General features: G+C 60.3%; 2 protein-coding genes across 3 annotated transcripts; both read left to right on the top strand.

Annotated features, from left to right (window-relative positions):
- The first annotated feature begins 23,596 nt into the window (after positions 1-23,596).
- LOC124078750 (uncharacterized) lies at positions 23,597-40,407 on the top strand. 2 transcript variants are annotated; one of them, XR_006847035.2, is made up of 3 exons: positions 23,597-23,754; positions 37,838-38,230; positions 38,445-39,498. XR_006847035.2 is itself a non-coding variant. In XM_058572444.1 (3 exons), exons 2-3 carry the CDS (start codon positions 37,976-37,978, stop codon positions 40,336-40,338), a joined length of 879 nt encoding a protein of 292 aa, XP_058428427.1. In that variant the 5' UTR covers positions 23,597-23,754; positions 37,838-37,975; the 3' UTR covers positions 40,339-40,407. The 2 variants fall into 2 exon arrangements, 1 of the variants encoding a protein (XP_058428427.1); XM_058572444.1 differs by lacking the exon at positions 38,445-39,498 and adding an exon at positions 39,715-40,407.
- Positions 40,408-42,791: 2,384 nt separating this feature from the next.
- On the top strand, positions 42,792-47,172 carry Hmx1 (H6 family homeobox 1). Its single transcript, XM_046423828.2, has 2 exons — positions 42,792-43,296; positions 45,950-47,172. The coding sequence occupies exons 1-2, from the start codon at positions 42,906-42,908 to the stop codon at positions 46,600-46,602; spliced, it is 1,044 nt and encodes a 347-aa protein (XP_046279784.1). The 5' UTR covers positions 42,792-42,905; the 3' UTR covers positions 46,603-47,172.
- The last annotated feature ends 21,278 nt before the right edge of the window (positions 47,173-68,450 follow it).

The following is a 68,450-nucleotide window of genomic DNA, read 5'->3' as shown; positions in this document are numbered from 1 at the left end:
TCCTCTTGGATCTTGTGCCTTCTTCCCAAGAGGAATGGGCTGTAAGGTGCCCAGATTCCTGGTTAAGCATCATGCCTGGCTGTTTCTTTCCAGGTGTTTCTAAGGCCAAGTACAACAGTTGGCCTCCTGTGGGTGGACCTCCCCTCCCAGTTCACCCATTGGCAGCCGAAAGGAACAGCTGCCCAGGAAAGTAGAGCCACCCCCTCGTCTGACCTCCACGGGGTGCACACCCGTCTTCCGCCCCGGCTCCCAGGCCTCAAACCCAACTGAAAACTACGGCTCTGGCGAGGCAGACTGGGGCCTCTGCAAGGTGAGGGACACGGGCCACACCACAATGACGAACCCTCAGGAGCAGGACGAGTTCAGAAAGAGAAGAGGTGGCTTCCGTAAGGCAAGACCAGGGGCACGGGGAAAGGCCCAGCAGAGCCAACAGAAGGTGCTGGAAAGTGAGTGTGGGCGAGAGAGAGAGGAGACCTAGCCCAGTAGGAAAAGATGTCGGAGGTCTTCTAAGACACGGTGTAAAAAGACAGAGAATAGAGACTAAGAAAGAAAACACGTTAAAACACGGAGACTCAATAGAAACCCAACAGGTGGCTAGCGGTGTCCCCGGAAAGGACAAACGGAAGCCAGGGGGGAGAACGTGTCTTCAGGGATATTCCGAGACCATGCCCCAGAACTAGAGGGCAGAGGTCCCCACACTGAAGGCCGTGGAGGTCCAGCACTGTCACTGCGGACTCTCAGAACAGCAGAGAGAAGAGCCAAGCACTCAGGGACACACGGAGGAAAGGACCCCTCGGAGGAGAACCCAGGTCTTGGGGCTTCCTGAAGGGGCACTGGGGGCCGGGGGCCAGAGAGCGCAGGCCCTGGTGGCCGGGGAAAGGACTCTTGGCCTGGAATTTCACACCCACACAAACTGACCATCAGGTTTGAGGGATGAATAAAGACGTGGTCAGAATGTGTGAGACTCATGTGGTTTTCTCTTTCCCCTGTCTTAGGGGACACTAGGGGGTGTGCCTCTGTCAGTGAAGGAGAGACCCCGGAAAAGAGGCCTGTGAGGTGGAGCGTGCTGGCTCCTGCTGGGGCCGTGAGGGGCAGGGGGTGCCTGTCGCACACCAGGCCTGGAGAGTCCCACACCCCGGTGCTGTGGTGTGGGGAGGGGCTCCGCAGGAGCATGCAAGGGCTGGGGCTTCTTTGGGACATTGGGGAAAACTGGAAGGTGAATGACAAGTCTGCAAAGCATTTGGGGGGCAGAAAAGTTGGTGGCAGGAGGAATGGTCACAAACCCAGCAGTCTGGGGAGTCCCCCGAGGGTCTGGGGCTCAGATGGCTGCTCTGCCCTAGCTGGCTCTGAGGCCGCTGCAGAGACAGCGGGAGGCTGGGAGCCGAGGCCGGCCCCTGACAGCCAGGGGAAGTCCTGCAGCACAGGAAGCCCTGATGAGTGACAGGCGGAGGGTGGGCAGCGGTGGCAGTGCTGCCTCACGAGGCCCAGGCTGCATTCAGGACTGTGGCCCGGGAGGCTGAGCTCAGCTCCAAACACGGCGAGGAGGAGTCGGGTTCGCGGGCAGCTGGACCCACCTGACCCACCCAGACCCGCTGCAGGGAGCTACAGAGAACCTGCCTGTGCTTCCTCTGGAGATTCTGACACAGGAGGGCCACTGGAATCTAGAGGGATCAAAGGCCACTTAGGTCACAGAGCAATTCCAGGACCTGCAGTAGCCACCAAAGCATTGTCACTGTAATGCAGCACAGTGGCATTCCTGCCAGCAGACCTAAGACCTGGAGAGGCAGGTGCAAGTGAACACCCTCAGCTGCTCCCGGCCTCCGGCCTCCTCGGCCTCCTCGGCCTCCTCGGAGCACGGGAAGGGGCCTCCAGCTGTTAAGAGCACTCGGGTTCCTAGGTTGCCAAATCTACCCACAAGCTAAACAAACACTGAGTCGTCGTTCTAAGAAAAGAAAGGAAAAGAATCCAGCTCTGTGACCCTGGCCCTCCACCCAAGACTGACCGCTTCTGACCTTCAGCAGTGCGGTCAGTTTGACCCTAGGGTTTCAGGTCACAGCAATCAGGTCTGAGAACCTGTAAAACACTGAAATAATCGCCTAGGACCAACAAAAACACCACTGTTTAGTGCCTAAAGTGGCCAGAGTCCAGGTTCCAGGAGTCTAGAAAACGCTTCCTACAATCCCAAGGAGGCCCCCACACAAGGGGAAGTCGGGGAGAAACAGTTGTGTCGAACAAAGCCTCACCCCTCACTGGGGACGCAGGGTTGCAGCCGGCTGGCCGTGGCTGGACCCCAGTAGAGATGCCTGCAGGGTGGGCAGAGGTGGGACGGTGTCGGGGAAGAGGCCCCGCCACCTGTTGAGATGGGAAGGAAGACTGCCCAGGACCACGCAGGGAGGCTGAGCCCTGCTCCAGACACGAGGGCTCAGGTTGGCGGGTGGCAATGACCGAGAGGGAATGTGGGGGGGGACTTGCAGAAGGAGGAGAGGACACAGACACCCAGGGTCTCAGTGAGGAACTGGACCAGGCATCGAGGTGGCGGTGCAGAGGGTCAGGGCCTCTACCTGACCAAGCAGGATGGGCTAGAACCGGGCTCTGCAGGGCTGGCCAAAGGCCCAGGCCCAGGGCAGGACAGGGCTCAGACAGCCTGAGGGTCTGGTCAAGAAGAGCATCTGGTCAGGGACTGTCCACAGCAGGGCCACGACACAGGACACAGGATTGCAGCCCCCAAGGGACCAGCTCGGCTGGGGAGGTCCCGGCCTGGTATTGCAGGTGGGCAGCCTGGGCGGTCCTTCAGTTACTACTGTCCTCTCAGCCCGCCCGGGGGTGATTTACCAACAATAACAATCCCCTAAGAGTGGCCACCAAAGGTCTCAGAACCCAGGTCTCATCCTTGACCCTGCCTCCCCCACATCGGGGTTCCTGGAGAAGGGGCTGCTTCCCTCTCTGGCTGTGCCAGGCTGTGCCCGGCTGTGCCAGGCTGTGCCAAGCTGTGCAGACCAGAGGCCACAGGCCATTCTCATTTACTGCTCTCCTTTCTTTCTTCAAGATGCGAGTGAGGAGGGCGACTCTCCATGGGGGCCCCAGGCTGCTCTCTGTCCACCACAGAGCACCTGTGGGCAGGGCTGTGCCGCCACCTGCACCAGGCACAGGGCCCTGTCCAGAGTGAGTGTGCAATAGGTCACCTGTGCTGGGGGCTGTGGGGACAGCCAGAGGCTGCAGCCCCAGGAAGGCTCTGGAAGTCTGTCCCTGAGGGGGTGTTGGGGGGGCTGTATGGCCACGTGGACAGGGCCGGGTGGGGCGTCCACCACAGAGCCCCTAGCCGCCCTGGCCCACTCGGATGCTGCGCCGCTGCCTGGCCTGCTGGGCCCCCACCCTGCGTGTCCCCACCCTGGCAGAACTGCAGACTCATGCCACCTCGGAGCCCAGCTTCCTCCGCGAGTCCTTCCAGTTACTAAAGCTAAAGAGGCTCCCTGTGTGAAGGAGGCCTCTGCTGCCACCTGCTGGCCATCTGCCATGAGGGACACACTTGAACCTGAAGACAGGGGGGAGTGTGGCTGGGGAAGGGAGAGGGAGAGGGGAGCGGAAGACAGGGGAGGGAAAGAAGAGGGAGGAGGGGGACTCTCAAGGGCAGGGCAGCGGTGGCCCCACAGAGTGGGCTCTGTTTGGCTGTGTGGCCTGGACAGGTCTCTGGGCCTTGATTCCTTTCTCTGCACCATGGCGGTGACAAAGCCTCTATGGGAAGGACAGTGAGCAGAGGGCATCAGGATCCCTGCTGGGGATCCCTGCAGAGGCTGCGACATTCCTGGGTAGGAGGGCACAGAGGCCGCTGACCCTGACCCTTGGCGCACACCCAGGAGGGGGCAGAGGCCGCACAGAGCCCGCTGCCCTCCGAGGCTAGAAGTCAGTGGCTTCTCCTCTGACACAGGACCAGGAAAGGGCACCAGAGGCCCTCCAGGTCCTGTCCAAAGTGGCCTGCACAGCAGGGCCCGTCTCCAGCCGGCCCTTGGCACCTGGGAGGCAGAGAGGAAGAGGCCACGGGCAGGCGGGAAGCCTCTGCTGCCCAGGGACATGGAGAGGGAGCTCCTCTGCTGGACTCGGTCGCCCCTGGGCGAAGGGTGACCCCGGAGAGGTCGGGGCGCTGCCTCCTGCAGGTTTCATGGAGGACGTCCCTGGCCAGTGTTTCCCCAAAGATGCCCAGTAACATCTCAGCTCTCTGGGCCACCATCTCTGCAGCCAGGTGCACCCCCAGGGGACTGAGCTGGGGGGGTCACAGCCTCCTGGGCTGGCCCAGCAGGGGGGCTTCCATAGCAATCCGGCCTGCGCCATTCCCCCTCCCTCTCCCCGCTTCTCTCTCCCCCTTCCTCCTCCCTCTCCCCCCTCTCCTCCCCTCCCCTTCCTCCTCCCCCTCCCCCTCCCCTTTTTCCTCCCCCTCCCCTTTTTCCTCCCCCTCCCCTTTTTCCTCCCCCTTCCTTCCTCCTCCCCCTCCCCTTCCTCCTCCCCCTCCCCCTCCCCTTCCTCCTCCCCCTCCCCCTCCCCTTTTTCCTCCCCCGTCCTTCCTCCTCCCCCTCCCCCTCCCCTTTTTCCTCCCCCTCCCCTTTTTCCTCCCCCTCCCCCTCCCCTTCCTCCTCCCCCTCCCCCTCCCCTTCCTCCTCCCCCTCCCCCTCCCCTTTTTCCTCCCCCTCCCCTTTTTCCTCCCCCTCCCCTTTTTCCTCCCCCTCCCCTTTTTCCTCCCCCTTCCTTCCTCCTCCCCCTCCCCCTCCCCTTCCCCCTCCCCCTTCCTCCCGCCTCTCACCCTCCCCCTTCCCCTCCCTCTCCCCTTCCCCTCCCTCTCCCCCCTCCTCCCCATCCCTATCCCTTCCCCTCCCCCCCCTTCCCCCTCTTTCTCCCCTCTCTCCTCCCCATCCCTATCCCTTCCCCTCCCCTCCCTTCCCCCTCCCCCTCCCCTTCCCTCTCCCCCTCCTCCTCCCTCTCCCCGCTCCTCCTGCCACCCAGCTCCCCTACACGGGCCAGGACACTCCAAAAAGGCTCCTGTGTTTCTCTGCTGCTGTGATCTGTGCCTGGTAGGGACCCCATAGTGCTGCCACCTCCTTGGGAGGGAGCACTTGTCCCCAGCTGCCCATGTCCACCTCCTTTCCAGTCAGAGAAAACTGCCCCTTGCATGGCTTCCCTTCCCAGGGCTGCTGATGGCCAGGGAGCTCCTGAGGAGGGCAGCCCAGGGGTCTGGCCCTGATTCCAGGCTCCCCAGGGCTGGACTTCCCGGCAGGCAGCTTCCTGCCCTCCTGTCCCTGGTCCCTGGTGGGTCCCCACAGGCCGCACTCGGCTGGAGTCTGCCCCCCTTCCTCAGACGTCCACACATGTGCTCCCTGGAATCCGCTGGGCCAGGTCCACGCCTCTCTGTGTGCAGCGCCTTCCCTTGTGTGGGAACCACACTCTGAACCTGCCACCATGGACGGTCCACGGGCCCTCCGGTGCTGCAGGCACCTTTCTGGAAGCTTGGACACCTCTTTATGGAGCTCCTCTGGCTGGAAACCAGCTGAGACACAGGCAGCAAGCATCTGTGAGTCCAGGCGATGGGAGCTAAGAGGGAAATCAGGCAGAGGAGAAGCCAGGGTGCAGGGCGAGGCTTCCAGCAAAATGTGCCACAGGTGCAAAGGCCCCGGGGCAGGACAGAGCCTGGTGATGGTGGCCAGCACAGCCACTCGTCCCAGAACCTGTGAATATCTTGGTGGCACAGCAAAGGGAAATTCATGTTGCAGGTGACTTCATGTGGCCAATCAGACATCCCTGAAATGGGGAGAGTGTCCTGTGACCACAGAATCCTGAAAAGTGAAGGGAGAGGCAGAAGAGAACACAGAGTGAGGGGAGTGGGGAGAAGGGGGAGGAAGGGCCACGACCCGAGGGACACAGGTGTCCTCTAGAAGCTGGAAAAGACATGGGCCCAGCCCCGACTTCACTCGTGGGACCTCTGGGCTCCAGAGAGCAGATAAATGCGCAGCATAAGTTGAACAGTCACAGCAGCGGGGAGCCGGGGCTGCTCGTGGGCTTCTGACTGGCCCTGGTCTCCCGGGTCCTGGCTGGCTCAGTGGACCTGCCCTGCTGCCGTGACAACCATCTCCAGGTCCCGATGGGGCGGTGACCCTGGTGAGTACTTGGCAGAGCAGGCCTCCTAGGGACTTCCCCCATCCAGGGACACAGACGTCCCTGTGCTGCCCACCTGCAGGTTTGTAGCTCTCAGCCCCCAGCAGCTGGCCTGCAGCACCCAGTGGGCCTCACACTTTCACCCGGCATCTGGGGTCCCTCCCACTCACCGCACACAGGGCAGCCTCCAGCCAACCCACCTCTATGCCGTCAGAGCCTCCCGGTCACCTCGATGTCCTTCTCCTGTGTCCACAGGCATCAGTCAGAAGACCCTGCAGGCAGATCTCCAACCCAGCCCAGCCCACCTCGCTCCCCCCGCCTCCCCCTCTGGCCTGGCCCCATCGCCTGCCCACCCAGGACCTCAGCAGACTCCACACCTCCCCACGTCTGTCCACAGGCAATGCCATGTGCTCCCTGCTGAGGCTCCTGGTGGCCTCGGTAGTGACATCTGACCCCTCTCTCTCTCTTGTCCCCAGTGCACCTCCTCCCAGACCTGGCTGGACCCCTGGTCACCTCGCTCCTGCTCAGATCCTCAAGGTCTCCCAGGACATTGGTACCCCTGTGACCCGTGCTCAGGAGTCTCCTGCTGGGCTGGCAGACAGTCGAGGGTCCCCTGACCACCCTGCAAACTACAGCCCTCCCCCCAGGAGCCTCGGGCTGACCCAAGCTACCGAGCTGAATTTGAGAGCCAGTTCTCAAGACGGGGACTGTGCTTGCCTGGACACTGCGGAGGTCCCGGCCCTGGGGACAGTAGGAGCTTGCCCAGCCTTGTGGATGTCACTGGGAGGGAGGGATAAGGGCTGTGACCCTGGGGACTTCCCCCCCAAAGAGGCCACCAGTGCTGGGCCCTGCTGGGGCTGCACCCCCCGTGCTGGTCCTGGGCTCCAGGACGGGTGCCGAGGCGGGTTGGCCTCATGTGCTGGCTGCACCCTCTCTAGGGGACCCTGTAGCATGCCCACCTAAGGACGAGGCCAGTGGAGAGACCAGTCCAACTCCATGGCCTGCACGCTGGGAGCTCTGGCGAGGTGCCTGTCCTCTCTAGCTTGTCACCTGAGAGATGGGTCACGTCCTCCTGCCTGAGGAGAGCCCTGTGATGTTGCCTTGGTCTTGGTTTGCAAGCCTGCTGTGTGGCCTCACTGCCGCCTGCCCGAGATGACCTACTTCACCCCGCTGTCCTAGAGAGGCGTTGGGAGAGTGTCCGAGTCCACCGTGATGGCAGAAGCCCCACAGACCAGGTGGCTCCCCACGCTGGCTTCTCACATCCTGGAGGCAAAGCCCAGAGCAGGGCGCCATTGGTTTTGGGGGAGCGGCCTCTTCCTGCCAGCAGACGGCCATCCCTCACATGGCAGGGGTGTCCACGAGAAGTCCTGGTCCCTCTTACGGGCTCTGCTGTCACAGCCTGACCCTCTCACAGTCCACCCAGCACCAGCCCTTGGGGTGGGAGTGACAAAGGAACCCTTGGGGACCCAAATCCTCAGTCCTGGCAGGTGGCTCTCCGGTGAAGAGCAAGCCCACGGCCTGTCTGGGTGCCGGCCACTGTCCCCGCCAGGCAGACACGCATGGGGTACAGTGAGGCAGCCTCCAAGTGGAGCAGGCCCTGGCCCCGCGGGAAGTGCCCAGAGATGGGGACAGCACTGCTGTTAGCTCCTGGGATGTCCTGGGCCCAAGGGGACAAGCAAGGGCCCCACTGCGTCCCCAGGCAGGTGGCTTTGCTGTCAGGGCCTGGGGTGCCAGACGAAGCACAGAGGTGAGTTCAGGTGGATTCAGACCACAGCGGATGATGTGCACTCCAGGACGCCCTGTGCACTGTCAGGACAGAGCCCAGTACAGAGCCTCGGCCCCCCACTCCCACCCTTAGCCAGAGCCCGCGGGTGGTCAGCCCCACGTGGCAGAGGTCATGGGTTAGGCCCCACCCCACCCCAGGACCCTGGGAGCATGGAAGGCCAGCTGCCAGTCTCTGTGGGCAGTGTTCCCTCCTGCCCTGGTGAGGGTGGCCTGCCTTGTCCTGAGGACATGATGTTGGTGGCCACCAGGTGGCACCCTTACACCACACATGGGCCCTGCTGAGCTTTTCTGCTGGCCCTGCTGGGCCGTGCCCAGCTTATGGGCCGCTCTCTCGTGGGGACAGGCGCCCTGTCTAGGCCCTGGGTCACTGTGGGCAGCACATGCTTCGGAAGGCCCCAGCTCGGCCTCCTGGGCTCCCCTGCAGGGACCTCGCCTGGGTGGGTGGACCCCCTGGGCAGGGTCTCCTGGCCCATGAAGTCGGAGTAGTACCCATGCTGCCAAGGAGCAGGAGGGACAGGCTCTGGCTCACCCCCTGCTCAAGTGTCTCCTGGTTTGTCGTCCAGGGGTCTCTGTCTCACCCCTCTTCTCCACATGCATTGGAGCCTGCAGCCTGGGAGTGCTCGGTCCCTCCCTGTTCCAAGGAGCCCAGGAGGACACAGGGGAGTGGTCTGGGGGCCAAGTGCCGCCCTGGGCCTGGGCCTGCACTCAGCAAACCCTTCCAGATATCCACTGCTGGGCTAGGCCAGCCCCAAAGGCACCGGGTACAGAGGGTTGGGAGGCCCCCAACTGTCCCCAAGGGCCTCCTGGGGACAGCGCTGCCCTTCCCTGAGCGCTCTGCACATCCCAGGTGATGCCTCTCTGTGCATCCTTTCAGCAAACGGAGCCCCGTGGAAGCCAAGCCTCCAGCCAAGGCCTGAGCCGGCGGGATCAGATGGGTGAAGGAAGGACGTCACCTGCAGTGCTCAGTGTGGGCACAGGCCTAAGTGTGGCCATGGTCCCCACAGCCTTGATCTGAGAAGCCCTGAGAAGAGGGCCGCTTGATCCTGCGACAGGGGCAGGTCCCCCAGGCAGCACCAGGGCTCCGTTGGCCTCCGCCGGCTGCAGGGATGAGCTGTCCCAGGCTCACGACACCACGGGGCACTGTGCCTGCCACAGGGTGTCCCAGGCGCCTCCAGGGGTCTCCCCTGGCCTTCTCTCTATACATGACCCTGGCACCCCAGCCCCAAAGGCTCCATCGGAGATGCCCCCAAAGTCACTTCTCATCCCTGCTCCCATGTAGAAGGCCCTCCTGCCTCGCCTGCCCCAGAGGCCTCAGGAAGACTGGGGTCCACAGGGGGCTTGGACACCCTCTTGCCAGCCTGCCTGGCTGGAGCCACTGTGACCTTACGTGCCCACACAACCCGCTGCATCAACCACCGTTTCCTTAATGGAGTGTCCGACCGGAGGCTTTGAGCACGAGTGTGAGTAATGTCCCTCCCGCCAGGCGGCTGGCTGGCATGTTCTCATCTTCCCCGGGAAGCTGCACAGAGTGCCCCTGAGCAGGGCTGGGGGCAGGGAGGGCGGCACACAGGGCCGGGGGCACAGGACAAGGCTTCAGAAAGCTTGGCTGGGAAAGCAGAGCACAGGCCAGCTTCCGCCACCAGGACCAGGTGCCCGCCCCCTGGCCAGGAGAGCAACTCTCTGGGTAGACAGTGACAGGGTCAGGGTGCCCCTGTCTCCTGCAGGGGACCTACAGCTCCCTGCCCTCACACCCCTGCATAGCTCTGGGTCCCTATGCCGAGACCCCTCAAAGGCTGTGACTATGCGGGTCACCAGAGCAGGCCTTGGACCTGACCTGGCCTGGCCCTGGCCTGGCCTGAGCAGAAACACTGGGGCAGCCAGGAGAGAAGAAGGTGGCACCAGGTGTCCTGAGCTGCTCTAAGGCGTCACCCTGCCTGGTCCTTTGAAGGTCTTGGGGTGCAGCCACTAGGTGTGTAGGGACCATACCCAGGTGCCTTGTGCACCCAGTGCTGCCCGATGCCCCTCCCTACGATGCTCTTCCTGTCCTGCAGGTCCAAATCCCACTCGTCAGAGAGCCACGAAGCCCGGCTGCTTCCTCCGTCAGCCTCGTGCTGTGTGGGCTTCCCCTGCCTCCCGCTGGGCTCCTGCCCAGGTCTGCCTCCCTCACTGCTGTGAGGTCCCAGCCACAGCACCCGGGGTCCCCCAGGGACCAGCCCACAGCCCCCGCCCCACACCTCTCATCGCAGGTGGGAGCGGTTGTGTGGGTCTCTTGCCAGAGCAAGGCCCTGAGGTCCTGGGTAGGGACCTGCCCCCAACCACACTGGCTCCTGCCCCGCCCCCAGCACCTGGGCTCCCTCCTCTGCCTTTCTTCCTTGCGTCCTGGAAGCCACCGGGGCCAATGCCCGTAAGCACAGCAAGCAAGGCCACAGTCCCGGCCGGGGTGTCCGGCTGCACCAGGCCTTGCTCCAAACTCTGCCCTTTGCATTTTCCTGCCAAATTCTACAGCCTGGTGAGACCCCACTCTCCTCCTCTCACATGTGAGGAAATCGGGGCCCAGAGCATCCCACGGGTGTCCAGGGCTGTCCACAAAGGCCCAGCTGGGATCTGACCACTGGTCCTGGCACTGGCACTAGCCACGGGGGCTGCCACTCCATTTTCCTGTTTCGTGGCTAGGTGAGAGCTCCCGCAAGACCGTCTCCCAGGGGCTCCAGGTGCTGTCCCCGCAGTCCCCCACCTAAAGTGCTGCTCTTTTTAAGGGGTGGGATGTGCCCTCAGTGTCTGCCCCTCTGGCCTCATGGTCTTCTGAGATGGGCCCTGACTACAGACATGGGTGCCCCTGCTGTTCTGGAGGCCGGAAGCCCAAGACCCCGAGTGAGCAGGGCCAGCCTCCCAGGACACCAGGGCGGATCTCTCCAGGCCTCTCCTGGTTTGAGGACCTGGTCAGGTGGGCTTAGACCACCCTGCTCCAGCGTGGCCTAACCTGAACTAGTGAGAGCCTCAATGACCTGATTTTCAAATAAGGGCACACTCGGGCCTGGGTCTAGGACCTGCCCTGAGACTCTGGGGGGCAATTCAGCCGCACAGACAGGCCCTACACCCCGACCCCTGAGAGCACCTTCACCTGGTGGCAACCTCTGCCCATGGCAGGGATGCAGCCTGCGGTACACCCGATGTCAGGAGACAAGGGGTGGCAGGAACGGTGGGTGAGCACTGGGCGGAGGGGCCGTGGGTGCTCCTGAAGAGCGGAGAGGAGGGTGCAGCAGAGCGGCTGTGGCTCTCTGCGTCCTGCCCTCCTCCGCGCGCTGCAGGTTCAGGAAACCACTTAAAAGTCCCATTAAGCTGACAAGCGTGCTCAGAAACAGAAGGATGCTTCTTGTGGCACTTCCTGCTCAGGCCGACCCACTTGGCTGGGAAAACCGTGCCCCAGGGAGCGCCCTGGACTGGGGTCTTCCCGTGGCAGTGTCATGCCTAGGATTACTCCTGCCACCAGGTGGGACCCCCGTGCCACCTGAATGCATGACACTACCCCAGGGTGGACGCCCGGGGCCAGCCCGGGGTCCCAGGCCTCGGTTCTGTCCCCCTGGACAGCTCCCTCGGCAGGGCCGCAGCCCCGGGCCCTCTGGAAGGTGCCGGGGTGTTTGCTTCTCCAGCAAAGCCAGAGGGAGGGTCAGAGAAGAGGCCACAACGCCCTGTCCCTGAAGGGAGAGGGAAGGCGGGGGGAGGAGGGTTGGCACTCACATGCCCGGAGGGGTCCAACCTCAGGACCCTCCTGGGACCAGTGCGTGGACGTCCAGGTGACAGCTGTGGCTGTGCAGGGACACCCAGGAGGGAGGCGCTGCCCCTGCAGAGCGTGCGGTGGCCCCATCAGCTGTCAGCTGGGAGCCCCCTGCCAAGCCGGTGGGCAGCTGGAGGAGGACCTTGGGAAGCAGGCCCAGGGCAGGAGCTGAGGCCAGGCCCCAGATGGCCCTGAAGGCACAGCCGCTCTCCACCGGAATGTTTCCATGTTCTGAAAAGAGACCTGGGTTTCTCAGAATCGGGGAGCCTGGCACCCCATCCGGTCGACCTTCCCTTCCCAGGCAGAGGGTCCTGGTGGGAATCCAGCACTGGCCCCACAGTGGGCAGGGGCTCAGGGAGGTGCTCTGCTGGCTGCCTCACGGGCAGAAGGAATTCTAGGAATGACGATTGCTTCAGCCCAGCCCCAGCGGCTGCCTCCTGCTGGCCCCTTCCAGCTCCTCCCCTTGGTGTGGACATGGGGTCTGGGCTCCCTCCCCACCGCGGTGAGATCATGGGCTGCCTCCTTATGTCCTGTCAGCTCCCCAAAAGTAATGGGGAACAGATGCACTGCAGGACCCGAGTGGGGGGGCCAAAGACCGCGGCCACCAGCTGCAGCTGCTCGCAAGCACTGGACACTGGACAGGCTCCCGGGGATCAGCGAGACAGGACTGCCACTCGCCAGGCCCTCCCGTGGCCCAGGCCACCCCCCCCATGGCCCAGCCTCCCTCCCCCCCCCCCCCCCGTGGCCCAGGCCCCAGGCCTCCCTGCTCAGGAGGAAAGCCCCCCCCCGCCGTGTGTAGGCCAGGAGCAGCTGCCCCCCAGCACTTCCCTGCGATGACACCCCCATTCTGGCGAGGTGGGCGGGTCAGTGGGTCAGAATGCTGAATGCCTGGGCGCCTAGGCCGCCCAGGATACTTGATGCAGCAGCGACCTCCAGGGCTCCCTGGCGAGGCCCATGGTACCACCAACTGCTGAGCACCTGGTAAGCACATAGCCGTGTGGCACAGAGGCTGAGGAAAAGAGAAAAAATGGGGGGTCATGGGGGTGTGGGGAGGGGGAAGCTGACACTTTAATAGGGCAATCAGGGTAAAGGAACGTCTAGACAAGGACCTAAGGGGACGGGGATCTGAGCCAGGAGTCTTGGGCACAGGAAAGGGCCCGTGCAAAGGTCCCGTGGCAGGAGACTCCTGATGCACCTGGGGGCTGGCTCAGCAGTTTGCTCCCTCCTCTGGGCCCTCACAAGTGGGTGCTGCAAAAGCACAACAGTGATGTTCCCCACAGCCTGACCCCAGGCCAGAGTTGAGGGCAGCACTCTGGGTGGAAGTCAAAGGGTGCCTTCCACCTCCGCCAGCTCCTGGGGACTCCAGGGGTCCTCTGCCGAAGGCCATGTGCCTCCAGTCTGGTGTGCCTGCAGCCTCCCTCCTGGCACGGCTTGGGGCCCGGCTGGGTCATCCAGGACCACATCTCGTCCACAAGACTCTTCTTCCAAACCCGGTGACTGCCGCAGCCTGGCTGGGCACAAATCACGAGCCACTGAAGCAGGAACAAACTTGATTTCTGAACTCCACCAGCACACTCCACACACGCTCCCCGGGAACTCTCCCGAACGCCAAGCGGCTTCTCCAGGAACCACCAACCAGAAATCCCTCCTCCGGCACTTCCCCAACCAATGGGAACTCTTCAGGAATCCCCGCGAGAGCTCAACCGGAACTCAACGGGAACTCCACCAGAACTCAGAAGTCATCATCTTAATGGCTCGCTGGCGTCACCTCTCAACCACTACTTCTGGCAAAAATGCCATGCGTCATCCCGACTCGGCTGTGGCCCTCAACAGGTGACACTGGCCTGCCCCAGGGTTAGGGTGTGGGCCGCTGTGAGGGACCACTTTCCAGGTGACAAGGGCAGGCTGTCCCCCAGGGTGGGTCCCTGGTGTCTGCAGCAGGTCCTTAGCAACCCTGGGAGGGTGGGGTGTGAGCTGAGCCTGGTGTGCACTGCCCACCTGCAGGGCAAGTTCTGACACTTGTCACCTAGCCACTGTGCCCCTGCAGGGAGACAGCCCATTCTGTGTCCAGGAAGGACCATGACACCAACCATGTGGCTCTCGAGGGTCCTCTCCTTTCTCTGAGCCTCATTCCTCATGCCCAAGAGGGGGCAGGGTGCAGACAAGGACAGGCAGGACAGGATGCAGTGGGACCCTGGAGGTCAGGCCATGGGGTCACAGCCCAGGGACAGGCAGGCACAGACCCTGTCACCCTGGGACGGCCTGTCCACCAGTGAGAAGAGAACAGCACTGATTGATGGCAAAAGATGGCCACCCCAAGCCCAGCCTCGGGCCTCCCCGAGGGGCCTCCGCTCAGCCCACAACCCACCAGGCGGAGGCGGAGGCCCCTGTAAGGAGACCACAGGATGGGGCCAACTTGAGGACCCAGGTGAGTGTCTACTTACCAGTGGGAGGGACCCAGGCTCATGGCCTTCGGGCCTGACACCCACAGTGCCCAGGAGAGAGCATGCGGTTCCCACCAGCGTCTGGCAGGCCGCGGCCTGTGCTCTGCTGCCCCCTCCTGCCCGTCTGCCCGTGGCTGCTCTTTCCGGGGCTCGTGGGTTTCCACACAGGCCAGAAGGACACCTGCGCTTCCCTCGATGCGTCTGGTTCAAACGTGCTCCTGGTTGTTGTCGGTTTGGCTGCTTTTCTGTGTGATTTTGTGATTTGTTGTGATTTTGCTCTTCCCCAGCCTCACGCCCACCACAGCTCCGCAGAAGGACGTCCACAGCTTGGCCACCCCGGCTGCGAGCCAGCCCTCCCGCTCCCCTTGTCCTGTCCCTGGCTGCCCTGTGCGGCAGCCCCTCCCATGGTGGCCAGTCCCCGTCCCTCCCCTGTCCACCACGTGCTGGCCACGTCATCCAGGTCCCTCCGCAGCATTGGGAGATGAACTTGAAGTTGACCACAAGGCCCTTGTGTCGCCCGCTAGCCAGGCAGGAGCCTCCTGTCACCCCCACTCTGCCTTGGAGGCACAGTCTGAGCCGTCTGCACCCCAGGGGTCACTTGTGTCTCCCGGGCACTTGAGCATTCACCATGGAGCCCTTGGCCTGTCAGGGGTGAGTGCCCAGGTCTCAGGGGCACTGCAACCAGCAGACCTCCCGTCCCCCACTGTGGTCTGGCCTCTGCTCCCCAGCAGCCCACGGCCCACCATGCACTGGGGCCCGGGCAGCACTGGTGGCAGGAAGGGGAGCCCCCGTGGACACCGGCACCTGTGCCAGCACCTCGTCCCACCTGGGACACCCTGGTCCCCTCCTTCCCCAACAACCTGGCCTGATCTGGACCACAGGTGCTGCCCAGAGGGCAGCTGTGCCCCTCCTGCTCCCACGGTGCTCCCCAGGCACATCAGACAGTCCCACTAACAGGACACGGACCTCCTGCCTGGCAGCAGCAGGAAGTCACCTCTGTCACCCTGCACGTCCCACCCAGGGTATGGGGTCTGCTCAGGCCAGGAAAGGGCCAGAGCCTCCCCTCACATCCCCTCACCTGGAGAGCAGCAGGAGAGCCAGGGCTGCCTGGGCATCCTGCCTCCTGGACCCGGGGGCCCAGCAAGTTGCGTCTGAGCTGCTGGAGGGGTGTGGGCAAGGCCCCCGGGGCCTGGAAGAAATGGCAGCTGGGCTACCCCAGGCCGGTTACTCAACCTCTCTGTCCTCTGGTCTGACGTGACGTTACCAGCATGTGGCTCCAGGGCAGGCGTCGCCCTGTGGGGTCGGCCACAAGCTGGAGGCCACTGCTTGAGTCCTAAAGTCCCTGCTCAGATAATGGAAACCCAGTGGGTCCCTCGGTCCCTCGCGTTCTGGTAGGAGGTGCAGCCTCCCGTCCAGCCCGAGCTGGGCGCCGTGTGCAGCTGCTGTGTCCTCGGCTGGCGGCACCCGCTGCGTGCCCTTCCTCACCTGTGATGGCTCAAGATGCTGCCGCAGCTCTGCCCTGGTACCTGGCCAAGGCTCGTGGGTTGGCCCGTCCTGTGGCCTCACTCACCCGACACTGGTCACCCCGGACACAGAGGTGGGCAGGGCAGGGCTGGACGCAGCCCCACCATCGTGGCCCCAGGGCTGGAGCGGCCACCCACCCAGGGAGACCAGCAGCAGCTGGAGATCTGGTACAGGTCACCTGAGTCAGCTGCTGCAGGTGGAGGAGACCTGAGCCAGGGGAGGCCCTGCCCAGGATCCTGCCCCTCCCTACCCCAGCCTACGCTGTCCCTGCTCTCCAGGTGTTGCCGAAACCTCGGTCTTGTCCCCGATGCCGATCAGTAACGAGGACACGGTTTTGAGAAAAAGGAAAAAGAAGGCTTATTGCTTTGTTAACAAAAGAGAGGGACGCCTGTCCCTAGGCGAGATCTGCCCATCCGCAGGACAGGGCGCTTCCTAGAGGTGATTCAGAGGTAGAAGGTGATCAGGGGGAGAAGTTTAGGAAAAAGAAGGTCAGGGGGACACAGTCAAAGCGTCGAGCGAAGCCGCGGCACAGTATCCTGCCCCTGAGCCTCTTCCTATCCCCCTTCCCTCTCTATGAAGCACCATCCTTCACAGTTTTTAATCACGTCCATCTGTGACCAAGTCAGATCTGACCCACTGCCCTGAGTCCGCCCTTCTGTTTGGGACCAGGCCCTGGTCATCTCCCATGGCCAAGGGCCTACAACCAGGGTGTACCTGCTTGCTTTCCACGGCTCCAAGAGCCCCCGGTGTGTCCCCGAGAGCCCGTGCCCAGGGAGCAAGGGGCTTTGCATTGGACCAAAGCCACGGTGTGGTGATACCTAAGAAATGGCCTCAGCCACGTGCCTGGAAGCGGAGGCAAGTCACCTGTGGGGCAGACGATGCCAGCAGTGGGGACAGTGGTGAGGCTGTGCTTGGCCTGCATCCTTGGACACATTTACTGGGCCCCCTCGGGTCAGGCAGTGCTGATCACAAGTGGGACCAGTCCTGTCCCCTTAAGGGTTCACGTCTAGGAGGGCAGTGGACACTAACCAAATGTGGTTCCACTTGAAGCTGCATCAGGAGCAGGGGACATGCAGGGGGACCAGGGGGGTCAAGGGGGCAACATTCAAGCCACCCACGCCAGCCAGGGGGCCAGGGGCATCAGGGCCAGTGTCCTGCTCCTCCTTGAGCTTTAAGGCCAACATGGACCGAGCACAAGGCTCCTCCTGGTGACGCAGGCTGTTCAAAGCAAACAGGGCTGGGGGAGGCAGGGGAAGGGAGACAGGAGGGAGGGAGGGAGGGGAGAAGCAGGTGGATGGCACGTTGGGGAGGTGACTGTGACTGGGGACAAGGCTCAGGGCTGTGGTCACACAGCAGGCGCTGCTCCCGAGTGTAGACCTCCTACTCCGGCAGGTTCTTCCCAAGCCACTGTGGGCCGCTCTCTCCCACTTGGATCCCAGGGATGTGGGAACCATTAGCCCCCTCAGGTGGCCAGCATGAGACCGGCTGCCCGGGCGGCTCACCCCAGACGCCTTTCAGCGTCAGACAGAGAACAAACGCAGCCCATCGAGACACACTGCAGACCCTCCCGGGCTTCAGAGAGCACCAGCCTGGGCCTCGACCCCACCCAAAGATGGAGGTCTTCAAACGCAGGGGCGTCTGCAGGCGGCCAGGCACATGTGGGCGCAAGATGGCCCCTGCAAGGGGCTGCGGTGCCAGAGCCCCTCCCCACAGGAGCAGCTGGCCCTCCGGGGCCTCGGGAGGGGCCGGCAGGAGACCCAGAGGAAGAGGTGCCTGGAGGGGCCTGGACTGTGCCCAGCCTGGCTTCCTTGACCACTGTGGTCCCGGGTTTGGGGACAGTGACCCACCCTGTGGCAAACCCTGCACAGCTGTCTCAGAAGGGTGGGCCAGCCCCACAGGTCCCACAAGGTGGGTTCTGGGGGACGAGGGAAGCCAGTGGCTTTTCTAACTCTGAGGCCTCTCCACAAGGAGGACGGGACCATCACCACAAGATGACCAGGACCCTCGGCTTCAAGACGGGGTCCTGACCCGGGGGGCTGCTAACGAAACTCCACCTGTCCCCTCAGTGCACCCGTTGGCGGCTACTCTGTGGGCACATGGGCCCCGTGGTCAGCTGCCAAACTCGAAGCTCAGGCTCGAGAGGTCCTGGGCGGGCTGCTGTCCCTTTGAACTTGGCTGCTTGTCCTTGTCTGCTATAAAGGGGGAGGTCCCGGGGGGGTTACAGGAGTGTATGCGTGTGTGCCTGCGTGTGCGGGTGTGCATGCGTGTGTGCATGTGTGCGTGTGTGTGTATGTGCATGTGTGTGTGCGTGTATGTGTGCATGTTCATGCGTGTGCCCTGTGCATGTGTGCATGTGCAAGTCAGTGCATGTGAGTGTCCCTGGCTGCGCCCAGTCGGGAGCCCTGGCACCTTCAGCCTTGACCTTGGCTCCTGATCACTGCTCTCCGTAAGAGGAACCAGGACTCTTCCCTGGAGAACCCCCGGCCTCAGCTCCGGGACAGGGAAGACCATGGGAAACAGTCACCAGGGAGGGTCACAGGGACTCAGGGGTGCCTCTGCCCAGAGTGGGGGATTACAACCCATTGACCACCCGGGCGGGGCCCCTGCGTTACAGCCCGGTGCCTGGGGCAGTCTAGGGCGCGTGCGGGGTGGCACAGCCGTGGTGTGCCGCCCCACAACACGCTAGTACTCACAGGGAGGAAGAAGGGGGACTTTACAGTGCAGATGCCACCTGATCCCATAACCAGAGCCCGTGTCACCAGTGAAGGGACACATCACAGCCGTGAGCCACACAGCCAGGAGCAGGGAGAATCAACACGGGGTCCATCCTGATTTTCCTGCCAAAGAGGCGAAGCTCTCCCAAAGCTGGACGCCAGCCCCGAGCCTGTGATGAGCCCTCTGCTCGGGAACTGGAGCGTCTGGGTGGGTTCCGGCACGGCTGGGCCGAGCGACCGCGTGAGGCCGCGTAACTTGGACAGGAATCTGGCCATGCATTTAAAAGCGTATCTACTGTAACATGGGCCCCCCGCGGCGGTGCTTCTCAGAACAGCCCCACGTGCCACTGCTGCTGGGGTGGGAGCTGCGCTGCACTCCGCCACCGACGCCTCTTCAGTGCTTGAGCTCCCAGCCGGCAGACCAGGGGCCTGGGGCTCTCCATGTCCTCAGTCACTTTAATTTGGCAGCCTCCACTCTGAGGGCCAGGGTTGAAGTCACACCAGCCCACGCTGGCCCTGCCGTGCTGCCCAGTGGGCCCCCCGGGTGGGACCTGTCCCCAAGTACCTGCCCTGGCAGTCATGGAGCCACAGAGCAGCTAAGTGAGATGGTGTAGGTGGGACTGCCACACCCGTGCCTGGCCATAGTGAACCCCAGGGGCGGCCCCGAGGTCCAGGCCTGGCCCAGGCCCCTCCCTGGAGTTTGGACTGTTCCCCTCTCCTCCCTTGGCTCTGCAGCCCCAGAGGAGGCGACTTCTGTGGTGTCTCAGGCCCCTTTGCCTTCCCCATCGTCCAGCCGTGCCGGCCTTCAGGTGGAGCTCTGCTAACACGCTGGGCGGGGGGAGGCTCCCCTGAGTGGACCTGCCTGAGACACAGCAGTGAGGAGAGGGCCTCTGGGGGCCTGAGGTTAGGAAGTGCCAGGTGGGCCTCACTGCAGGCGTCACGCTCCCCAGGTATGGGGTGGTCCCCACGTGGGGCATCCCACTGCCTGCGGTGAGCAGCAGGACTGACCCTGACCGACATGCCGCGAAACACCTGGGGACCCAGGCTGTGGAGGGGCCTTGAAGTGAGGGTTTAGGTCAGTGCCGAGGGCCACCCTTGAGTCCCTTGGGCACTTCCTGCTCCAGTGGTGAGGCCCCTGGAAGCTGCGGCCTGGAGAAGCAGTTCAGAGTGCTGTCACGGCACCCAGCAGGGAGGAACCCCTGTCCCTGGCACAGGGGGGACACTGCAGGGCCTGTCACTGGACACGTGTGGGCTCAGCTTCACCACAGAATTTTTGTTAGCCCCTTGGTCACCATGGAGCTCGGCCTGACCACTGTGGGGCTGAGGCTCAGTGCTGGCCGGAGCTGTGTCCAGGAGAGACGCAGCCACGGGAAGGGACCTAGGCTCCGGCTGCCAGCCCAGGACTCCTCTGAAGCCAAGGGGGAAGGACAAGCTCTTATGGTCAGACTGGCCTCCCGGTGCCCTCTTCTCTGGAGGAAAGAGAAAGGTGAGATTTTCCAGAGAAAATGCTTTCAGCCAAAGGTAGCAGCCTCTCCACCCACCGGGATGTGCAGTGTGGCCAGCCCAGCCCCTGACCCCCGGCTGGTCTCACTGAGACGGAACACCTGCTCTGGAGCCAGCGTGGCTTGGACCCCTCGGGCATGGACAGCAGCCCAGAAGAGCTGGGCCCCGTTCCAGCGAAGGCGGGAAATGCTCAGGACCTTTGAGAAAGAAGGAAAGTCAACGGGGAGCAGGGGCCCTGCGGAGTCCAAGGGGAGCAGACCAGACCCTGGGTCCACAGTCGCTCTGCCTCAGAGACTGTGCGGTGGGCTGAGCGGCTCCTCACTGTGCAGTCAGGGCACAGGACCCCGCCCTGAGCACAGGGCTCAAGGGGTGGGGGGCAGAAAGCCTACAGTCTGGAGGTGCCTTCTCTCCGGGGTCCCACAATTCACAGCCCGGGGTGTGAAGAACGCGTTTTAAAATATTTTTAAATGATGGTGCACAGAACTCAGAGGTCTCCTTCCGCTCCCCAGCAGAATCCAGGACAGCGAATGTGTTGGCCGACTGCGCCTTTCCGCAGGGAGCCGGTCCCTCCACCCAGAGGTACTTTCTCTTAGCACCATTATCACGTTTCCAGACGGCAGGAATTTATGGGTGTTTGCTGGACAAAATATGCTGGCCCTGAATGTGGAGCCAAAGCTGCTCTGACAACAATCTGGATGTTATTTTTCTGGGTCTCCTCCCACGTCAGATCAGCAGATGCAAACCAGAGGGCTCCTAAGGGTGCTGCAAGCTCCAGGGCTGGAGGGATGTGGCTGGGGGTTCTGTGGGTTAAACTGTCTTTGCCCCCCCCCCCAGGCCTTGGCCTCCTTCCCCAGACGTCAACCTACTGGCCTCAGAGTCCCCAGCCAATTTCCCAAGTGACCTTCTCCGGCAGCCTTGCCCGTCCCTCCACAGGATGGGCCCTCGTCATCCCCACCCGCCTCCCTGCTCAGAGGTCTTCCGGGCACAGGGTCAGCCAGCATGGCCACCTGAGCCTGCTCTGGCCTCTAGCTGGGCAGGCACAGCATGAGGTCAGCCTCAGGCTGGTGGCAGGTGAGCAGGGCACTCCCGCCAATGGCCATGGTGGGACAGAGCAGGGTCAGCTGATTGGGCCCCACACAGATGTGCGAGCTCTCTGGGGTGCTGGAGAGGGTGGAGAGGGGTTGACACCCCCCTGCAAGAGATGGGAACACTGGGGCAAAGGCTTGGAGGTGCGAGTCAGGTGGCCCAGCTACAGACCTGCAGGGACACAGCGGGCAGCAGTAGGGACAGGGAGAGGGAGGGGTTGGTGCCAGATTAAGGAACCTGCACGTCTGCGGGGCGGCTGCAGCAAAGCACTGCACCTCTCTGGGGCTCAGCCAAGTTGGCTGCCCGGTGAGCGAGTGATACAGTGCCACTCAGGAAGGGTCCTAGCCCCTTGCCCACTGCCAGATTCTCAGAAAACAGCCTGAGAATTGGCCAACCACAGCCTCCCCATCAAGGGTCACAGAGGGGAGGAGAGGAGGAGGGAGGGCGGGAGGAAGGAGGGCGGAGAAGGGCGGAGGGGGCTAGGCTGCTTCTTGCAGAAAACATACAGCCTCTGGGAAGTCACCGCCTGAGCCTGCAAAGCCCGGGCCACACTTTTAGGTGAACTATCCCCAAATGTGCCCCATGAAAACTGGACTCCTGAGCGGGCCACCCCTGGAGGTCCCAGGGCACGTCCCTTTCCATGTGGGACGGAGTGCTTCCGGCCTGGGCCAGGCTCCCAGCTCTGAGATGCTGCTCCCACACTGTTCCCATCCTTGGTCCCTCCAAGTGACTCACAGCTTTTGATGTGCTTTTCCTGAGATTGAAGCCGGTTGGTGTTGATGTGTTTTTCCCGGACTTCTTTCTATTTAAACCTGCTGACCTTCGGAGCCCACCCCTGCATAATGCAAGAGTTCTTGAAGAGAAATCAATCAAAGCTTGACGAAAATGGATTTGCATTCACATTTTCTGAGATAGGCGTTTCTTTAAAAGGCTCTGTGTTTAATCACTGTGTGAGTGTGTGTGCGTATGTGCACTCTTGTGGGTGCAGAGGCTGGGTGGCAGAGGATACTTGGTGTCTTGAATTCAAATTCCACCTCTTCCTGCTGCTGTGTGGCCACAGTGAGCTCCCCAATCTCTCTGGATCGGTTGCCACTTCCCTGAACAGAGGTTGGCCTGCTGCTGCACCAAGACTTAGGAGAATTCAGTCACTGGGAAGCACAAACTTAATCCCAACAACATCTCTTCTGGGCAGGCCACACTGCTCCACCTCTGAGTGACGAGTTGGGGCAGGATGTATGTTCAGGACACTGCCTGGAGGTCCCTCAAGGTCCCAGGACACTCCATCCCTTGAACTCACCAGGCACATGTCCCTGGGGTGGGGGCCATGTGCACCGTCTGGTCCAGGGCCCAGGCTCCTGCCCACAACCAGCATCTCCTGCCCACTGACCCCTGAAGCCAGACTTGGGGTGAACTTGGGCCTGGATGATGGCCAGCAGGGAGGCTGCCAGTGGCCAGGACAGGTGGAGTCCAGGACCTGGCCACCCATCAGCTCTGGCAAGAGCCATCAGAGGTGCCAGGGCGTCTGCTGGAGCCCGAGCCTTTCAGTACCCACACACTTGCAGTGCCCAGTCAGTGGGAGGGCACCAGGTGTGGGGTGCTCAGGGAGGCCACCTGGGCACCCTTCCTAGGAGGGGCTCAGATCCCTCTGGGCCGGCCTCAGCTCGTGGCTCCACTGCCTGCTCTGACGGGGGTTGAGAAGGGCCTCGGCGATCACCCCTCACAGGCAGGGAGCTGGGCGCTGGTGCTCCGGCCACCACCCCTCCACCCCTCATCTTCCCAGGGCTGGCGTCATCCCTGCCTCCAGCACCATGGAGGGAAGGTGGGGAGACCCTGCAGGGCAGGAGCAGCTCTGCCCTGGGGACTGCTGTCTGGTTCCCAGCCCTCACCCCACTGCACACCAGGAGGCCTGGAGGACAGCACTCTGGCTCCTGAAACCACCCAGAGACTGCCAGGCTGGGCTCTGACCCCAGAGCACAGCCATGGGGCCAGGCCCCTCCCGCTGACCCCAGTCTCCCCACCTGCAGCCCCTGAGAATGGGGAGCCCTGCTGGGCGGAGCCATTCAGTTCCTCCAGGGGCCCTGGGGACCCGGCCTTTACCACGGGGCTGCCTTGTACAGAGCCCCAGGACTGGGAATCCCAGAGAAGAGTGGCCTGAGCAAGGGCCCAGGTGGGACTCTGGCGGGTGAGTGGGGACCCCGCCCATTTGCCCTGAAGTCACAGTACTTGAGCAAAGGACCCCATTTTCATTCTGCAGTGGGCCACACAGATCATGTCTAGGAGCTAGGCAGCCCAGGGAAGAGGGGCGGGGTGGGAGGACAGAGGAGGGGGGCTCAGTCTCCAGATGTCAAAGCCCACAGAGTCAAGGACACTGCTGAAGGTCGCTCATCCCCCCAGGTTTAATCAGGCCCAAGTCTGGTTAAACTTCTAAGTCTCCTAAGCCGCACAGGATGGGGAACAGGGAGGAGGGTCTCCTGCAGTCACCAGTCACCTGACCCCTGAGTCGCCCCTCGGCCGCATCCGACCCCCTTGACAGCGCCTGCAGGGCTCAGGGTCACCGCCTGGCGAGAAGGTTAAGCAAGCAGTCGGCGCTGGAGGGGCGGGGCCTCGGGCTTTGGGGCGAGCCGGTGCCCCCGCCGGGGCCTGGCGGGGGAGGGGAGATAATCCTCCCGAGCAGAAGCGCCGTCGGGAGGCTCGGGTGGGCCTCCCCCCGGCCGCGAGGCCCAGCGATGAGGAGGACCCAAGAGAAGCGCGGGGAAGCAGGAGCGCAGGGCCTGGGCAGGCCGCGGTAAGGCGGGCGTTGGCGGCGGATGCAGAGCAGAGCCTGGGAGGCCCCGGGGGCGAGGGCCCATAGTCCCGTGCGGACCCCAGCCCTCGGCATCCGCGCAGCCGCGGGCAGCTGGCAGCTTCGCTCAGGGAACTCAAACGGGTGGGGAGGAGCAGCAGCCCTGGCCCGGCGCCCAGGGTCAAGGCCGTGCCGGTACCCTTTGGATAAACAACAGGCACGGTGCCCTCCCTGACCATGTCCCGGGGGAGCGCAGGCTCAGCGAGGTGGCGTCCAGGCCATGTGGGTAGATCTGCGCCCAAGGCTGGGTTCCCGACCCCAATGCGGAGGCAGCCTTCCCAGACTCGCCTCGGTCGCCTTTGCCACTCAGGGGTTCTAGGTTGTGATGGGCAGGAAGGCGTCGAGGGCCATTTTAAGGACGGTAGTCTGCCTGAGTCCCGGGGGACAGGCAGGAGCACAGGCCTGCACCCGAAGCCCTGGTTCGTCACTTGGGCGGCTGAGGCTCTGATGCAGGGAACTCAGGGAGGTCCCGGGCAGGGGGTGGGGGTGGGGGTGGGGGGCGGAGGACTGGAGGGGAGCCCAGGAAAGGGGACACTCATTCTAGGGACAGGAAGTTTCAGGTTCTTGCTCAGGAAGGGCCTCAAAGGCATACCCAGCCCCTTGGTTGTGACTGGTTCTTAAGAACCGGGGTCAGGAACTGGAGGGAAGCGGGTCCACGGCAGCTGCGGGGACCTCGAGGCCGGTAGCCTCTGGACAAAACTGCGATAAGAAGGGAGCACGGGCGCTGGGGCCAGGGGACAGGCGGAGAGCCGCTCGGTTTGCGAGACTCCCCATGTGGTGCCCTTCTAAACTCCTGATCCGCATCATAGCTCTGGACTCTGCACCCAGTCTGCTGGCTCCCGCTGGCGCCTGCTCTTTCTGGTCTGGGACCAGCCGCGGGGTGGGATGGAGTGCGGGTTTCCTGCCGACAGGCCCTCATTCCTGAGCAGGTGGCCCCGACCCAAGCGCTGGGCGCTCAGACGCTTCCCGTCGCGGCTCGTGCCCGCACCTCTCGCGCTGTTGGTGCCTGTGTCCTCGCAGGTGCGCCGGGTCAGCAGTCGCCCGGCGCCACTAGCTAGCGCTCTGCTACAGGGATGGGGGGGAGGCGTTTCCTGGAGCCCGGTGGCTCACCTATTCCAGGAAGGGGAGGGAAGGCGCGGCCATAAGTGTCCTCTGCTGGGGAGAACAAACCCAAGCTCCAAGAAACCAACAAAACAGAATAAAACCGGGGAAGGCAGCGCTGTGAGCCGGGGGGACCGACGGACGCGCAGAGGAAGAGGCGTAGGGTTTTCCGCCGGGAAAGCTCTGGGCGTGCAGAGGTCCGCGCGTTCCTCCTCCGCGGTCCTCGAGACTCCGCGGCGGGAGCGGGGCGGGCCTGCTCCGTCTGCCCCTGGGCGCTGCGCGCACTCGGGGCCTGGAGCTCTCCCCGCCGCCGCCTTCCGTAGGCGACCCTTGCCGTGTATCCGAGCCTCTGGCACATCCTCAGAGCCTCAGTCTCCGCCGGGGTAAAAGGGTCTAAGAGGGCCACCTGAGCGGCAAGTGGCCCACAGTGCAGGTGCCCTTGGAGCCTGTCGAAGCCCCAGACCAAAGCAAACACCCCAACTGGCAGCTTTGCGACGGGTCTGCGGTTCGCTCACCACCCCCCCCCCCAGGCCAGCGCTGCGGGAACAGCTGCAGTGGGAGGAAGCCGCCCACTGCGCCCAAATGGGGAGCTGGGAGAAGGACCCTGAGCAGAGAGAAGAGGGCAGGACAGAGCTCAGAATGGTGTTGAGGGTCCCCTCCCACCACCCTTCCTCCACCCACCTCGCCGTCTTTTCTCTTGCAAAGCAGGGCAGGGATTTCTTGGCTCCCCCAGTCTGGCCTGGGCACACACCCATCAAGGTCGGCTCTGCCTTACAAAGTGCATTTGCCAGCCTGGATACCTCCCTTCAGTCAGCCAACCTGTAGTGAGCATCTGCTAAGTGCTGTGGGCATTTTAGGTCCCAGTGAGTCACTTGGGATGTTGGGATGTGGGGTGAGGCAGGCAATAAACACATCAGTGATCTGTGTTTGCAGAGGGGTCTCAGAAGAGGCCATGCTTGAATTGGATCCGAGTAACACTGCGACTTGAAGAGAATGGGCATCAGTCAGTTCTGATGTGAGCGTAGACAGTATCCAGAGGACATGGGGTTGGAAAGACAGCAGACAGTGGGCACTGCCACCCCAGCAGTGGCAAAGGAGCAGGTCCTTGTGGGTGCCAGGGGTCAGGAGATGAACTCAGACCTGGACTGGCCCAGGGAGTGCAAGCCCTCCAGCAGAGTGGGGGTCCTCCTGAGGCTGCTCCCCCCACACTCCCCACCTGATTGGAAGGTTTCTGAGATGCCAGCAAGTCTGAGCCTGCACCTGAGCATGTTCCTGCCCTGCAGTTGACCACAGGCTCACTGAGGTTGGTGTAGGCAGGGTAAGTTGGTCCTGAGTGGGAGGGATCATTATTGTGCCCATTCTTCAGAAGAGGAGACTAAGGCATAGATCAGCTGAACACAATGGAAGGAGGTGCGTTGCACTGGGGGATGAGCAGCAAGTGCCAGCAACCATTTAAGCTGCCTAATCCAGGAGACAACTTGACGTGGGGAGACTGAGCCCCACCTGGGGGAAGGATTTACCCAGAGTTGCCCAAGTAAGGCTGAGCAAGCCCCTGCTGCCTGGACACAGTGAGGGGCATGAGGGGCACAGGACCTCCCAGCTCTGCAGGGTGCAGCCTTCTCCACTCTCCAGGGAGCACAGTAGGGCAGCCACATCTGGGAGAGTGGAGCCTGCGGAGAGCACCTGCAGGGTTCTGCCCCTGCTGGGACAGCTGTCAGATTTGCTCCCTGTTGGGGGTCACCGCAGCAGGTAATTAGGTGCAGGTCAGCACTGTGTCCCAGCACTCCAGCCTCTTTAAATGAAGACAGTTTGAGTCTCCTAAGTAGAGACAGTCCTCCCACTCCCAGTTCCCCACCCTGTGGGCTGTTCTGTGTGGTTGTCCCTCTGGCCTTCCCTAATAAAATGAGGCCAGCATAGCACCTGGGGGGGGGGTCCTTGGTGGTCCTGCCTCTCCCATCTGTGCACTTGTAGAGACCTAGCAGGAAGGCGGAGCCTTGGTTAGAGTTGGCTAGAACTCCTCTTAGGGTACTCAGTGGGCAGTAGTTGCAGCTGGGGTGCCGCCTCTTCCTGACACAGCATGGGGTTAGGGTAGGATGGGGGTGGGAGTGGGGGTGGGGGATTGGCACCAGTCTCTGAGTTAGACCTGGACTCAGTGAGGTTTTGTTTTTCTGTGTAACATCTGCATACTCGTCTGCCTGGTGTGCAGCAAAAGCCCTCAGTCAACCAGACTGAAGGGAAGCAGCAGTGGGTGTGGGGGCCCCACCTACCAGACCCAACCCAACAGGATTCAAGGGCAGCGGAGCCCAAGGATGCTAGAGGCTCTGGGTCCTCCTGGGTTGGGGCTGCCACCTACCTTCCTGATCCCCTGTGCTCTGAATAGAGTCCTGGGCACCCTGGGGCAATGGGAAGTATCCGCCTGAGAAGCGAGGGGTCCCGAGATACTGGGAAGGCAGAAGCAGGAAGATTCGTAGAAGCCTGAGGGAATGCAGGTAGTCCCACCAGGGTGGGATGGAGTGTGGGCTCTGGGGAGAGGTGCTGCTAGCCTAAGGGAGTGGGACGCAGTCCCTGCTGGCTTGGAGTGTTGGTTCCTTCCTTCCTGTTCCCACCCGTCTGCTGCGCGCGCCTCTCCTGCACTGGGGAATGAAAACCCCGGCGGGGAAGGGCAGTACCCGAGCTCCACTCTGGAACCTGCCAGGACCCCTCCTCAAGGCGCAGATCCCACCGCACAGCAGGGGAGGCCAGTTTGCAGCCTGGGAGGCCCCACCTGCTCTCTGGGCTGTGCCATGCGTGGGCTGTCAGTACCTGAGGCTCCACTGCGCGGGGCAAAAAGACCTGTGCTGGGAATATGGGAGCTGACTGTCCCCACCCCTGACTCAGTCCCATCTGCTTGCTGGCAACGACGTCTGGCTTTGACTATTCAGTGTCAGCCTGGCCAGGACACGGCGTGGGAAGGGGTCCTGGTATGATGGCAGGGGGCAGGGGTGCTGGCTGTCCTGCAGTGCACTTGGCCTGGCGCTTTGGGTTCCTGGGACTGGTGAAGGCCAGGTGCCTCTCCTGTGTGGGGAGCATTCAGAGTCCCCAGCTGTCATCCCTCCCTCCCTCTGGGATTCTGAAGGAGCAGCCGGCCTCCCACACCTGGAGCCTCCAGTTGGGATGAGCAGCAGGGGTGGAGGTGCCCAGCAGGGGGTCAGACCCCAGTGTGCTGTGCTGGGGGTGTGGTGGATCCAAACCCCGGCTGGCACCCCCCTCTGCCAAGGACTGGCATGCTCTGGGCATCACCCTGGTCCCTGTTATTATGTTCTCTCTTTTTTTTCATTGAGAAAACTAAGGGGTTAATAAGCCACAGGCTTCCAGAGCTTGGGTGTGGCATTGAAAGACCAGAGACCCTGGAGCAGGATCCACCTGCAGCAGGTGGCTGTTGGTAGACCTGAAGCATCTGTGTCTATTTTTAAGGACAAACCCACGTGCAGGCAGGAGGCAGGGCCATGTTGCTTTCAGAGACCCTCAGTTGGGGACATGATGGTTTGGGGCAGGCGTGGCAGTGGCCCTGCACTGGATGACTGTGAAGCAGGAAGGGCTCTCCTGGCACACTCCTGAAGGCCTGACCCTGGGGGTTCCTGCCCCACTGGAATGGAGCAGAGAAAGAGTCTCCATCCCCTTCCACAGGGCATCAGGCTGGGGGTAGTGCTGCAGGTCCCAAATCTGAGCGCCTTCCCCGTCTTGAAATCACACTCTCACAGCACTGCTGTCTCTGTGGACCCTGGAGGTGTTGTCCCAAGCAGGAGTTCTTCATCCCTGGCTGCCCATCGGGTGCTGGCCACCTTCCCTTCCCCCTCACTGACCACAGTGTCTCCCTCTGGCAGTAGAGGGACGCTGTTGGGCTGAAGTTTGAGTGACCCCTGCACTCCTCTAGCTCAGCCTGGCCAACTGCCCTTGCAATCAAGTAGCACCCCTACCCTGACGCAGACTCTGGGTTCTGGAGGCTGGTGTTCCTGGTGAATAGGGTTAGTCAGCTAACCTCTGCTGGTTTCTTGTTTCAAGAAAAGGATTAAATGGAAAACTGAGCTAATTTCTGGCTAACATGTCACCGCAAGGTGATCAGGTTTGCCTCCTGCTGGCATTTGGTACTAATTGCTGGCCAAGAAATGGGGCAAGTCAAGCCTCCTGGCTGAGGGATTCTTGTGGCCACTGGACTTGAGTGCCAGCCCCAGGCAGCAATGGTAGCGTACTCTGATGGGTCTACCTCGGCTCATGGAGATCGGGAGGCCTCTTCCGCACGATACAGCATCAGGAAGCATGAGCCCCCAGGAGACACCGGGTCAGGTCCCCTCCCCTCCTGCTTCTCCCTGGAGCCACCATTTCTTTGCAGTTGGATTATGAAGACTGAACACCTCCAGCCTGTCTTCCCAGCTGGACTCCTGGGCCTCCCCTGATTGAGTGACTAAATGAAGCGAATGTGCCTCTCCAGGCCTGAGCTGAGGATGAGGGTACACCAGGCCCCGCGTCGGTGGGGATGGAAGCCCAGGTGGAGCAGCTGCCCACCAGAAGGATCAGGTTCCCTGTCCCGGGATCCAGGGCTCCTGTACGTGTATGGAATTCCCCAGGAGACAGTCTCATGAGCACCTGGGAAGGAGGAGGAGACATTTCTGAGCCTCACTTCAGTTCTGCCCCATGGAAGGCCCCAGAGACTCTGTTTTTCCATTCCTGTGTGTCCTGGAAGGGGTGGGGCTGGCGGTGCAGAGGAGTCTGAAGAGGGCATTTCCACGTCTCTGCGGGACCCAGGCGGGATCCAGTTATCAAGTCCGTTCCACTAACTTCCTGAAGGTGGCGCCCTTGGGACAGGCCGCTGCTTCAGTCCCCCTCTGGCTTTGGTTTTTAAAGACCTTCTGAGTACATTTGTCTGAGCTGCATGCTTCCACTGTGCCAAGGCAGCCAGAGGGTTCCAGAAAGCTAGAGCATCAGCAGACAGTTGGCCAGGACAGTTCAGGCCCAGCTGGTCAAGGTTCAAGAAGCTGTTTTGTGTTAGCACGTCCTCTCTTGGCTCCAACAATGTAAGGCAGGGTGATGTGGACCCTATTTGTGGACCCATTTATTCAAAGGGCTTTTGTTTTGTTATTTTGTGCTGGGAGTTGAACCCAGGGCCTCATGCATGCTAGGCAAGGACTCTGCTACTGAGCTATAGCCTCAGCCCTTCTTAAATTTTTATTTCAAAACAAGGTCTTGATAAGTTTCCCAAGCTGGCCTTGAACTTGCGATCATCCTGCCTCAACCTCTTAAGTAACTGGGATTATAGGTGTGTGCCACCATGCCAGGCTCAAGAGTTATTTTATTCTATGGTACCAGGGATTGAACTCAGGGACATTCAACCACTGAGCCACATCCCCAGCCCTATTTTGAATTTTATTTAGGGACAGGGTCTCACTGAGTTCCTTAGTGCCTCGTGTTGCTGAGGCTGGCTTTGAACTCTCAGTCCTCCTGCCTCAGCCTCCCGAGCTGCTGGGATTATAAGTGTGTGGACTCCTGCACCTGGCTCAAGAGTTATTTCAAAGCTGCATCTGTCTCCGTCTCAGTCTCCATGCTGGGTGTCCCTCCAGCGCCGCACTGAGAATCAGACCCCCTTGCAAACTGCATCCTGTGTGCTCACCTTCATTTCCAGAAGAGAGAGCAGGTTGCCGCTCCTCGCCAACCCTGGCCTCGTCACCCACTTTGGGGTGCTCAGAGTAGGCCAAGCTGTGAAATGAAACCCGCTCATTCCACACGCACCCTAATACATCCTGATGCATGACCCCACAGGCGCTGGCACCGAGTGCAGTCAGAGACCAGCTGTTGGCCAGCACAGGAGTCATGCCTGTGTACAGGGCTCTAGATGCAGAGAGGCCTCTGCCTGAGCTGTGCAGGCAGCCTTGAGAGCAAGACCACACCCCTGCTCAGACACAGCATTCACAAAGGAATGCCTGCCCTCTCTGGTGTTGCAGGTTTGGGGTTTTCTGTGGAGTCAGGTGTGAGGGTGCTGGGTTGATGGTACCAGTGTGCTCAGCTATCCAGCTGCTAAGGGTCCCTCCTCTCCTCTCCCTGCCAGGGCCTGCAGCTGAGCTCCAGGGAATCTCTGGGCAGCCTGAGAAGTGGGCAGAAGAAAGGACAATGTGTCCCCCCCTTCCCATGCCCTGGATCCCCCAACAGGGCTGGGAGCAGGTCCCCAGGCTACAGGAATACTGATTGAAGTTCAGTCCTCCCCTCCCCTGAGCCTACTGTGGAGCTTGTGGGAGACGTCCAGCTGTGCCAGGGCACCCTGGCCGTGACTGTGAGGCAGTGCTTCCCCGGAGGGTGACGTGCAGGAGGGCTCTGCACGGGGCCATTATTCTGGACCCTCCTTTTGAACTAATTTGCCAGGAAAGCTAGCATTCTAGTTGTGGCTCAAAATCCTGCTTCCTACAGTCACTGGGGTGGTCTGCCCAGGCCCACAGAGATAATGGCTGGTGGCTCCACCAGAGTGCAGGCCGTGGGCCCCGACACTGCGGGAGGCCGGCCAGCACCTGGAGCTGAGCATGTCTGTTTGTCCAGGATACACCTTAGACTGGGTGGTTCTAAGTGGTAGAAATTTACTTCTCATAGTCTGGAGGCTGGGAGTCCGGTGCTGGCAGGTTCTGTGTCTGGTAAGGGCTGGTCTGCTTCCAAGATGGTGCCCTGTTGCTGAACCCTCACCTGAAAGAAGGGCCAGAGGGGCCAGAAATGCCCCCCAGAGCCCTGTTATAGGGCACTAATCCCATCCCTGCCAGCTGAGCCCTGGGTCATCTAGAGGCCCTGCCTCTTCTTACTGTTGCATTGGGGATGACTGTTTCAACGGGGGTTTTAGAGAGACAATCATTGTAACCATGGCAGTGGCCCCAGAGATATCAGGTCCTGGTCACTTTATACAGAAAAAGGTGCAGTGTGGTTGTCAAGGACTTTGAGATATCCTGGTGGCCCTAAGTGCAACCATGGTGTACTCCTAAGTGGAGCAGGGAGATCTGCTGGGACAGGAAGGATGGCCACACAGAGGTGGAGGTGGAGGTGGAGTCGAGCTGGGAGGCAGGAGGCAGCGGTGAGCTCAGACTGGGGGCCAAGGCACAGCTGTGCTCCATGGTGACAGCCTTGTGGGCCTGCAGTGGCTGAGGCAGACAGTGGGCTGTTGGGAGAAGCACAATGAAGCAAAGGAGAAGAGGAAGAGGAGGTCAAGGCAGGGGTGGGGAGGAGAAAGGGGGGGAGAAGCAGCAGCAGTAGGCTTGACCCTGGCAGGCTCCCTTAGCCATCCGCCCCCCCCCCCCAGCAGCCCCACACAGGCTCTCTCCATAGAACACAAGTACCAGCTCTTCAGCAAACAGTGATGAGCTTCCTTGTTCATGCACAAAAATGGAAACATGTGGCGCATCCTTTCCCCACAAATCGATGCAGCCACCGAGGGGTCTGGGGCTGAGCCGGAGAGCAGAGCTCCTGTGGCCCTGTGGGTGAGGCCGTGGGCACAGCGTGCTGTGTTTGGGTCTGGGCAGGTCTGCACAGGATCTGATGAGCGTGGGAAAGGGCAGCGTGTGGAGATGCCCGGGTTGGCAGCGTGGGGCTTTGAGGGCACATGATAGCAGGGTTCTGATGGGCAGATGACAAAAGGCACATGACCCCCTTGGGGACTTGTGGGTAGGGTGGGCAGAGTCCCTCTGTAGGGAGGCCATGTGGATGTGGGGTGGTACGTCATGTGAGGGGAGTGAGGCTAGGTGGGTGTCATGGGCCTGAGCAGGTGTGGATAGTGTCTGGTGTGGGGTGGGTGGGAAGGGAGGGGTGGGTATGTGCGTAGGTATTTGTGCACCCATGGGGCTGTGGTGCCAGTGTGGGTGGGCACATGGTGTAAGGCTGTGGCAGGATCTCTGTGTGTAGGAGTGTGTGGACATGGGGGCATGAGGGCACGTGGGTGCCCAGGCAGTGTCTGCTGAGAGGCCAGGGAGGGCCCATCCCAGAATGTCAGCGGGTCTCGGGGGGGGGGGCTCAAGTGGCAGGTTCCAGATGGCCAGCACTAACCTGGCTCTGAATCCACATGCACTGGTCTCTTCTCGTGTTGAGTGGGTGCAATTTATATCTTATATATATATGTGTGTAATATGTATTCAGATGCATTTCCAAGTGGTCAGCACGGCAGGGCTTGGTTGGCAGGCACCCTCTGATGGCACCATGGTCCTGGCTGATCTGGGAACCCATGAATTCTTCTGTTGAATGTGGGAACTGAGGCTTGGTATGGTCAAATGGCAACTGCCAAGGGTGAGCTGGCTGCTGCCCAGGAAAGGCCTGATTGCCACCTCCAGGAGGTGAGAGGTCAGCTCATGGTGGCCTGGGGGGGCGGGGTACACAAGCCAATATAGCCAACTTGGTTGGTCCTACATCTGGGCGTCTGCTGGGGTTCTGACTTCTTAGGTGGCTCCTGGCCTGCCCACCCCTCAGCACTGGCCACCTGCCCAACCCTCCCTCCTGTGCACACTTGAGCCCAGGAGAACCCTTGGCCCCGCTACCCCACCACTCTGTGAGCACAGAGAGATGGCCTCAGTGTGCCCTCTGAGACTGTCACTTCTCTTAAGGACCAGACTCCTTCCGTGATCTCCCAGGAATTGCTTTGGTGACTTTGAAATTTTCCATTTCATTTTTTCTTGCACCTGGTACAAAACTTGAAGTCCACAAGCCCAGGCCCAGTAGACGGTGGCAGATCCTCCTACCCTGGGCCCTGGCACCCAGTCGGCTCCTGGAGAGTCACCCACATCCACCACACTGTGCTAGTGTCTGGGGCTGCTGAGACACCGTGCTACTCCTGAGGAGGCTTCAGGACAGAAGCAAGCTTTCTCCCACTCTTCTGGAGGTCAAGAGCCCCAGATCAAAGAGTGGCCTGGCTGGGCGCCAGCAGTTCTCAGGGAAGGTGTGCTCCAGGGCGCTCTCCAGCCTGGGGCTTCCTTGGCCTGTCCCGTATATCAGTTTTTTGTTGCTGTGACCCATATGCCTGACCAAAATAACTTGGAGAAGGCAATGCTTATTTTAGATCCATGGTTTCAGAAGCAGAGGTTCAGTCCACGTTTGGCGGAGTCCACTGCTCTGGGCCCAAGATGAGGCAGAACATCATGGCTTAAAGGTCTGGTGGAGGAGAGCAGCTGGGCTCATGGCAGCCAGGAAGAGGGAGAAAGGGAACCAGGGACCAGCTGCAATCCCCAGGGCACGTCCCCAGTGACCTACTTCCTCTAGCCACACCCCACCTGTCTACAGTTGCCACCAGTGATACATTCAAATTATTAATCCATCCAATGGATTAATCGACTGCTGAGGTTCCAGCATCCATGAGCCAACCTTCTCACCTTTGAACACTGCTATGTTGCCTACCACACAAGCTCTCTGGGGGACAACCTCCCCAGGACTTCTCCCTCTCTATGCATCTGTGTCTAGTTTTTCTATGGGACACCCTGCTCAGTGTGGTCTCACCCTTACTAGTTACATCAGCAAGAAACCCACCTCCAAATAAGGCCACATTCAGAGGCCCTGGGGTTAGGACTTGAAAATGTGCATTTGAGCAGGGGATTACACCCACAAGAGACATACACACCAACAACCGTTAAGAGTCCATCTAGATGTGCACCTACATTCATGGATATGCCTGTTTACAAATGACCCCTTAACTCAATCCTGGCCCTTGGTGCCTGTTTTCCCACAGATCCTCAGTCCTTGGGGCAGCCCCGTATCAAGGGCTCTGCATTCTGCATCCTGGGTCCAGGTTGTGACCACATGGAGATGGATCACTCCATATGTGTCCAGTCCCCTCCCTCCTTGTGTGCTTGAAGGGTGTTTCAGTTTTCAGAATTACAGACCCTGCCACAGCGGGTGCCCAGTGGTATTACTAGGTGCTCTGGATCCTTGGGGGTTGTGTGAGCATTCACCAGAAGCCCCCCGTACAAGGCTGCCTGCAGCCAGGGCTGGAAGTGGCTGCTAATTCCATGGAAGGGGAGAGACATATTCTTGCGTCTCTTGTTCCCACCCCCACCTGGCCCTGGCCAGCCCCTCCCAACCCACCAAAAGGACAACTAAGCCTAGAGAATTCCCCAGACACCTGTGCCCAGCAGGCTTCGGGGACCTGAGCAGGAGCCCCACAAACATGCCCTTCATGCACTGCAAGCCCGAGAGGGCTGGGGGAGCTGTCCAGGCTAACGGGGCTCCTGGGCTGGCCAGCTTCAGTTTCTAGAATCTTCCTCTGGACCTCAGGAAAGGCTCCCTGCAGCATGGTCACCAGCCCTTTGTTCCAGTCTCTTTTCTCCAACCCCATGTCACTTCCAATCAGGTGTTAGAGTCTGTAAACAAGTCTGGATGGTGCCTGGCAAAATGCCAGAGGGAGTGGTTTGAGAAGTAACAAAAAACCGAGCCATTAAGTGTGGAGATTCCCGATTGGTTGACTGCTGTATCTAGTTTATGCTAATTAGATAAGCTTGTGGAATGTATAAATACTGCTCCTGTCCTGCAATAAACGGCTTCCACTCCTGCTGTATCAACGTACACAAGTCGTTCGTCACCCCCCGATTATTTTGCTGCAGCCGGACTGCGGCAATCAGGGTCACAGGCAGCCTGAGCTGGTCTGAAGGTCCCCAGTGGTTCGGAAAACAAATCTGTGCTCCATTGTGGAATCCGAACCCGCTCCCACCTCGAGGTGCTCTTCACATTAAAACCATACGTCCCGCACCCAGTCTTAAAATGTCCGAAACTGTGAAAATCTTCATGGGGGGGGGGGAGGAGGAGGCGTGTGGAACACCGGATCAGGGTCCCTGGGCTTGGAAGGCAGAGCCAGAGGTTCCAGGAGGAAGCCAAGAGCCAGGCTTTGTAGCACACTTTAAAATTGTCAAAAGAGCATCCCTTCATTCAAGGAATGCTTTCCTCAGAACAGGAAGAGTCTCTCTAGCTGGGGACACCACAGCCACCAGCCCAACAAGCCTTCCTATGTCCATTTCCAGAGAAGGAAGTCATGTTTGGAGTCTAACTCTGGTTGCTGACAGGGCTGGGACCCAAATTTACTCATTTCTACCTTTTTATGACAACATCTCGTCTCCAAGAAAAACTGCCAAACCAGCGGGACAGCCAGGTTTCCAACAGAATTGCCCCCTGAGAAGGGTGTCCTCAAAGTCACATCTACCAGCCTCTCCTGAGCCTGCCCTGGACTGTCAACTGTGTTGAGGAGAGGACACCCAAACACTGGACAGTGGGCAGGCAGGTGCCCTAAGCAAGGGCAGCAACTTGCTGATGGAGGGAGGATCCAGGTAGGGAGTGTGGCTGTTCCCGGGCCCATTCTTCCAACTTTTTGTTACTTACTTACTTTCTGTGGTGTTAGGGGTTGAATCCAGGGGCGCTCCACCCCAGCCGCATCCCCACTCTTTTTTAAGATCCCTCCAGTACCCGGAGGATACTTTTTAAGTTTTAAAGTTTTCAAAATAAACTGTTGGGAAAGACCGACCTGCAGACCGTCCCTGGTAAGGTCCACGTTTGCTGAGCAACGTTCACCGATCAGGTGAGCGCCTGTCCCAAGCAGGGACCTGGTAACAGCCACCAAGCCTGGGGCAGGGCGAGCACAGCGAGAGCCCAGCCTGTCGCCTCTCGGCAGAGCGCAGGGCTTGGGGAGGGCCCCCGGGGGGCCGTGGCGCAGCCCAAGGTCCCTGCCTCCGCTCCCGAGGCGGCTTCGCGCGTCCTCGTTTGGGTAGATTTAATGGGGAGGCCCTTCCTTCCCCCGCGCTGGCAGGGAAGAGTCCGGGCCTGCGGGACCTGGTCGCGGGATGCGCACACGCAGCTGCGCCCGGAGGGCCTCGAGGACGCGCCACAGCCCCTGCAGCCCCGCTGCTCCGCTCGGACATCGAGGAGCTGGGGCGGGAGGGCCGGGCCGCCTCGTCCAGAGAGCTGCGGGGCCGGGCACGCGAGGACCAGGGCGCGTGGCTCTCGGTCCTTTCCCCAGGCCCCTGTCCTGCCCCTCCTCCCCCAGTCACCGGCTCCCGGGTCCCTCCCCCATCTCCTCCCGGCCTTTCCCTCCCTTCTCCCCCCCTCGCGTCCCTCCTCTTCCCCTCTTCTAGCCCAACCCCCTCCTCCTCCCTCCCCCTCGCTCCTCTTCTCCCTCCCCCTCCCTCCTCCTCCCTCCCCCTCGCTCCTCTTCTCCCTCCCCCTCCCTCCTCCTCCCTCCCCTCCTCCCGACAGCCTCCGGGCGGCCCAGTGAACTCCGGGAAGCCCACTTAACACATTATGAAAATGATCTCCTTTTTCCAGTTTTAAGGGAGACTTTCACAAGGAGGGAAGTGGTTAGACCCTCAAAAGGCAGCCAAAGTAATTTTCAAACATTTGGTCTTTTTCAAGGCAGATGCTTTTAATATATACCAAAGACCTGTCCACAGCATGGTGTCCCCTCAGCCTCCTTCCCACTGCACAGCTGAGGACACTGAGGTTTCAGGGCCCAAGGGAGGACAGGAGCTCTGGTGGCCAGACTGCCAAGTGCAGTTTGTGCTGGTTGTAACCTAAGGAAGAGGCTATGGCGAGTCCACAAGAACCACCCACTGGCTGCTGCCAGGGCCTGGGCCAGGGTAGTAGGGGAGGCTGCCTGGGATGGCTGCAGGGCCATGGTTGGTGCCTCCGCCTTCTCCCTGTGCAGCCAGCGCACCAGCCTGCTGTTTCCTGATCCCGGCTGTGGCTCTGTGCTGGCTGCACGGCTAACTCTGGACCAGAGCTAAGCACCTCATTTTGGATGTCCTGGCTTCCTATCCACCCTGCAGATTCTGTGACTTTCCATGACTCTGCCGAAAACCCAGCTTTGATCTTGTCACTTCCCTAGCTCAACAAGCTTCAGTGGCTCCCCCTGCTTTGCAGATTCAGAACCTACTCTTTACCGTGGCTTGTGGTCCCACAGGAACCTGATCCTCAGCTCCTCAATTGCCCTCGGCCCTGCAGCTCCTTCACCCTGTCAGCGAGCAGAGAATCACCTCAAACACCCAGGATTCCCTTTTTCTGCATCACCGTGTCACACGTGTGACAGTCAGAAGAGCCGATGCTGGGGAACATGGGAGGAAATGGAAACAGGCCCAGCTATTGTGAAGAAAAATTCTGGAGAACAATTCTGAAGTGCTCAGGGAGGTTGCCTCTGCCTAGACCGGCACCTAGGATCTCCACCCTCAGGCATCACCTCCAGAAAGTCTCCCAGCCCATCAAGAAGATGGAAAGGTCTGCTCATTCCAGTGTGTCCCCAAGAGTGGAGCAGAAACAACCTGGGCTCCCCCAGAGGGAAGCAGCATTGACTCAGCAGGTATGTTTTCCTGAGGGACCACAAAGCATTTCTCATATGGTCCGACAAAGGTGACTTCAGCCTTCTTCCTACTGGAGCAGGGGGTCTCTGTCCCCTCCCCTTGGACGTGGGTGGGAGCTGTGACAGCCCTAATCAGTAGAGTGTGGTGGAGTAAGGATTGCATTCCCAGGCTAGATTCCGCCCGCTCCCCTGTCTCTGTCCTCTCTTTTCCCAGGAACCCAGTCCCATGGAGAGGCCCCTGAAGGGGTCTCTCACAGCAGCACCAGCCCCAGATAAAGGAGCAGCTGTGCTGTAGATGAGCCCCATGTGCTACCACACACTTCGAGATTCCCAACTGGGGCCCAGACTTCATGAACTGGAGATGAGCCATCATGATCCAGAGGGGCTCCGAGCACTCTCACAAACGGCTGTTTTGCTGTTTGGGGGATTGTGTACGCAGCTGTAGTAAGGGAACAGCAGCATGTGAATTCTGGATTAGTACATAGCAGTTACAAAAAGGAACAGAGGAGACGGTGCCGTAACCCACTACTCTGAGGCTGGAGCAAGGATCACAAGTTCAAGGCTAGCCTGGGCAACTTAGTGAAGACCTGTCTTAAAATAAATAAATAAATAAATAGAAAGGGTTGGGGATGCAGTTCAGTAGCAAAGCACTTGCCCAGCATTCCTGAGTCCCTGGGTTCCATCCCTAGCACCTGGGGGCACGGTGTTCCTGCAAGGATCAACATAGATCTATCAACACAGGTACAACGCACACATACACAGCAGGTTCGGCACCCTTAGATTCCACCAATCACAGATCAGAAAATATTCAAAAGATGGGCTTGATTCCCAACACTGCAAAATAGATTCATATGTATATACACATATATATGAAAACCTGCACTGAACAGGTAGACTGTCTTCTTGTCATGATTCCCAAATAAAGTACAACAGCTTTTTACATTGTATCTGGTATCACAAGGCTTTAGCTATGACTTAAACTACACAGAGATTTGCATAGGTCTGATACAAATACAGCTCTATTGTATATCAGGGACTTGAGAATCCTCACAGTTTGGTATGATACGGGAAGGGGGGTCCTGGAATCCCCACTAGGGGGTCAACTAGATTTTTTAATGAGAAGTAGAAGCATATAATGTTGTATTGTTTTTGTAAATTAATACATAAAAGCAGGCACTTGGGACAGCAGGGAATGAGGTAAAGAGAAACAAGATTGGGATGAAGGATGAAAGAAACAAAAATAAAATCTAAATTGTAAAATTGTTCCGAAAAAAAGTTCATTAAAAAAAAACAAAAAACGAGTTGTGGCCGCCTGTAGTTTGGGATTCAGATCTGTGTGCTTGGGATCATTCCCACGACCCATTACTCAGATTTATGGGGCATCTTGGCTAGGAGCCCCTGAACTGGGCACTGGGTTACAATGGTGAGGAGGACCCTGCTGAAGGCAGAGCTCTCCAACAGAGAGGACTCTGGGTTTCCTGCAGGGTCTGCTGGAGAGCTTAAGGCGCTCCCAAGGGACAGCACAGCAGAGATGCCAGGAAGGGCAGAAGAGGACTGAGAAGCGACAGACATGGTGGCCACTGTCCGTGAGGAAGGATGGTTGTGGCCTGGGGGAGTGGGGGCGACCTTTCACAGATGGACATACAGGAAGTGGCCGGGTTTTGGAGCTGGGGCAGTTCCCCAATCCACGAATTCTGTCTAGTACCTACTGGGCAGGGGAACCTTGGGTCCTGGCCCTGGGAAAGCCAGAGGTCCCAGATGAGAGAGGCAACTTCACAGAGTGTCTCTGGAAGCTCGTCCCGACTGTCGCTGAGCTGAGAACCACTGGACACCCCGACCTGCCACATCCAAACGCACGAAGCCCGGAAGGCAGCGATTCCGGGGTTCACCGCCTCTGCCCCACAGTCCAACCCCGAACCCTCCCCTCACCGGGACGCAGGAATGCCCACTTGGCCCCAGGAGCCCAGGACCAGCATCCGGCACCGGCACCCGTTGGGCCAGCTCGGGCGTCCCTAACTGCCTCCTGCCTGCTCGCCAGTTCCAGCGCTGTGTCCCTAGGCTTCGCCTTAACCGTCTTCGTGAACCACGAGGGCTGCCAGAGTGGATAGTCTAGAGCTGGGGTGCGTCAGCTGCCGCCGGGTGTCCCCCGTAGGGGTCGGGTTGCACTTTCGCCACCAGTCACCAAGGGCCAACGCCAGTGGCCGGGAGCACTCTCCAGGCTCACCGCGCACATCGCCTGGCACCGCAGCCCCGCACGCCCGCCCTGCAGGCGCCTCTCTCACACGCGCCCTCCAGAAGCGTAGGAGGACAGTGGTGGGCGCCTGGCGCCTCGCAGCCTCCACTCCCACGCCTCGCAATGCCGGCGGCCCTGGACGCAGGTTTTCAGGTTCCTGATCTAGGGCCACAAGTCCCGGAGAAGAGGGACTTTGAATCCAGGCTCTGAGGAAGCCCCCTCAGAGGGGGCTTGAGGAGGACACGCCCGCATCCTGAAGGTGCTCCAAGAAGGGGAAACCAGGGCTCAGTCCTTGCAGGTTTGCGGTTGGACGGAGAGGAAACGTGAGGAGGCGCCGCTGGAGGTGGACCTGGCAACCTGCATATATCGGTGATTATCCAAATCGCGCCCTTCCTGCAGCCGTCGCCCCGTTACTCGGGGACACTCTCTGGCTTCAGTCGCCCCGTTTGTCCAAACTCCTCAGAGTAGACGACGTTTGCCCAGAGCTTGTGTGCTCCTCCTCCTCCAAACGAATTTGGGTGACCCTTTATTCCCTGGGCTCAGCCCCTGTGGCTGGGGCACCTGCAGTCCTTCGTGTCTCTGACCCTGGACACCCCAGGGATCAGGACTTAGGAGACCTCAGCTCTTTGGTAAGCCACCCAACTTTGAGAACTTCGGGTTCTCAACTATGAAATGGGGGTAGGAACCCATCAAAATGGCTGTCGCAACCCACCCAGTCCCTGATATGATTCTTTTTGCCCCACTTGGGGAAGAAGAGAGGTTGAACATCTGCTGCAGAGGAGTCCACCTCCCGCCCTAGGTTGTGCAGCCACTGGGCACCAGAAGTCCTTTACCACTGCCGCCAGAAGGTGCGCCCAAGAGGTGCACCCAGGAGAACTGTGCTTTGTCTGCCACCGCTGCAGGCCCAGCCCACAGGGTCCCACTTTCTGGGCCTCTGGACCCGCCCAGCATCCTATTCTGCAGCTCTGTTGCCAGGCTGGACTCGGACATCCATGCAGGGCGAGCTCTAGGCCTAGAGTGTCAACTGGGGGAGTCTCTTCTCGCGTCAGTATTTCCCTCCGGAAAATGGGGTGATGCTCACTTCACGATGGTTTGGAAAATTAAGCGAGCGGGGACGTTCCTGTTTTGGATACAGGTTGCGGGAGGCTGGATGCATCTCTCGGCTACAACTGAGCGCGCCCATGTTGTGATCAGTGACTTCGCAGTCACCTGCTAGCAGATGAAGTGTATCAGAAGGTTGGTTACCAGCTCTTCTGTCGCCTAGCTCCTGAAATGGGAGGGGGCTCTCCAACTCTTACAGGCAGAGAAACGGAGGTTCAAAAAGGGACTTGCAGCCAAGACCTCTGGCGAGGGGTGGGGACGTGACTGGGCCGGAAGATCCCACCCCTTCCAAGGCCAAGGCCTCGGGGAGTTGGCGGCGCCTGTGCCAGTGCAGTGGGGACCCGCTCCCACGGGGAGGATCGCGGGAAGTGCCCTGTACGGTTGCATTTCCTTACACACTGAGACGGAGCCCGGAATGGAGAGTTCTAGCGTACTACAATTCGCAAAGAAAGCGTATTTCATAAAATGTAAATATTAACATGGATGCATTTTTGTAGCCCTGCTTTGGCAAAGCTCCCTTGTTTAAACGACTTGCAGGGTCTTAAAAAATACATGAAAGATTGCAGCCCATCTTCTGTGGTTTCTTAGAAGACTTGGTGTCTTCACACTGCCCCGCACACGCTCACATACATACAGACGCACACATGCACACATGACATACACGCGCGCGCGCACACACGCACACACATGGATTCGCTGGGTCCACTGCTCTCCCGCGGCGGGGTAATTACGGATCTTGCCGGACGGTGATTGGTCAATCTGTCTTCATCGGGGCCTGGCATCCAATGGGCAGTGGTCCATCCGAGGCCCCGCCCTCGGGGGGGGTGGCGCGGACCGCTGGAATGCGTCACACTGGGCCCGACAGGCGCGACCCCCACCCGTGCCCCGGGCCGCTCGCCTTAGCCACGCCGCCGCCTGCGCTCAGGGTCGGAGCGGCGTCTACGCCAGTGGCCACGCTCGGGGCCGCCGCGGCGTCCTTGGGGCTGAGTTGGCCGCCCGCCCGGCGCGCGCCGCCCCGCCCCCGGCCCCTCCCCCCTCCCCGCCCCCGGTTAGGCCGGCCCCGGCGGCGACCAGAGCGGCGACGTGAAAGGCGAGCGAGGCGGCCTCCCCGGCGGCTGTCGGCGCGCACCCGCTCCCGCCCAGCCCAGCCCAGCCCAGCCCAGCGCCGAGGCCGCCGCCTGCCCCGCGGGGCCCGACGCCAGCGCTCCGGGCAGCGGCTCCAGGCCCGGCCCGCGCGTGCGCCTGGGAGCCGCGTGCCACCATCCCCAGCGGGGACTGGCCGCGCCCCGGGCACCGGGGACCCCAAGGAGTCCAGCAGAACCCGACGGGCCCGTGGCCGTGATGCCGGACGAGCTGACGGAGCCCGGGCGCGCCACGCCAGCCCGCACCTCCTCCTTTCTCATTGAAAACCTACTGGCTGCCGAGGCCAAGGGCGCGGGACGCGCTGCCCAGGGCGACGGCAGCCGCGAGGAGGAGGAAGAGGACGACGACGACGCGGAGGATGAGGACGCCGAGCAGGCGCGGCGGCGACGGCTGCAGAGGCGGCGACAGCTGCGAGCGGGCACCGGGCCTGGCGGGGAGGCGCGCGCCCGGGCGCTGCTCGGACCGGGTGCGCTGGGCCTCGGTCCCCGGCCGCCCCCCGGGCCCGGGCCGCCCTTCACTCTCGGTTGCGGAGGTGCGACGCGCTGGTACCCACGGGCACACGGCTACGGAGGCGGCCTCAGTCCCGACAGTGAGTGAGGGCGCCCGGAGGGATGGACCAGGCGGTGGGGCTTGGCTTCCCCTCCGCATTCGTTTGGAGACTTCGGGCTGGTTGCCGCCCTTTGTGCTCCCCCCTCCCTTATTTGTAATAAAGTCTGGGTGGTGTGGGGTCCCACGGAGCCCCTTGCTGGGCGAGTTTGGAAGCTCTCTTCCTGAGCAGGGGTCAGAGATGGAGCTGCACCCATGGCCTGGTCTAAGGAGGCAGGGAGCTGACGAGAGGGGTCCCCTATCCGGAACTACAGACTGCTGGAGGAGAGAGAGAGTGAAATCACACAGGGAAAGAGAGGAGAAGGGAGAGAGGGGTGGGAGAAAAGAAAACGGAAGGATGGAGGAAGAAGGAGGAATGTGGTAAGAGGAAAATGGGGGACCGCCAAAAAATCTATAGCATCGACACATGTGTGTGTATTGTATATGTGTCCACCCGTGAGAGGAAAGTGAGCCAATGGAGGGAGGACAGAGGGAGGGCCAGCAAAGTTGGATCCCTGAAAAAATAACGGGGGCGCTGAGCAGAAGGTGCCGTGTTGCCGGGGCCTCTCCCCCTCTTTCGCCCCACATTCCTCTTTTCCTCCACTCTGTGGGGTGGGCTGAATGGAGGGAGCTTCTACCATAGTAGCAGTGTCTCCCAGAGTCCCGTTTCCTTAGTGCCAGCTTTAGATGGAGACGGGGGCAGGGCCTAGTCCTCTCCCAGGGCCCTCCTGGGTCCCAGAGCTGTGCCAGGCAAGCGGGGGTGGGGGGGGGCTGCTCTGAAGCCCCTAGTCCAACCCTCCTGCATCGTCTCTGCCTCCCCCGCCAGCCTTTGTTTCCTGGTGAGACCTCAGAGACAGGGCAGGGGTTTCTCAGCGCCAGAACCCACTCGTGCCTGGCATTCTGAATCTTGAGTTCTGCCCCCTCTGCCAGGGTTGCTGCCACCCCTATGAACCTACCCTTTGGAGGGAGAGCCCTGGAAGAAGGATCAAGAAAGCCGTTTAACCCCCAGCCCCACTTTGCCAGCCCCTCTTCCAAACTGTTTTCCAGGCTCAGGGCTCTGGAATCCATTTGGTATCTGTGTGCATGCCTGTGTGTTCTGGGGGAGTAAGCAGCCCCTCTCCCTGTTTGAATAATCCCCTTCTTGGTTTGGGAGTGACCCCCTTGCAAAAAGACCCACATCTCAGAGCCCAAAATACCCAGACACCCCACCCTCTTAATGTAAATTTGAGCAGTGCTTCGGTGGTTTGCTTGAAATCTGGTAATTCAATTTAGTGCCCCTCTGGGGGCGATTCTGAAAAGGATCTTGCAGGGTAATATTTGTCCTCCCCCTGCCCTGGGCCTATCCTCACCTGCAGCCCAAGCAGCAATCCCCACAGAGGCGGCTTCTTCTGATAGCTCCTTATTTCGTGCAATGCGGGTTAGGGTCCCAGTTTCACCCCAGAACAGGCAAGCCTGCTTGATGCCTGTGGGAATGTGTGTACCTCTGTTCATCTGGAGGGCTGGGTGTTGTGGGGAGGTAGGGATGGCCCAGATCTAGTGATCGGAACAACTGCAACCTGATTTCTCCGTGGGCACCAAGATGAAACATGTTGTGGGGGTTGGGTAGGGGCAGAAGCGAGATCTGCAGGGCTGGAAGAACACCATGCCAAGCCATCACACCAGCCCACTGAGGTCTGCACTGTTCACACAGGCATGCCGAGAGCTCACACTGGGGCACACCCCTTGTCCACCTGAGTCCTTGACTTCAAGGGCCAGCCAAACTCCACCTCAACCTCCGATCAGTCAACCAGGACCTGCCCTTTGGTGTGGAGGCTTCAGTGAGGGGCAGGCTGGTCCCTGCAGTGTGCGGCGCTGCCCTCTTCAGAGCATGGACTCAGTAGTCCCTGTGGGTTTTGTACCGTACCCCAAACCTGCAGGCTGAACCTCCAGCACAGAAGGTGTTTGGTTCTGGGTGGGACTGCTGGTTTCCTGGTGCTCCCTTTGAGCGGGATGGTGGCTGGACAAGGCATGCTTCTGTGGGCATCTGGGTCAGGGGTCCAAAGTATTGGGGGGGATGCCTATATCACTTAGCTGCATTTTACTTTTGAGGATTGGCTGCCTTCTTCTGGCAGATGTTTCCATGCGCGCAGGCAGGCAGACAGCGTTGTGCATCTGCTCCTGAGTGCACTGTGAGGGTCACTGCAGGCCTTTATTCCTGTGCTCGGAGGCGGCTCTGCGGGCCTGGCGGGTGTGCAAGGGTGGCTCTGTGCTTGTTTTCCTCTTTCTGGGAAGGACGTACTTCCTCTGGTCCCAGGGGTTCCTGTGGGTCTTTTGTGCCTTTCCCCAGGGCAGGCAGTGCAGCCAGGGGCAGTAGCCAGAGGGCTCCCCTGCCTTTTGTGCCTTTGCATTTTCTTTTCTCTCCCTTCCCTTCTTTCTCTGTCCTCTGGGCGTGGGTGTGCATTTCTGAGTGAGAATGTCGCACACGGTGTTGGTTTGCCACAGATCTTGGCTTTTCAGGTCCACCTCCTCCTCTTCTGCCTCCCTCCTTATTCCCACCCCGAACCTCCAGTTCTGGATGCCAGGGCCCTAATGTGCCATGTTTTCCAGCTTGAGGTGGTGGATGACCTCAAGGTGGAGGCCGCCCGGAACAAAACATTATGCACCTCTCTCCCCTGCAGCCAGTGACCGGGACTCACCGGAGACGGGCGAGGAGATGGGGCGCGCAGAGGGCGTCTGGCCGCGGGGCCCCGGGCCGGGAGCGGTGCCGCGGGAGGCAGAGGAGCTGGCGGCGCAGGGCCCGGTGGCTGGCGGGGAGGAGGCCGCGGAGCTGGCAGAGGCCCCGGCCCCCTCGGCGACCGCGGAGGCGCGCGGCGGCGGCGTCGGGGGTCGCAAGAAGAAGACGCGCACGGTCTTCTCGCGCAGCCAGGTCTTCCAGCTGGAGTCCACCTTCGACCTGAAGCGCTACCTGAGCAGCGCGGAGCGCGCCGGCCTCGCCGCCTCGCTGCAGCTCACCGAGACCCAGGTCAAGATCTGGTTCCAGAACCGTCGCAACAAGTGGAAGCGGCAGCTGGCCGCCGAGCTGGAGGCCGCCAGCCTGTCCCCGCCCGGCGCGCAGCGCCTGGTCCGCGTGCCGGTGCTCTACCACGAAAGCCCCTCGGCCTCGGCCGGCGCCGGTCCCCCGGCTGCGCTGCCCTTCCCGCTGGCTCCCCCGGCGCCCGCGCCGCCCCCGCCGCTGCTCGGCTTCTCCGGAGCCCTGGCCTACCCGCTGGCCGCCTTCCCCACCGCTGCCTCCGTGCCCTTTCTGCGGGCGCAGATGCCGGGCCTGGTGTGAGCCTCTGTGAGCCCGCCGCTGGCCAGCATCCTCCCCAGGTTGCTGCAGACCCCTGTGGACCCGCAGTGAAGGTGGCGGTGGGTGCAGGGCGCGGTTCGATCGGGGCGGGTGGCCTCCTAGGGCCGCCTCTGTACCTCAGTGTCGGGCCCCAGCTGCTGTTCGGAGCCCCTCCAGAATGTACCAGGGCCGCTCCCCAAGCAGCTGCGGAGAGGGGCCATAGGAAGACAATCAGCCGCAGGCCGGGGCCAGGCCTGGCAAAGCGGGGCTCCTGCCTTTAGGGCCCGCAGCAGCAGCAACAGCAAACTTCCAGCAGGCTGTCCCAGGGGCTGCGAGGTGACTGTCCCCACGCACACTGCCCCAATGCAAAATGTGCTTTCCTGGGACAAAGCAGGACCCAGAGGGCAGTCCCCGGGCAGCAAGGACTCCCCTTGCAGGAACTGACCCTCGTTTCCTAGAAGACAGGCCGGCTGGGTCTTCTCTCCTGGGCTGCAGCCTCTGTTTTCCTGGTGAAGATTTTTTTTTTAATCAATTTACTTATTGCGTATGGAATAAAAAGGGACGTTTTCTGGATGGTTTCACTGCTTTGTGATCCCCGGGCAGGGCCCTCCTCTGGTAGCAGGCTCTGTGGAGGCCCTCTCTCCCTACTTTCCCACACTGACCAGGGAACTGGGAGCCTGGGCCTGGTGAAGTGGGCAGGAGATGATGGCAGTGGGATTTGTTCCCTAAGTCCCAGCTCTGCCTCGGGGGTGATAGCCTTGGTGGCCCAGGAAGGGGGAGCAGGGAAAGCAGTGTGGTTCCCAGGAGGCAGGGGAGGCAGGAAGGAGGCTTGCAGCCTCCGCTTTCCTCCCCCGGGCACTTGGGGTTCTGAGTCCTGTTGAATTTTTCTTTGGGCCCAAACAAAACATTCGCACTCCCTGAGGGTGAGGTGAGGGCGCCCACTCCTGCTGGGGTCTCCTTCTCTGCAGCCTCCAGCACAGGGGCTCAGGGCCCAGTTACGGGCTCTTAACAAAAGCTGTTCTGATGGTCTGTGTTGCTGGGGTTGCCCTTCTCCATCAACCCAAGGCAGCTTGCTTTGGGGTGAAGGCGGAGGCTCTGCCATGTATGGACAAGGGACCCTTCATTCGATGTGATTGAGCCCAAAGCAGCAAGTCACTCAGGGCTTGAGAGGGTCACTTCTTTGCTGGACAGGGCCCCCTAGAAAACTGGCATCCCTCTCTGCCTCACTTTGGAGCAGCCCCTCCATAGCTGAGGTGAGCAGCAACTGGGGACCATACTGTGGGTCTGGGGTGCTGGAGGTGGCACCAGAAGGCCTAAGAGAAGGAGCCACAGGAAGGGCACAGTCCATCTATGTGCATGTGTCCCTGCCCCAGCCTAGTGCAAAGAGTTGGCTCCCAGAGCTCTGAGGCCCAGGAGCCTTGGGAGCTGGCGCTGCGGGGGGGCCCTGGCCTTGCGCCCACACCTTCAGCCCCCCCCCCCACTTCTCAGTCCCTCCAGGCCTGGAGTCTGGGAACCCTCGCAGTGTGGGAACTGCCCTTAACCGTGGGGAGCACCTGTTTGCCTAGCATTAAACGGTGGGGCCCTGGGTCCAATCTTCAGTGCCACAAAATGGGAAAAAGAAAACGAAACAAAAACTGTTTTCCCTGGGCTTTGGTGGGGCGGAAGATTGATGGTACACTTCAGTGAAATGATTTTACTTTCAAAAGCCTTAATCCTGGTCCATGGCCATAGAGGGTAGAGGGATATCCACAGGCAAATGTCAGACCCATCTCTCCTCCCTCCCCCTTCCCCGCTGTGCCCTCTTTAGGCTTGGTGTCCCTGGCTTTGGTCTCTCTCGTTCTTGTTCTGGTCTCATCCAGTCATGGGCACATCTCTGCCAGTCCTCCATGGACCTGCACAGCTGCTGGCAGCCATGCCCTGAGTCCAGCAGTTCCCCACAGCAGGCCATGGCCAATGCATGTCTCTGCCCCTTACCCTCCAAGCACCGGGGCCAGCAGCCCGTTGTGGATCCTTGCTGTTCTCCAGCCAAGGTCTCTGGGAATCTCAGACCACTGAGACATCTCCTGTGCCTTTTAGAATGGGACATCTAAAGCTAGATGAAGGGATATCGCTGCCTTGCAGCCATTTCATTCACTGTCTCTCGGGTGTGAGGTCCTGAGGTCCCACGGTGACCTCAGGGAGCTCCTGAGTGTGAGGGGGTCGTTGATGGCAGGTCCTGGGGCAGATCTCTTCTGTGACACCCCACACAGCCAGGCTTAAGGACGCAGGAGCAGCCACTTGAGGCAGGGGCCACGTGGCGCAGGAAGGTGAGGGCTCGGCAGGCAGGCGGTAGCCGCTGGGAACTAAGGAGGAGGTGCAGGCAGGGCCTGCGTCGTCCTCGCTCAACGCGCTGTGAACGCTAAATCAGGAGCGGCGTTTTCCCGCAGAGTTAGTAAGTCTGTCTGTAGAGCAGTTCCTGGGCTGGAGGAGCCAGGAGGCCGAAGGAAAGACTGCGACCCCGCACGGGAAAGGAGAGGGCCGGTGTCGCCGCGCTCGAGCGAAGCGCCGCGATGGAGCGAACGGATCCGAAGCTGGGCCAGCCACTAGATCTGCCTTGTCGTCATGCACGAGGCATCGCACCAGGGATGGCACAAACCAGAGACCTGACGGCTCAACACGAAGCCCACGAAGGCCTGGGGGGGCGCGGGACCAGCCTGGGGTGCGCCTGGCCCCTTGGAGCCCTGAGTTCCAGCGCCATCGATCGCGGGCGCACCTCGCCGCGATGGCTCCGCTGCTGGCAGAAGATGAATGGCTTCGATCCGTCTCCACCGCACGCCCCGCCCTCCCCAGTGGGTTCCACCCATCAGCCTCACCCTCTCTGTAAGTGAGGCCGAACTGCAGCCCCCCTGGGATGCCCAGGGCTCTGGTGCAGAGCCTCTGAACCCATTTGGGGCAAACAGGATTTGCCCCACTCCTGCCCTGGCCTTTGCCAGAACCCGTCCTACTGGCAACCCCTGATCCTCTCCAGGCCCGTTTCCCCATCACATTTATGGTGCTTGGACTGCTGGGCCTGCGGTGATTGGAGAGGGAGACAAACCGTCCCTCACACCAGCACCGTGCAGACTGCCCGCTCCAGCTCCCAGGACCCCCACTGCTGATGGGATTGGTGGCAGGATCCACCCTCTGGGGGGGCCTCTGTCCTTAGGTACACAGGAGCTGACAACAATGGCCTGAGAGAATGGGGGGAAATATGCTCCCCTCCCAGAGCCGGCACTCAGACATCTGCAGGTGGGTTATTTACCAGGAGAGCCAGGAAGGACCGCTAAGGCCTTGTGTGCTTGGAAGCTGGGTTGTCTGGGCACCGCACCCTGTCCTCAGGCAGGGCATATATGGAGTTAGAGCTGGAAAAATTCCAAGCCCAGTTCAGCCTCCAGGAGGGGGGAGGGCGGCAGACTTAGGCCTGCCCAGTTCCCCAGGTGGTCATCACCTGCCCTGCACACTTCACTCCTGGCCTCCCTGGGCTCTGTACTGAGAGCACACCGCACCCAGGGCTCACTCCTTCCTGCCTCATTCACAGCCACAGAGAGCACCTGAAAGGCACCAGGGAACTGCCTGCCTTCTAACTGGTGACCCCACCTCCCTCCCCACAGTGGCTCTTGGTGTGCACAGGCCCCCAGCTCTGTTGCTGGGAGGGCCTTGATGACCTTCCCGTTGCTCTTAAACCTGAGGCCCTCTCCTTCAGGTGGAGGTGCCCCCAGGGCTGCTGGGGATGTCTGCCAGGGCCTTGGCTCAGAGCCCACTCAGGGACCACCTCGGCTGGGTCGAGGCCAAAGAGCTGGGCACTGGCCAGGTGAGCTCTGAGAGGGAAAAGAGTGGCCTGGGTTCCCTCGCTGTTTGTGCTGTGGGTGGCTCCCAAGTGTCCTTCTTGGCTTTCTAACTTCACCCAGCTTTCTAACCCACCCCACCCCCCCGCTTTTGGTGCTGGGGATTGAACCCAGGGGCACTTTACTACTGAACTACATCCCCAGCCTTTATATTTTTTATTTTGACACAGGGTCTCACTAAGCTAAATTGGCCTGGAACCTGTGATCTTCCTGCCTCAGTCTCCCACGTCACTGGGATTACAGGTGTTTGCTACCAAGCCCTGTGGCTTCCACCTCACAACTCCTGAAAGAAACAGGTCTGAGCAGCATGGATTCTGGGCAGGGAAGCCGCCATGGAGACCAGCTGCCTGGCCAAAGCCTTGACCCTCTCCGGGCTCCCCTCCACTCCCTGAAACTTCTCCTCATCCCGCCAAATCTTGCTGTCCCTTCCTGCCTGTTACAGTCTTCCGGATGATTCCCTCTGCCACACCATCCCTTTGGTGGCCAGAGCAGACATCCACCAAGCTGCGTGCCTGCTGGAAACTGAGGTCCTCCCTGCTCAGTCTGTGAGCCAGGAGTGCTGCTGGGTGCCTGGTTCCTTCAGGTCCTTAGGTCAGTGTTGTGGTGAGACTGGAGAGCAGCTACCCTGTGCTCACAGTGCTGAGTTCCCAACTCCAACTGGCAATGGGACCAAGGGCAGAGGGAAGAGGGAGACCTGCAGGGTGGCTCAGCTTGCACCTCTCACGCACAGCCTGGCAGCAGCTGCTGCCCAGCCTCTGCTGGCTTCTGTAGCCCTTGGCCTCCGTGTTTGTTCATTTGTGTGTGTGTGTGTGTGTGTGTGTGTAAAGTATAAAAGTCACAGTGCTTGTTACTATCTGGATTGCAGTAAAGTCAAACAGAAAAGAGTTGTAATTCCACCATCAAAGTCCCAGCTTCTGAGTGTTAGACCAGGCTGTGGATGTGTTGGGAGTTGTGATTTATAGCCAAATTGCTATTTTTAGGAGTTAAAAATGCATTTATGATTTATGTATTTACTGGTGAAATGAAGTGATATCTGCATTTGCTTTAAGACATGGCAGCGAAAATAAATAGGAAAAATAAAAAGGAGAATAGAATTTGGCCAGAGGCAAATCACTGCTGAATGGGGCTGGGGCACAGGGGTTCATTATAGCACTCCCTCTACTTTTGTTTTATATTTGAAAACTTCCATAATAAAATGTTTTTAAAAACAACCCTGGAATCATAAGGGCCCTTTGCACCTGGCGTGTTCATCCCGCTAAAGGGGCTGTTCTACTCCAGGTTTATTTTCACCCCACCGGGGTTCCATCGGGGTTGTTTGCACCCAGCTTTTTTTCTTAGCCAGAGTATGTACATCAAAACCCATTAATTCAGTGTCTGTAAAACTATCTCAGTCTCAAACATTCCTCTTTTTCCACTTGGCTTTGCTGGTCCCCACCCTTCCCCAACTGGTCCCGATGCTCCCCAGGGATTCCCCACCCCGGTTGCAGGGGGGCCATGCATCACCTTTGAGGGACAGGCTTCTGAGATCGCCTATGATGGATAAGGGGTTTATAACCACGAAAGGTCGGCGAGCACCTCCTCTGCCTCCTACACCGCTAAAGTCCCTAAGCAGCCAGAGTGGGATCCTGATGGAGGCACGTTTTGGGATACTGAGCCAAGCGGTGGCCTCTCTGGTTCCGGGTTCGTGGGTTTGGTTTCTTGGCATTTCTTCGACGCACCTTGGGAGAACTTGGGTTGGCAGCACCGGAGAGGAGAAGGAGAGGGGCTGAGCGGGGCTGGGTGAGGCTGGGTGGCCCAGGGCTGGGGTGCGAAGCGCCTGAAGGGCAAATGGAGAAGGGTTTCCATCCAGGACAGACCACCTGGAAAAGCCCCAGGTCCTGGGGTGTCAGGGTCCAAGTGCGAGACCCCAGGAGAAGTCAGCCAGGGCGACAAGGTGCACGCCGAGAACTCTACAATGACACGCTCCAGTCCAGAACTGCCTCTCCCCAGGCCTCTCCAGCCAGGTAGAAGGGCGCCAGGCAAAGGCTGGTGGTGCGCACGATCCTGGCGGTGCCGGGGTGTCCCGGGCTCTGTCTGCCCGGCTCCGCGGCTGGCTCTGACTTTCGGCTTTAGTCGGCCTCCACTTCCCAGACTTTTTTCTCTGAATTCTCTCGGATCTCTTCCCTCTTCTCGGTGGCAGGATTCCGGCCGCGTTACGTCTGTCCCCGCTGACCACGGTCCCTTTTGTCCCATTGATCCCTCTCTTGGACCTGATTCTTCCCCTTCGGACGGTCCCAGAGGAGGTCAGAGCCTATATATTTCTTTGCCAAGACGCTCCTTGGCTTAAGCCGCTGGAAGAGCGGGCTCCAGGCGGGGCCCGCTCTGTTCCTGGTCGGCCCAGACCCCACGTCGCCCGACTGGGCTGCGAGAATCGCGGCCGCAGCTTCTCCTACCCGCCCGGCACCTGCCCTGCCGGGGTCCTCCAGTCGGGCGCATCCTCTCGGGGCCTGCTTTGCCAGCAGGTAGATGAAGGTGAGGACGCCCGGGCTTCCCGGGCTGCGGAGCTAGACCGAGCAGAGACTCCCGCTCGGCGCCTGCTCCAGCGGCGCCCGCTCGGCCGCGACTCCGACCCGCGGGCGCGGAGCGGCTCCCCACCCCCACCGCGCGGGCCGCGGGCGTCGGCGCGCAAGGCCAAGGCCTCCCGGGACCTTCGAGGCTCGCGGCCCTCCGGGGTGCCCCGCCCCACCGCACCGTCCTTCCGGCCCTGCCCCCACCCTCCCAGCCGGCGCCCCGGCCCCCTCCCTGCCCCCAGCCTGGCTCACCTGGCGTCTCTCCGGCGTCTCCGAGTCTGGCTCAGCCTTCGGGCCCCGCCCCTCGCTTCTCACCTCGCCCCTTCCCGCTCCCCCTCTCCTGCCCAGCCCTTCGCCCTTCGGGCTCTGTGCGGCTGCTGCGTCCGGATCCGCGCTACCCCCAGAGCAGGGCGCGGAGCTGGAGTCAGGGCTGGAGCTGGGGCCTGGAGGGCGGCGTCTGCCCGGCCCGGAGGAGGCTGGAGGAGCCCAGCTGGTGGCAGGCAGGTGGAGGCGGAGGCAGCCTCTAGTCTTGACCTTTGGCGGGAGGGGGAGGGGTGGCGCCGTCTCGGCCCACCATCTCAGAGATGGGTGCGGCGTTAAGATCCCTGAACGTGCATTGCCCCAGCGGCCCTCTGTATGTCTTCGGAAGTCACCCCGCCTCTGCAAGCTCGGCTTGCCCATCTGTGGAGACGGTAGGCCACAGTGGTCAAATTGGTGCCATCTAACTAGATCGTGGGCTCCAGGCTTGCTGGGGGTGACAGCCTCTCAGGCTCCACCCAATTCCCACCACCACCCCTGCACCAGCGAGGCACTCAGCTCACAGGCTCCGTCCCTTCAGTTTATACCCAAGACCTTGCTGCCTAGCAGGTCTGGTTTTCTTGGTACCCCTCAGAGATCCCCACGGGCCCTGCAGCAGTCCTGCTCTCACTGGGGCACCAGGACAGCCACGCTGGACTGGATGCACCTGGGGGCCCCCAGGCACCACCCAGTCCCTGCAGGCCAGCTCAAGTGTGGCGAGGTTCTTCAATACAGCAGGTCCGCCTACGCAGCCTCCACTGGCACCTTCTTCTCTCCTTCCAGGACCCAAGCCCCCATCCTTCCTGCACTTAAATCTACTGCTCTTGCCTGTCCCCAGTGGGGACCCAGTCCATAGGCCTGTGCTCCCTGCTTCTACCACTGGACATTGCCTTCTCTCCCAACCGCCCAGCTGGCCTCGACACAGGCTTCACTGGGGTGGTGAGCAGCTCTCACACCTAACAGGGATGCTTTCTTTGGCTGGGCATTGTCTCACTAAGTCCCCACAGTAACAGGGAGGGAATGGTGTCCCCTTTTATATGTGAGGATTCCATCCTAGTTGGTCTTCACATCGCACTGACCATGAGTATGTGGAAGGACAGGCTGAGTTGGGGTGTCTTTCTAAAGGGAAAAGAAGAGAGTGCACAGGGCAGTCCCTGAGGCATCCCTTGGCTTGGGGAAGGGCAAGTTGGGTGGTGTTCTCTGCCCCGTAGTCACTCCCCTCTCCGCTTGCTCAAGCTTTCTCTCTCTCCCTCTTCCATTGAGTCACTGAGCTGGGAGTTTCCCAGGCAGAACCTCCGAGAGTCCCATACTGTAGTGCCCTCCTGGGAGTTTTCCCAAAGTCCCCCTACAGTGGAAGGCTCTCACCCAGGGCCTCACAGAGTTTGAACTGGCAGTCCCAATCCCCTAAGTCTGGGTGGCCATGTTCCAGGAGAGCAGCTGCTGGGATGCACAGTCTGGGGAGACAGTGCCAACCCAATGATGCTGATGTGCTGGTTGTGATTGAAATTGTCTATGTAGAAGACATCTTCAAAAGTTTTTGCCAGAGTCTCCTTGCATTCTAGGGATAGCCTGACTAGAGGTGGGCATGAGGGGTGCTGGCCTCTGAGCATCTTGCCTCTCGAGTAAACCCCCAGTCCCCTGAAAGAGATCTGTGCCAGGCCCAGCCTTTACTTTTATGCACCCTTCTTACAGAAAAGCCCAATATAGCCCCAAGAAGGGAGAGATGGCTACTCAAAAGAGGAACCCTTGCCACCTTCCTCCTGTTCCCTTCTGCTTCTGGATGCTCCCAGACCCTGGTGGAGTGATGTTCTGAGCTAAGGACCCCAAGACTTTAACTCCTTGTTTGCTGAGGCTCAGTGTTATTAAGCTGACTGGGGTGCAGAGTGGGCCTCCCAGGGGTGCCTTCTCGGGCTTGGTTGGGAGCCGGGCGCCGCAGCCCGCCGGCCTGTGCCTGGAGGACTCCCGCGGCAGCGGCTGCTCAGAGAGCTGCCAGGCAGGGGCCGGGCCTCTCCGCGCAGACCTCAGCCTCCCCCGGGCTGCTCCTCCGGGCCAGAGCCGAGGCCAGAGGCCAGTGAGGGTCTGGGGCCCCGCTGCCAGGCCAGGAGCGCAGGCGGGCGGCGCGGCGGTGGCCTTCTGGGGCAAGTTCCCTGAAGCCGCTCTCCTCTGCTTCTTCGCTGGGCGCGTCCCCGCAGCTCCCTCGGCTCACGTGGCCTCCCAATCTCGGGCGGGGACCCCTTTCCTCCTTCCCTCCCTTCCTTCCCCGGAGCGGCTCTCGAGGCTCCAGCTCCGCGCGGAACCGCAGCGTCAGCACATCCGGGCCTCGCTCGCTTGGGTTTGAATTTGTTTCTGAAATCGCGAAAATCCATTTCCCCCCAACGGGCGGGAACCTGGCGGAGCGCGGCCCCGCCGGCCCGGGCGGCATCGATCCCGCTCGCACAGCCCACCGCATTAGCCCTGACGGCTTAGCTGACGGCTGGCTCATCTTCTTTTTCGTTAAAAGCCGCCCCTCGGCCCTCGCCCTCCTCCGCCTCCTCCCTGGGGCGCCCCAAGCCCGGCGCTTTAGGGAGGCGCGGCCCCTGGAACTGGGCGTAGGCGCAGTAGAGGTGCGCTCTCCCCGACCAGGCAGGGCTGGACCCTCGGCGACCTTGTGCGGTCCCTGCCGCAAAACGGGCACAGCTTAGACACGATCCAAGTAGGGACTTCCGAAGACTCAGCCCCGGCAGCGCCGAGGACCGGTCGGCGGGAAGCGGGCCTGGCGCTCCGCTGCCGTGCGGTCCTCGGGAGGCCGAGGCCAGGACGGGCCAAAGAGCGCGCGGGAGCCTCGGGGGAAGGAGAGCCAGAGACAGCTTCCCACCCCCCTACTCGGGGAGGAGGCGGTTGGCAAAGAGATCGCCGCCCGGGCCTGCGAGAGGGGTCAAGGCCCAGGTGGCCGTTCCTCCCAGGGCGACGCTCCACCCCGCCCCGGCCTCAGGCCTCAAGGCTACTGCAGGACAGGGCGTGGGCGGCGTTCGGGATCCCAAGTAAATGCTGTTCGTTGTAGAAAATTGAGAAAATAGGAGCAAGGGCGGTGGAAGCACCCCAAGCACCCCGTATTCATTACCCGCACAAAGCCAGAATTTTCAGTGAAGTGTTGTCCGCATTATTCTTTTGTTTTTAAAAGGCGATGTATTGGGATGGCACAAAATTCGAACGTAGACCCGGGCAAACTTACGAAGTCTCCTCCGTAACGAACGGGAGGGGAGTCCCCCGCGCCAGCCAAGAAAGGCGCAAACCCAGGGAGCGCAATGCAGGACCTGCGCAGCCGCCCTGCCGAGCCTTTTCCGAACCCGGGCTGGGGGTGTACTGTGTGCCTCGCATGTGTGGTGCCCTGGGTTCAATCCCCAGTGCCGGCGGTGGGGGGCATTTCCACACAGGTGCCTAGAAGATTGAAATTGAGAAACCAGGGCTGTGGGGCGCAGCCCCGCTTAGGGCTTAACCTTCAGGAGGCCCTGTTTTGAGACCCAGCACCAAAATGAAAAGATAAATAAATACACAGACAGACCCAGTTCACCTTCTACCCTCTTCAGTTTTACCAAGCTTTCTTATGCACATAATTCACAATGTCCTCTGCTACAACAGTAGAGGAATGACCATCAACAAGATTCCCAAGCACTCTCCAGGGACAGACCTCCCTGGTAACCCTGTGCGGCTACTGTGTGTGTTTTGCACAACCACACACACTAGGGAAGTCAACATTTCTTAACTCTGCCAGGTGGCCAGGTATCCTTCCATGGCGCCCACGCCTCTCGGGCGGGTGCCACTCCCACCACCCAGACAGCTGAGGGTCCCCTGATGTGGCTTCACTTGGGTTCTCTGCAGTCACTGCTGGTTCTTGCCTCTTTCCCTTTGCGACTGGGAGCCCCTGGGGACAGGAATCAGGCTGTCGCCCCAGCAGACCGCTAGTTGTTGAGTAAACTGGAGAAGAGCTCAGTTCCCAGGCCGCCCCCACCCCGTGGCGCCCACCCCGTGGCGCCCACGGCCATCAGCTGGGGTCCAATTCAGAGCCAAGAGGAGCCCAGCTGTGCTGCTGAAGCCAGACTCTGGCAAGTTCCCTGCGTTGAAGCCAGTGAGGCCCCTGCAGAGGGGCCTGTTCTGGCTCCTCCTGGGGGTCCGCTGCACAGGGACCCCTGAAGCCGCACAGCTGCCTCCTGCATGGCAGACATAGGGCGAAATCCAGTGCGTCGCAGGCAGGCATTGGGCTCAGTGTTTATTGGCACCTTTTCCCATTTCTGGATGTATAGTCATCTCAGAATGTAAAATCCAACACGTGCAGCTCGCTGCTGTTATGGATACAAACAAAAACAGTTGGACTGTTGCTGGACCATGTTGGAATTATTATGCTTACTTTATATTCCCTGCTTTTATTTTTTATTTTATTTTACTTATTTATTTAGTTGCTGGGGATTGAACCCCGAGATGCTTTACCACTGAGCTACTTCCCCACCCCTTTTAAAATTCTTTCATTTAGAGACAGAGACTTGCTGAGTTGCATAGGGCCTCACTAAGTTGCTGAGGCTGGCCTTGAATCGTGATCCTCCTGCCTCAGCCTCCGAGCCTCTGGGACCACAGGTGTGACCACTGTGCTCAACTTATACTCCTGCTTTTTTTTTTTTTTTTTTTTTTTGGTGGTACTGTGCTGGGGATTGAACCCAGGGCCTTATGCATGTGAGGCAAGCTCTCTACCGACTGAGTTGTATCCCCAGCCCCTATACTCCTGTTTTAAACATGTTCTCCATATCGTTCAGTATTGGTTAGGGTTCTCCAGAGAAAGAGAACCAATAGAATACAACAGACCCAGAGAGGGAGGGGCAGGGAGAGAGGGGCAGAGAGATGATGGAGCACGTGAGTGATTTTATGAAACTGGCTCGTGTGGCTGTGTGGTGTGGCAAGGCCAAAACTGGTGGGCAGATGTGCAGGCTGGAGATTCAGGCAGCAGTGGGTGCAGGGGTGCTGGGTGTGGGTCCCACTGAGAGCAGACCGGGGCCAGGAGGGTTTCTGGCTTGCAGTCTCCAGGGAGTCCCTCTGTGGGGAGAGCCCCCACCTTTGCTCACCAGGCCTCTGACCAATTAGATGAGGCGGCTGAGCGAGCATTGCTCAAAGTCTCTGATTTCACTGTCCATCACAGCTAGAAACTTCCTTCCCAGTGACCTCTAGATGCTTGGACACCCCATCCCAGCCACAGTGACGTTGATCTTGAAGCTTCCTTGTGAATTCTGACCTCTTCCCTCTAAAATAGAGCCCACAGGGTGCCCCGGAGCTGGCATTTCCAGATGGTAGCCAGCGTGTAGGTCCATCTGGGCTCCTCTGCGGGCCCTGAGCTCTCAGTCCCGTGCTGTTGGGCACCCGCCCCTCCAGGGGCAGGGCCAGCCCTGGGGGCCCATGCTCAGGGCTGGAGAAGCAAACTGCACTCCTGGGGCCAGGGAGGTTCCCCCTGTGTCTGCTGCCCAGAGGGAGAGCTCTGAGGGCCAGGAGCGGGAGTGTCCATTACACCCAGGGAAGGAAGCCCAGGGAGAGGGCCCCCCGGTGGAGCTGGGTCTCCCATCATTCAAGCAGCAGCAGCAGAGTGGACAGGAGGAAGTAGTTACTTTCTGGGGCTCTTGGGATGCAAGTGTAGAATTAAGAGGCTTTATAACAAGTTCCCAAGCCCTGGTTTTATCTGCCCTGGGGGGGGGGGAGTGGAGCCGCTGTCCCCTGCTGCCTCATACCAGCTGAACCCTTTGACTCAGCCAGAGGCACTGCCCTTGCAGCTCAGGCTGGTCACTGGATGGGATTCTGAGCAGCCGTGTAAGGAGGAGCTCTGGGTGCAACTTCCAGAACCTTCTTTAGCAGCAGGTGGAGTGTCCCTCCCGCCTTCCCTCCCCTTCCTGGTTGCCATGGAAAGGGTGTGGGGTGTAATGGCCAGATGAGGACACATTGCTGAGAGCAAGCAGAGCCTCCCACAGGAGGAACTGCATCCCCGAAGACCCAGGGCAGAGCCATCCAACCCCTTGGACTGTCACCAGCATGAATAATCACATGAGGGACAAATCAGACCTATCTTACATAAGCCACCGTGACTTGGCTCCTACTGAAGAAACAATCAATGCCCTAATAGTACAGGAGGCCATTCTAAGCTGGGCCTGCACAGGGGCTGTGAGTGGCCTGTTCCCTCTGCAAACAGGTGGCCTGTCCTTCCCACTCCTCACCCAGCCGACGCCCACTACACTCATCTAGTCATGTGCCCATTTAGTGTCAGGCCTGACCCAGGGGGGACTTCGGAACAGGGTGGTAGGGAGGCTCTGGGGCCGGGGCCAGGGCCAAGGAGGCCCAGAGAGCGGGCCCAGGAGCTGGGACATGGGTGGGACTGTCCCTCTGTCACTTGCCTGCCACCTTTCCATTGGGCCCATGGGGCAGGAGGCAAGGGCAGGACCTCACCTGAGACCCCAGTGAGGGTGGGGAGGGGCTGCTGCCCGCCGTGCCCAGGCCGTGCCCAGGCCCTGCACCACCTCCGGAAGAGGCTGCTATGGCTGTGGCCCTGGAAGGCCCTGCCTGATTCTGTCCCCTGCAGCCCTGAGGGCAGGCAGAAGGGGGCGGGCCAGGGTGGCCAGAGTGGCTGGGGGACGCCCTGGGAATCAGGGCTCCGCAGGCACAGGTTGCATCTGCTTGTGAATGCCCCGGGCAGCAGCGGCCAAGGCACAGATAGCAGACTTCTGTCTGGAGGCCGCAAGCCTAGGTCCTCCTGGGCTCCAAGGCAGGCAGGGTGTCCTGCCTCTGCAGGCTCTGCCAGCTGCCTGCTGCAGACACGGCCGCTGCCTCCTGCATCTCCTCGACAGCTTCCTGCTGTGCCTGTCTGTGCCCACATGTCCCCTTTTCTGAGGCCTCGGGCCCCATGGCATGGCCCCTGGGCCTCCCTCTCCTTAAGCACCTCTGTGAAGATGCCATTTCCAGATTGGGCCACATTCAGGGTGCAGGTGGGATGGTCAGTTCATGACGGCTGCCTGGCTGTGCCTTGGAGTGGGATGCTGAGGCTCTGGGGAACGGGAGCCTGGTCGCCGCAGCAGAGGAGGAGGGGACCCTCTCGTGTGCCCTCACCCATAAACCCTGCTGCTCTTTGATCAGGAAGGGGAATGTCCCCTGCTGAGGGCAAGTTGGAGGGCTCCCTGCACTGGGGCAGCTGCCCTGCCCTGCCCTTCAGCTAGGGGGCACTCCTCTTTGCAGTTGGAAGGTGCTCACCAGAACACGGGGCTGTGGCTGTGTGCCAGATGGCCGAGGGGCCAGGCTCTGGGCCCGTCTCAGACAGCAGGCTTTGCTCTGCCCCAATGACAGAGAAAACCCCTACAGTGTCTATCCGTCCTCCTTACCATCAGTGGCCCCGTAATCAATGGGGGAGTCTCCATGCACCTCCAAGTCCCAGTATGGGCCCAGTGTGACCTCAGCCAGGCCTTTTCTGGGCCCAGGCTTCCTATGTGTAAATCAAAGGCATTGAACTAGGTTCTTTCAAGTACATCACCCACATGCATTAAAAAAAACAAAAAAAAACATACAAGCAAGCTGGGTGCAAGGCCACACCTGTAATCCCCAGGCTTGGGAGACTGAGGCAGGAAGGTCACAAGTTCAAGGCTATTCCAGGAAATTCAGTGAGACCCGTCTCTAAATAAAATACAAAATAGGGCTAGGGATGCGCTCAGTGGTTGAGTGCCCCTGAATTCAATCCCTGGTAGAAAAAAAAAATAAGTATACAAATGTTTCATTTTATTATAATGTAGCTTTTAAGACAACGTGGTTTGATAGAAAATATAATGTAGCTACACATGTGATTTTAAAAGAAAAGGTGCAGATAATTAAATAATAATTTAATCCAGTGGGCTGAAGGCCGTCATCTTTCTCACATGTGCTCATCAAACACTGAGGCCGCTGCGTGCTCCCTCCCCGAGCCTCTGGAAGGCTGTGATCTCACTCGAAGAAGGCCTGGCCTCCGTTTGGACGCTGAGCGGAGTGCAAATACCTGACCTGGTTTGTGGGTTCATGAGACTCAAACTGGAAGCAGGTCCTCCTTGGAGTTGTCGTGCTCAACAGCCGCCCGACGGAGGGAAGGGTGGACTTCACACTCAAAACCAGGTTCCTCGTTGCCATAGCCCGCTCGCTGGGCACCCTCGCCCTGCCCTTTGCGGGAGGGTGTCCTCTGACGGGCACCTGGCCGCCCCCCGGCACGGTCTGGAGTCAGGGATCCAGTGTTAGAAACTCTTAGGAAGCGCGATCCAGGGAAGCTCGGTGGCTTCCTTCTGTTTTTAGACTGTGGGACTTCTCAGAGCCTTGAAGTGACCACACCCACGGGCCAGGGAATCTCTCTTTTGCGAGCGTGGTGACATCCTTGGTCTGGCACTCTGGAGAGGAACTAAGTCATTCACCCATGCCCTGTGCCACCTTTGCATGCATGTCGCCGTGGCAGGTGCCCTGCCCTCTGTGGGCACCTGGCAGTGGCCGCTGATGAAAACTCAGGCTCAGGGAAGCACTTCCGCCCTCGGAGGCGAGTGCAGGGAGGGCACCTGTTTCCAGCCAGAGGATGGCGGGTGCTGGTGGGAGGAGAACCTGACCTGAGCCCCAGTGGGAAGGGAGGTCCCGGCCGGGGCAGCTCTGCAGGTGGGCGCCAACCGGGGGTGTGTGGGCCACAGACCAGGAGGCTGCACAGCCCTTGGCATGCGTGGGGGCCCCCAGGAGCTTTGGGGACTCCTTCCTTGGAATCCACTGGAGCTCGTGAACATGGGCTCCCAGCTGGCACTGCTGCTGGGTCCCCTGGGCCCTCCTCGTTTCCCCACTGTGGGAAAAATCCTTCCACTGATCCACTAACTTGTACCCCAGGGATTCTTTAACAACAGTTCTATGGAGGTTTAATCTACAAGGAATAATAAAATTCACCCTTTTAAAGTGTATCATTTGGCCAGGCGCGGTGACCTCACCTGTAGTTCTAGCAACTCGGGAGGCTGAGGCAGGGGGATCGCAAGTTCAAGACCAGCCTCAGCAATGGTGCAAGTCCCAACTCAGTGAGTCTCCATCTCAAAATAAAAAATAAAAGGTCTGGGGACGTGCATGGGGTTTTGGTTTTTGGTGATGCTGAAGACCACAACCAAGCCTCCTGCATGCTGGGCCCCTGACCAGACCCGGCAGTCTTCCCTCACTGGTTCTAACTTGAAGTGAAAGTGACCTCAGCTTTAGACTCCTCATAAGGTTGGTGGTCATTGCCACCTTCCACAGTCTCCTCACGCCAGAAGAAACTGTCATCAGCCATGTCCCCCACTCCCGCCCCCAGGGGCAGCCTTGAGTCTGCGTCTGTGCCTCTGGATGGTGTTCTGGGCCTCCTGCAACATGGGCCTTCACGCCTGGCCTCTGCCACTGGCGTGTCCGAGGCAGCCCTTGTGGTGGGCAGCAGCACTCTGTCTCTCTCTGTGGCTGAATGACCGCTGTGCAGAGCTATCACCTTGCCGTCCCAGGTGGTGGGCATCGGGGCCATTTCCATTTGTCTGCTCTGGTGAGTGGCGCTGCTGAGGACGCCTCCAGGTCTCCAGGGATGGGGTCTGCCCGGCTGGTGGCCCAGTAGCTCCATTTTCCGGGACTGTGCAGGCAGCAGCACCTTAGGCTCCTGTGAGTCCCTCTCTCCAGAGCTCCACCAGCGTTGGTCGTTGCCTGTCTGTTTAGAGCCATCTGGTGGAGGTGAAGGGACAGCTAGCTGTGGCTTTGACTTGCACTTCCCTGAGGATCGCTGGCTGATATTGAGTGTCTTCCCATGGATCCATTTATCTGCCTTTGTACAAACCACTGAGAGAGACGTCAACTTGAATCCTTCGAGTATGTTTGCATTGGGTTATTTGTGCATTTATTATGAAGTTATCAGAATTCTTTAGAGATTACAGAGACAAGGCTCACATCAGATACGTGTTGCAAATATATCCCCCGTTCTTTGTGTTATCTATTTTTTTGATGGTGTTCCTTGAAGCAAAAAGCTTCCAATTTTGATGGTAATTTTGGAGGAGAGTCTTAAATCTCAGATAATCAATATCATTGATAACTATTACATGCACAGTTGTGCTAAGTATTGACTGGTTTAAGCCCCGTGCCAACCACGAAGTCAGGACCACCACTGCCCCTGGCTGTCATCATCACTTTCAGCACCACCACCAATGTCACCGCATCATCACCACTATTATCACCATCATCACCACCATCACCACCAACATCACCACCACCATCACCACCACCATCACCACCATCATCACACCATCACCATCACCATCATTATCATCAGCACCATCATCATCATCATCACCATCACCATCACCATCATCACCACCATCACCATCACCATCACCATCACCATCATCACCACCATCATCACACCATCACCATCATCACACCATCACCATCATCATCATCACCACCATCATCATCATCATCACCATCACCATCATCATCACCACCATCATCATCATCATCACCATCACCATCATCACCACCATCACCATCATCACCACCATCATCACACCATCACCATCACCATCATCATCATCACCACCATCATCATCATCATCACCATCATTATCACCACCATCACCACCATCATCACCATCATCTCCACCATCTTCACCATCACCATCACCACTGTCAGCACCAGCACCATTTTCATGGCCACCATCACCCTGTCATAGTTCTTAGTCATCATGGTCATCGGATACTCAGCCTTCCTCTTCTGCCTCCTTCTCCTCCTCATGGTTCTGCTCATGGTGGTGTGGGAAGGTCCCAGTCCCTCCCCTGGGTCCACCTGGAGCTTTGCGCCTGGTCACTCCCTCTTTCAACCTGACTGCTTGACCCTCGCTCTCAGCAAGAGCTGCCCGTCTACCTACAGATCACCAGCAGAGGCCGGAGCCTGCACAGAGAACCTGTGGAGAAGGCCCCGGAGAGGGCAGTGCAGCAGCCCGGGACGAGGGTTGGGGCAGTGGTGGGCCTATCCCTTAGTTCCCTGGGGTCCGGGTGGAGGCCTGACTGCCTGCTGGCCACCGGGAGGCCCACCCCCACAGCCCTGCACTCCCTCCGCCCCTCCCACTCCCCAGAACCCTTGCCCCAGCTCAGGGGGCAGTCTGTGGAAACGAGTCTGAGGCCCCTCAGCAGGCGCGGAGCCCTTCCTTCTGCGTCCCCTTCTCCAGGTGGCTGAGTGTGGGGACCCGACCCTCAGCTCAGGCTGGTGGACGGCTCCCTGTGGCCCAGCTCTGACGGCTCCTGTGAGGCCCACTGCTGCTCGCCTGGAGGTGGAAGCTTCGGGGCGAGGGCTCGGGGCTGCAGCCCCCGCCCTGCTGTGGGCCAGGACCCCTGAGGGGCTGGGGAGGGGGCTGGAGGGGAGGGCTGGCGGCCTGGGGAGGAGAGGCAGGCGTGCTGGGCCTTGGTGACAGTAGGAGGAGCCCCCAGCTGCTGAGGTGCCCTCCTAGTCCCCTCCTGGAGGTTTGGCTGGCCCTCCTCAGGAAGCCCATCGCTCACCTCCTGCCTCCTCCCTCCTCCCCAGGCTGCAGGCCTGGGCTCCTCGCCCACGGTGCCCAGGGCAGGTGGACTCCTGCACGGGTCCCAGGCACAGGGTGGCTCCCAGTGTAGACCTGGCTGTGACCCGAGCAGGGGGCTGTCCCGCCTCATCCAGGCCCCATCTCCCCCCCAGGGGTCTTCTGGTCACACAGGGTGTTTTTGAAAGAAAGATTATGGGCTGTCCCTTCAGAGCGGTTTCTGGCTCACAGGATCACGGGGAAGGAAGCGCGCTTCCTGTTACCTGCCAGGTCCGCTCTCGCCTGGCCCCACGGGTGGCACTGTGCTGTTGACCCTGCTGTGCAATGAGCCCTCTAGGCTCAGACCTCTGTGGGTCTGGACACGTCCACCATCAGTGTGCAGAGGAGAGCCACGTCCCTGTGCGCGGTGTCCAGCCCTCCCGGGTCCAGCCCAGGCCCTGCGGACCCCTGGACTGGGTGGTGCACGGCCTCTCCCCACGGGCCCCTTTGCGGGCCTTACCCCCACTGCGAGTTCTGCTCACTTATCCATCTTGCAGAGCAGCCGTCTTCCACATCTTCCTCGTTAGTAAGCAGTGCGTCCTGGCTCTCGTGCACACGGCACCCTCGCTGTGAGTCAGAGACCGTGTGAGCTCGCGGGGCCGTGGGCCTCCATCTCGTCCCCTCCGGGGTCCTGTGGGTCTGTCTCTGATCCATCATGAGTCGCTGCTTGTGAAGGGGCAGGTCTGTGTCCAGAGCTGTCTTTCTGCAGTGGGTGCCAGCACAGGGCTGGGGGCAGCAGACGCCCTGTGTCCCTCTGCCCTGAAGCCCCTGCTGTGGAGCCCCTGCCCTGGCCACTGGTGGTCCCAGATGTCAGGTCCACTCCTTGGCCAGGTGCCCTCTAGGACCCTGGCTCCCAGGTCCTAAGTCCTGGGACAGGGGCCCATGTTCCGGGGGCTGTGCCCGGGGCCCAGGTTGATTGAGCCTCTGGCTGTTGCTTGGGTCACCATGGAAGGCCTTCTGGACATGGGTGGCCAGTGTTTCTGCCTTTTGGGGAGCAAAGCAGAAACCTTGGGCTGTGCTGAGGTCAGGCAGGACCAGGTGGGCTCTGTCGACTGGCCAGAGCAGGAGTGTGTCCCCGAGGGTGTGGTGTGGTGGAGCGGTTGGGGAGGCTCCCTGGAGGAGGGAGGTGGTCTCTTGGCCTGCAGCTGGCTGGCAGAGGAGGGGGCTGGAAGGCCGGGCATCGTGGGCCAGGGCACTGCACCCTCTGCCGCCCTGCCCCACCTCCCCATGTCCGCCCCTCGCTCTCCAACTCTGTGTTCCCGTGGGTCCGCCCTGCCAGAGCCCCTCACGGCCCTGTGGTGTCACCTGTCCCTCTCCTGGGGGACCACCAGGACTTACCTTGCCCCCGGCCCCTGTTGGGAGAGGAAGGGGGTCAGCAGGCTGGGCTCCCCCAGAACCAGAGGCAGAGAGGAATGGGTTCAAGAAGTGGATTTTGGGGCGCAGGGCCCACCAGCAGGGGAGTGAGAGGGGACAGGGGGGAGTTGGTGGGCCAGGGTGAAGCCCCTGCTCCTCCCAGCATGGCTCCCGAGGCCAGGGACCAGCACACCCGCCGCCCGCCACTGGCTGGGCCACCCGGAGGGAGTGCTCACCCTCCTGGCTCCCTGCAGGCGAGAGCCGTAGACACAGACAGGGACTCTCTGAGGACTACAGGGCTGAGGTCATGGCCGGGGCAGCGCCTGGCAGTACCTGGGTCAGAGGGGCGTGGACAGCTGTGGGGCCACCAGGTGGGTGGCAACGGGAGCCCTGCCTGATGACCAGGTGGTGCCACACAGGAAAGGCCTTCTCTACACGTCCCTCCTGGCCACTCTCTCTGCCATGTTCCAGGCTGGGCCCTGACTGCTGGTCAAGGCATGGACTCTGCCGTAGGTCACTGGAGCTGATGGAGTCCCAGTGCCCACACTCCTACTCTCGTGTGCACAGGAACCAGCCAGGGTCCTGCCAAAATGCAGATTCTGATTCGCTCACCTGGTTGGGGCCTGAGACTCTGCATTTGTAATGAGTGCAGAGAGATTGCCACGTCCCCATTCCTGGGACCTCACTTTGACAAAGCCAGGTGTGCGCTCTAGACGACCATGTGCACATCATAAAGTGGTACCCAGAGCCTGCTACCAGCATCTTCCATAAAAACAACGGCTTCTCTTTCTGGCTCTATAACTAACTGGCTGTGTGCCTTTGAAAAAGGAGTGCCCCTCTCTGGTCTGCGGTTTCCTCATATGAAAACCAGAGACTAAGCCATAAAGATGCTGTGATTCACCTCCAGCTGCTGTTCAGGAGTGCCTCCCTCAGGGCAGGAAGCAGCCCTTTAGGATCTGAACTACCCCTGGCCCATTTTGCAAATGAGAAATGCAGGGCTCGGGAGGTGCCGTGTCTTGGGGAGCCACCACTGTGCTGCCCGCGGCAGAGGTCAGCCTCGAACCCCGGTCTGCCTGCCACAGAGCTTTCCCACACCAGACCCCTCCTGTTTTCTGTGGGAATAAAACTTTCTCACAACTCGGGTTGGACGGGGAGAGGCCGGAGCGCGTAGGTCCAGAGAGCAGCCGTCGCAGGCGGAGGCGTCCTGCATCCTGCCCGTCCCTCCCGGTGCAGGGGGGTGGATGGGAAAGGCTCTCAGGGCAGTGGGGAGGTGAGCCCCAACAATGCAATCAGCACTCGCATAATTAGCTCCTAAATTGCCCCTCTGTGCAGGCGCTCCCTGGCCAGGCCGCCTGGCTGCTTGCTCATTCTTACGATACAAACCTCAACAATTTTTGACAAGATTTTTGAGTTTTGTCAGATGTGAATTGTTAAGATTTAATTGAAAAAATGAACAGAAGGCAGCCGCTATTTCAAAGGGAGTGACCCAGAACCAATTAGAATTTAGTAACAATTGACCATTCACCACTGAACCCATGTCCAGAATGAGATTAAAGCCACTCTAATCCCCCGCGCTCCTGAACGTGAAATATCATTAGTGGGCCACTTTCCTAACGTTCTCCAATCGATTTTCCAGGTTTTAAAGGTGGAGTTCAGCTCGGGGCCTGTACCTAGGGTGCTGCTGGCCATCCGGGGCTGGGAGGATGCAGGGCGCAGGGGACCATCCTGAGAAAACAGGTCAGGCCCAGCAGCAGTCCTGGTCAAATTGTGTTGACAGCCCGACAGGACACGGAGCAGGACCACAAAAAGGGCCTTTCATCTGCGGACAGACGGCGCATAATTGGTCATTCTCCCTCCCTCGGCCTCTCCTTCCCAGCTGGGGAAATTCCTAAACTAAGCCAGGGTTTCCCGGGGCACCACCTTAATCCTTCACGGCAGATGCCCCCGGGAGGTGTCAGCTGAGAAAACCCCGCAGGCGCCGCTCAGCCCTGAGCGCAGGGTGCCGGCGGGGTAGGGGTGTAGTAGGTGCTTACTGAAGCCAGTGGGCGAGCCAGGGACCGAGCCACGGCTCAGCCTCGGGCCCTTTCTGATCCCCTCCAGCCTCCTCTGGGTGACCCAGCTGCCCCCACAGTGGGCGCTGAGGCCACCCCAATAGACACGAGAACCCGAGGCTTGCGGTCCGCACCCAGTGG

The sequence above is a fragment of the Marmota monax genome, unplaced genomic scaffold (assembly GCF_021218885.2).
Source record: "Marmota monax isolate L192 unplaced genomic scaffold, Marmota_monax_Labrador192_F-V1.1 WCK01_AAM20220418_F8-fsc00009, whole genome shotgun sequence".
Classification (NCBI taxonomy): domain Eukaryota; kingdom Metazoa; phylum Chordata; class Mammalia; order Rodentia; family Sciuridae; genus Marmota; species Marmota monax.
Note: the sequence above shows the minus strand (reverse complement) of the source record. Positions and strands in the feature narration are given on the sequence as shown.

Coding starts and splice junctions, on each gene's coding strand:
- Hmx1 (XM_046423828.2), top strand. CDS start 42,906: ATGCCGGACGAGCTGACGGAGCCCGGGCGCGCCACGCCAGCCCGCACC. Junction 43,297..45,949: donor AGGCGGCCTCAGTCCCGACA/GTGAGTGAGGGC, acceptor TCTCCCCTGCAG/CCAGTGACCGGGACTCACCG.
- LOC124078750 (XM_058572444.1), top strand. CDS start 37,976: ATGCTGGGGAACATGGGAGGAAATGGAAACAGGCCCAGCTATTGTGAA. Junction 38,231..39,714: donor AAGCAGCATTGACTCAGCAG/GTATGTTTTCCT, acceptor GGTTTCCTGCAG/GGTCTGCTGGAGAGCTTAAG.